The following is a 72,089-nucleotide window of genomic DNA, read 5'->3' as shown; positions in this document are numbered from 1 at the left end:
CTTAATTCAACTCATAAAAAAAATGGCAACAAAGTTTATTTTCCTCCTCCTTGTTGCTAGTACACTTTTTGTTGTATCCACAAATGCTAGAAACATTAAATTTGTGGCAAACTCAAGTGATGAAATGTATCCATATTATCCACTCCCTAAACCATTTGGTTTAAGTTTTGGTCATGTTGGATCAAGTTTTGGTACTAATTTTGGAAATGGCAATGCTAATGATCAAAGTGTGTTAATTGGTAGTGGAAAAGTTGAAGTAAATGATGGAGCACTTGGACGTCATTAATGTTAATTACATCTCTTCAAATACGGCGACCGATAGAATCAAATATTTTTTATTAAGAAGTTCAAAATATGTGAAAATAAGTCTAGGAAATATAATAAAATGTGATAATGACTCCTAATTGTATGTCTATTATGATTTTCATGTTAAACAAAAGAAAAAAAAAACATTTTTATGCATTATATTACTCAAAACAATTTGTCACTATCAATACCAGAAATTCCCTAATTTTCCACATATAAGATGGAATGAGAAATTTCAATGAGCTTTCCATCATGTGAATTTGAATAAATATTTACGTTAATTATGTATAGTAGTGTTTCGCCACCTTTAAATTCAGAATCCACCTCTATCTTATATACTTCAAGAAATTTTGAATCATTTTAACAAAAAATTAACCTGATAACATAATTTTATCGATCACACAAACAACTCATTATCGATTTCAACCACTTCTATCCAAATACTTTGATAGTTAATACTAATCATTAGCTACTTTTAATCTTCTAATACAATGAGGCTCTTAAAAATGAATCTTTTTTTTCAAACTACTTTCTCTATCTCCATCTATGAATTACTTTTTTTTTTCATTTATCAACAAAAAAATAAATACATTTTTATATTTTGTACGTAAAATTAAAATTTTAAAATATTTATTTTACCTTTAATATAATGATTTATAGTTATATAAACACCTATGACTTATTTTAGATCCTATATTTTTTTTTTCATTTTTAAACTTCATATCAAATCAAATTATATCACATAAGTTGATCAGAATATATAATCGATCAACTATATATTTTTTTGAAACATCTCCTTCGTTTTATTAAAAATACTCTAGAAAGAATTCTTCAAAACTATAAATTCCATTACAAATCATAATGGACAATAAGGGAAAAAGCATATTCTTAACCTCTCCAAAGATGTATTTATCCAATCATTAATTCCAAAAATTGAATATCCATTTTTTACCTAATCAAAATTAACACATAGTCCAAATGTGTCCCGCTTGTTTTTTTAAGTTACGAAAAATATTTTTTTATTCAACATTTTTTAAATAAAATTAATTATTATTATCTTGATTTTTTTTAAATTCAAAAAACAAATGAACAATATTGAAACAAGTTAAAAATGATAGCTAAAATATTGTCATATCTAAAAAATCATAATTCTCTTTGTTACCAACATCAGCTATAACAACATTCATTTTATTATATCAACTATGTATTCTACAATATTGATTTTTCTTTTTATGTTATGTTATAATTTTATGTTTTTTATAACATCATTTTGTTATCGTAATTTAAAAAAGACATACACATAAATATGCATTTCAATTTAATTTATATCCTTTTAGAAATAACATGGTCTCCAAATGTTTTCCAAGTGCTATAATGTGTAGATATGTAGCTGAAAACCAAACAGCAGAAGACTGGACTTCATCATTCACATCCGATGTTTATTTTGATTGTTATTTAAATTTAATTTTATTATTTAAATTCATCTTATAATAATAATAAAAGGTCTCATTTTGTGTAATCACCAATTTATATTATTTAAAGTGTTAATATTAAAAAGAGAAAAGAGTTTGAAATATATCTGATCTTTGACAAAAATTGTTGTAACAATTTCAAATTTTGAATAGGACCTATTACCCCTACACTATTTAATAGTGTATTTTAAAGATACATATGTGCTCATGTGGACAAGTTACTATTTATAATGATACAATATTTATAATGTCCACGTGGACACATATATACCTTTAGAATACACTATTCCCTCCGTTTAAAAAAGAATGACCTAGTTTGATTTGAAATCGAGTTTAAGAAAAGAAAGAAGATTTTTAATCTTTTGATTTTAAATTAAAATTATGTCAAATGTACCCAAATGTCTTTTAATCTTGTGGTCTTAAACATGCCACGTGGAAAGTTAAAGTTAAAGTGTTACAAAAAAAATAAAGGGATCATTCTTTTTTAAACAAATTAAAAAGGAAATAATGACATTCTTTTTTAAACGGAGGAAGTATTAATTTGTACTATAAGGAAGCGTTTGGTAGGCTGTATTAAAAGAAATAATCTATGTATTAGATGTGGTATAATTTAATACTGTGTTTGATAGGAATGTGAACCTATGTATAACTAATCCATGGATTAGTTAATACATCCTACATGGTATTATGTGATGTATTACTAATACTTCCATTTGGAGGTATTAGCTCTAATACCATGGGACTATTCTAGGGAAAGACAAAAATACCCCTCAAATCTTTTTAATAGTTTATTTATATTTTTAATTTTATATTTATATTTTATATTTTATTTTTATACTAATAAAGTTATTTAATTAAATTAGCTTACAAATTTTATTATTTAGATTTAATTTTTTGTTTCTAAAATATGAATTACTTAATCTATTTATTATTAATATAAAATATTATAATCCGACTAATATGTTAATGTTGATGTATGAATTTAAGAACAATTCATAAGTAAAATATTGTCTCTTAATGAAAGTTCTTTAAACATTACACAAGTAGTCTAAAACAAGTGTGTGTGTATATATATATACACACACATCTCGAGTATAAAAATAGTTTAATTTATTTTTTTATATTTATTTTATTTTATGACAAAGAGTTTTTTAAAATTTATTGATACAAAACAAAGTTCAATAAATATTCTCTCTAATTATTATAGTTGTGTGACCTTTTGAGTTATTAACTCTAATTTATTAAGATTACAATCATTTAATCTCAAATAATTTAAATGAGAAAATAGTGAACATGACAATAAAAATTTTATTCTCCTAACTAGTTAAAAATATTATAAAAAAATAATATTCTCCATTAATTATTTAATTTGACTCAATTACATGAAATACAAAATCTCATAATAACTATAAGGTATAGTTGGAAAGTTTTTTTTTTTTTTTAAACTTTTAAACCACACACAAAATTAGATAAGAAACAATGAACCAAACACTTGATAAAAATAATCGCTGCATTGCTAATCCCTAAATTACTAATCCCTACATTATTCATTTTTGTACCAAATGACCCTTAAGAATAAAAGTTCATTCCCAAAGTGAGAATTGTTAAAGCAATTCCGATCAAAAGTTGAATCTATTTCAGATTTTTTTCCCTACTTAAATAAATATAAATACGATATTATAAAATAATACTTAACAATTATTCAAACAAAATGCAAATATTAATCAAAATTAAATTAGAAGACACGTTTATATATTGGGCGTATCAAAAAAGAAATATGAGGACAAAAGAGGTTGTTGACTTGGAATGGAGTTTAAGAAATATTATGTCTATGTGGGCACATATATACCTTTAGAATACACTATTCCCTCCGTTTAAAAAAGAATGACCTAATTTGACTTGGAATGGAGTTTAAGAAAAAAATGAAGATTTTTAATCTTCTGGTTCTAAATTAAAATTATGTCAAATATACTAAAATGTCTTTTAATTTTGTGGTCTTATAAATGCCACGTGAAAAGTTAAAGTTAAATTGTTACAAAAAAATAAAATCATTCTTTTTGAAACAAATTAAAAAGGAAATATGAACATTCTTTTTTAAGCGGAGAAAATATTAAATAGTATTATAAAAGTAAAAGTTCCTTCCCAGAGTGAGAATTGTTAAAGCAATTTCGATCAAAAGTTAAACCTATTTCAAACTTTTTTTTCGTACTTAAAATAATACAATACGATATTATAAAACAATACTTATCAATTATTCGAACGAAATGCAAATATTAATCAAAAAGAGATATGAGGACAAAAGAGGTTGTTGAAAATCCAAATTGAAATCTAAATGGGTCCAACATGCTATACATTGTAGATATTTAGCTGAAAACCAAACAACACAAGACTGAAATTTCATCATTGATTCACAAGAAGTCAACAAAAAAAAAGATCATTTTTTTCTTCTTTTTCATATTTGATAAACTGAAGAAGAAGAAGAATGGGGTCAATAGCTAAAAAGGGGTTGCAGAATTACTTCATACAACTTCAGCAACACCCTTTAAGAACAAAGGTCTCACCTTTTTTTCACTTTCTTGATTTCTTTTTTTTTTCTTTTTTGGTTCTATACTTTCAATTTTGTCTAACTTGTGAAGTGGGTTTTGGTTATTTTGAGCTGTTAAGTTCAATTTATGATGTGGGTGTTGCAATTTTAGAACTGAGATCTCTATCTTGATTATTGGAGTGTCATACTCGAACTAATATTATTAAACTATCGCCAACTATTTATCGAAATACACTTTAACGTCAATTGTTTACTTTTTTCTACCTGAAATATCTATCCTGTCGAGGTAGTGTTTTAATAGTAGGTGATAGTGCAGGTATGAAACTCGAAAAAATTAGAATAGGTGTGATTTCGACTCTTTCACTCTACTTCTTTTCCTTATATTTTAATAGGTGGAAGATTTAGCTCTGTTCTCTATGAGTTTTGCAAAGGATAGTTGATTTTTGGTTTGGTAAAAGAAAGAACTTTTGGGTTGCAAAGCAACGACTAGCTTAAAAATATACTAATCAATTTTAATTTGTTTATTTGGTTTTGGTATAACACAGAGTTTATGAAAGTAAGAACACTTTGAATTTTGTGATCTTGAACTAAAGATATGTAAACTGTACAAAAATGTCATTTAATTTTGTGGTGTCAAACATGTAACGTGAAAAGTTGAAATTAAAGAGTTGTCTAAAAAGGAAAAAAAGAAACGAACTATAAAGGGAAGTATGACAAACAAAATAAATGGAGGGATTAGTAGTTTTATACTTTTAACTCTAATGACATCATGACACTTAAAAGGACGTGAGCTAATGGTTAATGATGTTAGAAATTGTTCATGGTGAACCATAGAGGCTAATAATTAGGTGATCTCTTTTTATCTGTCTAAATCTTGACATATAGAGTATTTATGCCAGTGGGAGGTAGCAACCATGCAGTTGATCGTTGAGGTGCGTCTAAGTTGGCTGAACACCATCCTTATTGGATTTATGTTAGTTCAACTATGATGAATCTCACTGCATTATATTGGCATCCGGGCGTAGTGAGTAAAGAGGTTCATCACACATCTCCATTTGTATGTGGGGATATCAATGGACTTGAATTGAATCGAATGATGTAGAAGGTTTATATAGTTGAATTTAACTAGTTTGATCTTGAGATGTAGTTGATCGAGTTGATGGTTAGCTTGTGTATAAAGCCTTTTTGCTCGACTGGTATTGTGATTTTATTTTTTTAGTTTCTAATTTTGCAATTTATAATTGCAGGCGATAACAGCTGCAGTTTTGTCAGCTATCAGTGATATAGTGGCTCAGAAGATCACTGGCATTAAGAGACTTCAAATGAGACGCCTTCTTCTGAAAGTGGTAACTGTTTGAATTCCTTCATTGTTTCCCTTTCCCTTTTGTGTTTATACTGTGAAGTGTAGTTGGCTTTGAGAAATCTGTTTGACCTTTATCAACTTCATTGTGCCATAATCTTCTCATACTATGTTGCTCGGACTCTTCAAAGAAGCTGATGGATGCGTGTTGGATCATCCAAAAGTAGTGTTGTTTTGGAGGACCTGACATGGGTGCGGCAAGACTTTTGGAGAGTCTGAGCAACATAGTTCTCATATGAGCATGAACATAATATGCATACAATATATAGCTTTGATGAATCTCAAGGAGTTTCCTTTTATTGAATATCTGTAAACACATGATAATTTGATTATGTCTCTCATTAGTAAGGGCAGTTTCTGGAGTTAGACGGTCCTGCAGCAATTCAACATTTTCTTCTTATTCTGCATCCACTTTCTTGAAGCAAGGCAAAATGCTACCAGTAGAATACTTTTTTGACTCTGCCCTGATCTTATTCACGAGTTATTGGTATTCTGTTTAATTTGATTAAGATTAACCTAATTCTGTTGCGCACTGTTTTCCTAGTCCCTTATACTGCATTGCCTGCTATAGGTCATTTGTAGCCTAAGTTGTGCGGACTCTTCACTTTCGATGCCGCACCTGTGTCGAATTCTCCAAAAATACACTACTTTTAGAGAATATGACATGCACCCGTTGACATTTTTTAAAAGACCGAATAACATAGGTTTTAGCCTCTTTGTATCTTCTCATTGAAGACATCATGTAGTGAAGTAAGACTAAGAAAACAATACCTTCTTAGCGTGCTGTTTACCTTTAGTCTAACCCGCAGTACTCTCATCCAAACTCATTTTGATAAAGCATTTTCTTGTTCGTATTTGTGGGGGAAAACCTCGTCTACGAGAAGTATGCTAAAATGTGGAAAACTATCAACCATATGATTCTTTACAAAGCCATCCATTCAATCTATATACTAATAGGACTGCCATCAATGGTCATCTCATTATTTACTCAAATTTTCTGCTGACTCTCTGAAATTTTTTAACTAAACACAAACCTTCTAGTATGTCTCAATAAAATGGGATTGTAAAAACTGGATAACTTCCTTTGCCACACTTAAACTATATTGGGATCTGGAGAATTTCAGGTATGTGTTGGATCATCCAAAAGCTATGCAGTTTTAGAGGATACGACATGATCATGACAGCATTTTGGAGTGTCCGAGAAACATAGCTTAGTAATGTACTGTATAACTGTTGTGCGGAATTTGAGATAATACGAGAAAATATAAACGCGAAAAATAAGACAACAGATTTACGTGGTTCACCAACAAATTGGCTACGTCCACGGGAAGAGAGGGAGCAGTTTTATTATGGAGAGGCAAAAACAGAATTACAGAATAGGGTTTCCCATAGCGTCTATATATAGTGCTAAGCTACGCCCTAACAGGCTTGGGCCCAACATACAGAATCAACAGAAAATTAAGGGCCCAATACAACAACATTGTATACCGGCCCAATACAACAACATTGTATACCGTCGGCCCGGGGGCGTCTCCGCCCCCCCGGACCCCCAGGCCAGGGGGCGCGTCGCCCCCCTGGACCCCCCGACTCGCTGACCGGGCAGCGAGACCCCCGTCCTTTCTGTTTGTAGCGGGTCCGATTCAAGGCATTCAACAAATCTCCACCTTGACTTGAATTCTCCGAACAGATTCTTCAGACGCACTATGATAGTGCCAAGCCTCCCCCTCTTCCTCAGAGTTGCCCCGCAGGGCAATTAACAGCTTCTGATGTTGAGCAAGTCCAAACAGTGTTGAAACTTGCTCTGTGGAACCGGCTTTGTGAACATATCAGCAGGATTATCAGCAGTTCCTACTTTCTTCACCTTGATTCTCTTCTCACTTCTTAGAAAATGATACCTTACGTCAATATGCTTGGTTCTCTCATGATGGACTTGATCCTTGGCTAGACAAATTGCGCTCAAACTGTCACAATACACCGTAGCCTGATCATGATGCAGACCAAGATCACTAACCAGCCCTTTCAACCAAATCCCTTCTTTTGCAGCCTCTGTCAAGGCCATGTACTCCGCTTCCGTAGTAGACAAAGTCACTGTAGGTTGCAAAGTTGCCTTCCAACTGACGACAGATCCTCCAAGGGTAAACACATAGCCAGTCATCGATCTTCTTGTGTCAACATCTCCAGCATAGTCTGAATCAGAATAGCCAGTAACCAAGCACTGAGTATCACCTCCATAAATGAGACCAACGTCAGATGTACCTCTAAGGTACCGGAAAATTCTCTTCACAGCCTGCCAATGTTCTCTCCCTGGTTGTCCCATGAATCTGCTCACTACACTGACTGCATGTGCTAAATCTGGCCTTGTACAGACCATAGCATACATCAAACTTCCTACGGCACTGGCATAAGGGACTCGTGACATATACTCCTTCTCTTCTTCTGACTGTGGAGCGAACATGGCAGTGAGATGGATATTGGCAGCACTGGGGGTATCAATGGGCTTAGATGAAGACATGCCAAACCTCGCCAAGACCTTCTGAATGTAGCTTCTCTGTGACAAGAAAAGTTTCCTTCTCTCTCTGTCTCTAATGATCTCCATCCCTAAAATCTTCCGAGCGGCTCCCAGATCCTTCATCTCAAACTCAGCACTAAGTAAACCCTTCAGCTTCTGAATGTCATACTTCTTCTTTGCAGCTATCAACATATCATCTACATAAAGCACCAGATAGATGAATGAATCATCATTGAGCCTATTGTAGTAGACACAACAATCATATGAGCTCCGAGTATAGCCCAACTTCACCATATAGCTGTCAAACCTTTTATACCACTGCCTTGGAGACTGCTTAAGTCCATATAAGGACTTCTTCAACTTGCAGACGTGATTTTCCTTCCCTGGAACTTGGAAACCATCCGGCTGAGTCATGTATATCTCTTCCTCCAACTCTCCATGTAGAAACGCTGTCTTCACATCAAGTTGTTCAAGCTCCAGATTCTGATGTGCAACTATCGCTAGTAACACTCGGATGGAAGTATGTCTGACCACTGGTGAGAAGATCTCATTATAGTCCACTCCCTCTCTTTGGTTGAAACCTCTGGCAACAACCCTGGCTTTATACTTGACTCCTTCTGCTGGTGATATCCCTTCCTTCTTCTTGAAAACCCATTTGCAAGTAATAATCTTTCTCCCCGAAGGCTGTATGACCAGATCCCATGTCTGATTCTTGTGTAGGGACTCCATCTCATCTCCCATAGCGGCAAACCATTTTTCAGAATCAGAACTTAAAATGGCTTCTTTGTAAGTAGACGGCTCAGATGTATCTACCTCTTCAGCAACCTGCAGTGCATAACCCACCATGTCCTCAAAACCATACCTCGTAGGTGGCCGAACTCCAACCCTCCTTGGCCGATCTTGAGCTATACTCTGATGGATATCTGATGGCATAGATTCTGGAATATCAGTTTCAGTCTGTGGCTCTTGATCCTCCTCTTCAGGTTCCTTTAAATCGCTCTCGTTCTGAATGACTTGAAACTCCACCTGTTTGTCAAGACTCCCAGTTTCTGACGTAGTTGTAGGCTTCACAATGGTTCTAAGCAGAGGACTTTCATCAAAGACAACGTTCCTGCTCATAATAACCCTCTTTTCTGCTGGAGACCAGATTCTGAAACCTTTCACTCCATCTCCGTAGCCCACAAATACTCCCTTTTTAGCTCTTGGTTCTAACTTACCTTCACTGACGTGATAGTAAGCCGTACAACCAAAAGCTTTCAGATTTGAATAATCAGCAGCTTTTCCAGACCACATCTCCATAGGTGTCTTGCACTGTATACCTGTATGTGGTCCGCGGTTAATCAAGTAGCAAGCTGTACTAACCGCTTCTGCCCAGAATCTTCTATCTAGCCCAGCATTAGAGAGCATGCACCTTGCTCTCTCCAGAAGTGTTTGATTCATCCGCTCAGCTACACCGTTCTGCTGTGGTGTATTTCTGACTGTGCGATGTCGAGCAATCCCTTCATCCTTACAGAATTGATCAAATTCAGACCAACAGAATTCCAGCCCATTATCAGTTCGCAACCTCTTGATCTTCTTCCCTGTTTGATTTTCCATCAAAATTTTCCACTCCTTGAACTTCTGGAAGGCTTCACTTTTATGCTTCATCATGTACACCCAAGTCATCCTTGAGTAGTCATCAATAATGGACACAAAAAATCTGCAGCCTCCCAAAGACTCAACACGGCATGGACCCCAGCAATCAGAATGGATATAATCAAGTGTGCCTTTTGTTCTATGAATGGCCTTTGGAAACTTGTTGCGATGTAGTTTTCCAAAAACACAATGTTCACAAAACTCTAGGCTCTTAACCTTATGACCAGCAAGTAAATCCTCCTTTGACAGAATTTGCATCCCTCTTTCACCCATATGACCAAGTCTTATGTGCCATAACTTAGTCATATCCTTCTGGTGAAATTCTGACGATGCAACATGGGCTGAACCTGTAACCGTGGAACCTTGTAGAAAATACAAAGTACCACGCATGACACCTTTCAGAATCAAATTTGAACCCTTCCAGACCCGCAAGACTCCATCTTTTCCCGACCAGCTGAATCCCTTGCTGTCCAAAAGACTGAGAGATATCAGATTTTTCGTCATCAATGGAACGTGCCTGACCTCGTTCAATGTGCAGAAGCTACCGTCATGTGTCCTTATCTTGATCGAGCCTGTCCCAACCACCTTGCAGACAGAACTGTTGGCCATCGAGATGCTGCCTCCGTCTACCTGCTCATAAGTCGTGAACCACTCTCTCCTAGGACAGATGTGATAGGATGCCCCAGAATCAAGAACCCACACATCTGAATGATGAGTGTGCTCATCCGCAACTAGGGCAATATCTTCTTCAGAATTGGTGTCTTCTTCAGCAACAGCAGCAGACACTGATTGTTTTTCCGATTGCTTCTTCTTCTTCGGACAATCAAATTTCCAATGTCCCTTCTCCTTGCAGTAATTACAAACATCATCCGGCTTTGCACCCTTCGACATCGGCTTATTTTTCTTTCCGCCGTTTTTCCTTCCCTTTCTGCTACTGGTGAACAGACCGGAAGGCTGTATGTCCGTACTTGTGCCGTTAGCCTTATGCCGTAATTCCCTGCTATGAAGGGCTGATCTGACTTCTTCCAGTGACACAGTATCTTTCCCAACAATGAACGATTGAACAAAATTCTCAAACGACATTGGGAGAGATACTAACAGAATCAGGGCAGCATCTTCATCCTCGATCTTCACATCGATATTACGCAATTCTAATAACAAAGTATTCAATTGCTCTAAGTGTTCCCTGAGTTGTGTACCTTCAGCCATTCGTAAACCGAATAGACGTTGTTTCAGAAGCAGCTTGTTGGTTAGAGATTTTGTCATGTACAAACTCTCCAGCTTCAACCACAGACCAGCAGCAGTCTCTTCATCCGAGACCTCCGTGATGACGTCATCCGCGAGACACAGCATGATCGTCGAGTGCGCCTTTTCCTCCAGAATCGCCATCTCAGGAGTAACGACGGCGTTCTTGTCTTTCGACAACGGCGCCCAGAAGCCTTGCTGTTTCAACAAGGCCCGCATCTTGATCTGCCATAAACTGAAACTGTTCCTCCCTGTGAATTTGTCGATTTTCACGTTCAAAGCAGACATCTCGAATTCTCCAAGAACACCGATTAACCGAGAGGCTCTGATACCAATTTGTTGTGCGGAATTTGAGATAATACGAGAAAATATAAACGCGAAAAATAAGACAACAGATTTACGTGGTTCACCAACAAATTGGCTACGTCCACGGGAAGAGAGGGAGCAGTTTTATTATGGAGAGGCAAAAACAGAATTACAGAATAGGGTTTCCCATAGCGTCTATATATAGTGCTAAGCTACGCCCTAACAGGCTTGGGCCCAACATACAGAATCAACAGAAAATTAAGGGCCCAATACAACAACATTGTATACCGTCGGCCCGGGGGCGTCTCCGCCCCCCCGGACCCCCAGGCCAGGGGGCGCGTCGCCCCCCTGGACCCCCCGACTCGCTGACCGGGCAGCGAGACCCCCGTCCTTTCTGTTTGTAGCGGGTCCGATTCAAGGCATTCAACAATAACTAAATCAGAAGGATAGGAAAAGGTAACTGAAAGTGATATGAAATGATGCTTAAAAACATTTTCATATATTTTTAGCTGCTGTGCAGTTCTGTTTACGAAAACAGAACAAACAACAGCCAATAAGCACATATTAGGATTTTTAACTTACCAGACTTAGTCCAGTTGTAGTGCTTTGTCAGGTTTACTTCCATCTCAAGATTCATTTTTGATACGGCACTTATTATCTGAATCATGTATCCTTTGTATGTAATTTCGGGTTGCGCATATAAGTTGCTATCTGGGATTGTTATTGCCTACATGCAGCTTTTTGGCTTTGCCTATCTTGGACCATTTGGTCATTTTCTTCACTTATTGCTGGACAAGCTTTTCAAGGGGAAGAAAGATACAGCAACTGTTGCAAAAAAGGTACCGAAAACCCTTCTTCTTTGGATAATTTACCATAAGTATCTGAAAAGAAAAGGTTCCAGATCATCCTGTACTTATTGGCTCTCATAACATCCTTTTGTGTCACATTACACTTCACTCTTCTTTTTTTCAGTTAAAAGATTATTTTCAACAATGATTTATAATGATAGAAGTCCTTCGCTATATAACCATTTGGTCATCAAACTGTATTTCCAGTTGGAGAAAACTCTAAACGAACGAGTAGATTAGTTGTTCATTGTGATAATTCGAGTGGCATTGTAATTGTTTCAGGTGGTTCTGGAACAAGTGACATCTTCTCCTTGGAATAACTTGCTTTTCATGATATACTATGGATTAGTTATTGAAAGTAAGTTTTTGCCAAGCTACAACTCAACTTTTCAACTTAACTATGTCACAGATTAGATGTTGCTTTTGCAACTAAGCACGTGAATATATACATTGAGTTTATGAAAATTGGAACCTGAATTAACGACTCAGACAGCATAATCACGTCCATCTAACTGTAGCTAGAGGAAACAAGATAATCTGAAATACTGTTGAGAATCATGAGGCTTCATGTTCAAATCTCAATAGAAGCAAAAACACTAGGCAATATCTTCTCATCGATCTGAAGTAAACACTACTCAAATGATCCTTCTATAATACCCTTCTTTTCGCCTTCAAACCAAACACTGCACCAGTTATGGAAGCATACACAAGTTTGACATCATTACATTGCTAGTAGGTATTGTTTTGGTAAAGTGAAGTGGTAATATTTGTGCAAAACAGATCTGTCTTCAGGAATCCATAAAGTACATGCTATAAGTCTTCTTTCATTACCTAGAAGTATAATTATAAGGTCTCCATTTCAAATCCTAACGAGACAACAAAATACTAGGTGATTTCTTCCCATCTGTCTAAACCTTGGGCGAGTTATCCGACTATTTGTGTTGAGGTGCGGGGAAACTGGCCTAGCCACCTTTGTCATGAAAAAAAATAATAATCATATGTATACACAACGACGCTTTGTGTTGATGGTATCTTTATTATGTACAGGTAGACCCTGGATCCAGGTGAAGTCTAATATTAAGAGGGAATATCCAAAAGTGCAGTATACGTCTTGGACGGTTTGTCAAATCCCCCCTCTTTCGAGTTCAAAACTGTTTTTTTCTGTTCTATTGTGAATTCTAACTGAATTTATCATTCAAAACTATACAGTTTTGGCCCGTCGTGGGTTGGATTAATCACCAGTATGTGCCACTTCAGTTCCGAGTCATCTTTCACAGCATTGTGGCATGTGGCTGGTATGCTACATTTACCTATACTTGTTACTGGTTCTGATATGTTCAACTTCGTTCCCACCTCAACAATTTCACAATATAGTTGATATATCCTTTCTCATTTTTGATTTGTAGGGGGATTTTCTTAAATCTACGTGCAAGATCGATGGCATTAAAGAAAGCTTGAAAGTCTCAAAGTTGCAAACCGGACATTGCAACATGTTCATATGTAGTGAACGTTGCTCGTTCTCTCAGCTACTAGTGGCTTATGTAGTGGTCGACATTTCCTATATACCTACTAGTGGGCTTGTTGTATTTTTATTTTTTGGTTATGGTTTTCTTGAATAGTAGGGCTCTTTTATCAGAAAGATTGGTAGTCATAGAACTCCATTTTAGTTGATGATTGGCCTATTATGACTATAAGGCTTATTATAAGGGATAATATAATTTATTTGATGTGACAATTATTGTTGTATATTTGTCCTGAATTTCTTATCATATATGAGTTTTTCTTTTTTAAAAAAAGGAAATCATAAAGTCTTCATATTTGGTTAGTCCTTTTCTTGTAGAAAATCTTTTAGGACTTGATAAAGAGACTCGTTTTTTCTAACTTAATCGACATTCACAATATAGTCTTAAGGGCTTTTAGAGTTTTTTGTTGAATACGAGTGATACGTTATCACTTGTGTGAATTTCTTTGTATTCCCAGTGAGTTGGGTAGATTATTTCTTTTTATATGCTATATAGTGAATTGTCCATCTCCTTTGTCGATATAGGTCGGTTGATCGAACCGTGTTAAAGGGTATTTATTTTATTTTATATGTATATTTTAAATATTAAATTATTAATTATTATGACTTAATTTATGATATTTTTTAATAATCTATATTTTAAAACTAATCCTAAATCCCCCCCCCCCCCAACCCCACATCAAATATTGTTCATGTGAAGTGACTCACTTAAGTAGGTCTTTGTCACTTGTTAGCCAATGAGATTAGAGAGTTTAAACAAAGTTTAGCTGTAAAGCTAATCTCCTTTACCATGAGTCTATTCTTGGTGCTTTTTAATATTATTTTATATATAGGTGGATAACTAAATTTTTGTGATTTCACTGCTCAATATTCGATATTTATATTGTGTTTCAATTGAATTAGTTTTAGTATTTAACACTACTATATTTCCTTAGGATTAGTGTTTAATATATATCACTTTGTTCTTAAGTGAATGTTAGTTACATGTCAATTTCGATGTCAAATATTAAATAGTATATCAGGTAAAAATAAAAATAAAAAAATGAAACTTTCTAACTTTAAAATTACATGCATAAAATGCTCTAAGAACCAAGTCATAACAAGTAATAAAAAAATCAAAATGTTTACGAGGTGTGTAGGTTTTTAATCATTATCAAAGGTTTTAAATTCAAATTTTGATTAACAAATTATCGTATTTACTAGTCCTAGAAATTCCTAATATAACTTTGAATTAATTAAGCTTTAGTAAAATATTGCACATTAATGGAAAAAGATAATCTTAATGCATAGAATAATTATATTGAGGAGTAAGGAAAGAGCTATGAACAAAGAAAATAATATTTTTTGTATTTTAAATTCATAATATTAATCAAATTCGACATAATAGGTAACTCAAAAAGTAGAGTCGTCAATATGAGTTACGCTCGTTGTGCTGATCCAGTCTAATCCATGATTCCATAGGGTTTGTGCTAAGAGTGTTGGAGCTCATTTACAAATTTTTTAACCTGATTTGAATAAGCTTGCTGATTTGTGGAACCTGAGAAATATGGATAGTGGCAGTTTGTGAGTCAAATAAAAATTAATTAAAAAATAAAATAGAGTATTCAAAACAACAAGAGTCTAAACCAAAGCCTTAAAAAATCTTTAATATTAAAATATTTTAATACAATATATTTATAATATATGTATTACATAAAATAAAAATTCCCTAAAGTTTCTATGCAACACTACCTAAGTCGTAGCCTATGAAATATTGTCACAGTTTTGTGTTTTATTATGATCATTGTAAAATAATGAGGTTAGTATTTCTATTTAGCTATTTATACTTTTACTTGAAATCAAACTTAATAAATATTATAAAGATATTTTTTGTGAATTTGATCAACAGATAGTAACACTAACATCATGAAATTTTGTCTTGTCGATATTATGATAATATTTTTAAATTATAATTTGATCTATAAATTTATTTTAAAAAATTACATTTTTAAAAAAGTTGGGTTAGCCCAACACAATCCGTACAAGTGGATTAGACTGATCATTTTTTACCCCACAAAAAAAATGGATCAGCACGACTTGGTCCAACAAATTTTAAAGTCTATATAAATTAATCCAAATAGAATTAATCAACTCATATTAACAAATATATATATATATATATGCTTTTTCCGATTTTACCTTTTCCACTAACATCATGATCCATTTTAATAAAAAAAGGTTTGGGTATACATCCCATTTTAATAATTAATATAATTACGTACTATAACAAACATTAGGTTATAGCAAATGAGATTATAGAGTTTAAACAAAGTTTATTTGTACGTAAAGGTAATCTCCTTTTTACCAAATGAGTCTATTCTTTGTGCAACTTAATATTGTTTTCTGTTAAATGTGTGACATTTTTTTTCGATCTTATATAGTTTGATATTTGATATTTGATATTTATGATGTGGTTCAATTAAATTTAGCTCGAAAGAGAAAGTATCAACTAGGAATAAAATAAAATACTTCTTATAAAAGATGATGTCGTATTTATCACTCCGTTATATACAATTCTTGACGGTTCTCATTTGATATATCAGTTTGATGGCATACATATTTTAATTAAGTGAATGTCTTATATAATTAAGGTAATTAAATTAATTACATGTTATTAACCTTTTCTTTTCCCATTTAAGTGATCGTCCTTTTTGACTTGTTAAATAGTAATATTTTCACATAATTTCTAAAAGATGTATTGGCTATAAAATCTCATCCGTCAATAAAATTATGATAAAGTGATAAATTTTTCTATATTTTTTAATCAGAAACTTCAAATTTAAGTTATATAAAATTGTTATCCTTACTAAAGATTGTTTTATCTTTAATATAGAATTTTTGGACTTTGAAATTATACTAAAGTCATAACAATTACTGGTCAAAGTAGGCAAAAATAATTTCTTTTGACCCTCCAAATACTAAATATTGCCACAGAAATTTCCAAAGGAAGCATATATAGTAAATAAAATTTAGTTGATTATAAATATTTATATTCATTGTTGTCGCTAAATATAATATTATAACGATCATATTATCATCGTTAATTTATTTATTTATCGTACCGATGGAAGTAATATTCTTTGTATGCTAAATTCTTGGATAACATTAATCATAATATATAGTGGGTGACTCAAAAAGATATATCTTTTTTTTTTTTAAAATAAAAAAAAAACTTTAGGTTCTTTTCCACTAATATCATATGGTCCACTTTAATATTTTGTTTTTGGGTATACATACCATTTTAATAATTAATTACTATAGCAAACATCAGGTTATTAGGTTTGAATTAGGTTGTTGTCATTATCATTCTTTGTTTGTAACATTGTAGTACAAGGGCCCTCAATTGGTTTTTGTACTTGGCAATTTACGTTAGAAATCAGTTTATTATTGAAAAAATTATATATAATAGCAAATTATTAAATTAGGTTAAATATTATAAATATTATTTAATTTAATTGTTATCCTTAGTAAATAGTTGTCATTTGTCACTCTTCCTAGGTTTCTAGTACGCCACTTTTGTCAATCTTTCCCTCGCTTTTATACAAACATAATGTATAAAATGTGTTTGTATTTGTATAAAACGAGAGAAAAGTGTATATACAAATACGAGTAAATATATTTTCGTCCTATACACTTATAATTATATAAATACATATCTTCCTTTGCCCAACTCTCTTTTGTCTTTCTTGTTTTATACAAACACATATTATACAAATTATACTGTATAATTTGTGTTGTATAAAGAGAAAGAGAGATTTAATATACAAATATTTTATTTCAATTAAATTGTATACAAATTTAAATTTTATACAGATATAGAAACACATAAAATTGAATTGAGAGATTGCCATGGTCTGTCAGCGAAATTATACAAATTTAAAGCTCCTAAGACACATATCTTTTTCTTAACATTGTTAAGCCACCACTGATCGAATACAATGATGAATTATATTTCATGATTTCATATAAAATAAAATATGTATAATTTTTGAGTAATTTATGTATGACTATTTTATACCGAATAAAAGATGAAACAACTATTATGGTAATTGATTAGTGAAGGAAAAACAACATAATTTAGAGATACTTCATTACTATATATGTTATTACCTATACTTTCAAGATATTATATATCTTAATACTTATTAACAAGTTCTATCATATATTAAAACATATGCACTTATATACATGTATTATTGCTATCAGATATATACTAAAATATAACAGTGAGAGAGACAAGTGATATGGAGAGGACGGTGATAGAGATTCTTTATGTATCCAGTTACATTAAATTTACATGTGAATCACTTTAGATACATACATATGTTGTATGTGATGTAATTCATATGTATCTGTAGCCAGTGTGATTTGCATGTATATTTATATGAGAATGACAAACGAGATGAGGGGGGGGGGGGGGGGGAGTTATCTTTCTCAAATACATGCGAATTCACTTGGATACAATGTATCTACAATAAATTACACCTAATTTTGATTCCATGTATCTGCTGAATTCGAAAGAATCGAGGCATCATTCGGAAACTTACAATTGCAAATGATATGATGATAAATTAGACGATACATAAAATTTTACCAAAAGAAACATATATTATAATATGGTCAATTGATCTATACAATTACAAACTTATATTTAACATAGAAACTGTAGAGAGAAATATCATAAACAAAACTCTTAAATGTGTACATTGTATGAATGCTATTATACGGGTTCCAAACGTTTCCACCAAGAAATAAATAAACCAAATATGAAAGATAATCTTTTTTTTTCTTCAGAAAAAGTAAAAGCAATTATAGTATTACTCTGGCTTTCCTTCAAGAGAAAAGTAAAACTCAAATATGGTAAGAAATTCAGGATAAAATCCTAACAGCATCCTGAGATATATGTATTTGGACGTATTTGAACACAACAAAATTTAATAAAATACACAATATTATAAACTGGAATATATATATACCAAAATTTATGTAAGTTGCCTATAACTAAACTCTGGATTTATAATGTCTGCGAAACCCTAACCAATGATAATGTACAAAATCGATTGAATCAAAAAAGATAAATATAATCCTTGGCCAGCGAGCAAGGAGCGAGCTAAGTAAATCTTACCTGAAAATGAATGAGATTGAGAGGTGCCACATGAGTTTTTTTTTAATCTAGCTTTACATATATGGACAACTCTGATAATCTGTTGACTTTCGATATTAAATTTGAAGCTCAATTAATTAAATTTATAAAATCCTATTTTACATGATACAATACTCTCTATCAAAATCGATTATTTACTTACAAATTTGTCACAACTTTTGGTAATCGAATAAACTACATAAATGACATAAGATTATAATGGCAACGTCATGGACATTGTTCAAGAAAACTAGGATAAGCAGGATATACTTATCACAAACTAATACACGTCACTTATATAGGTGGTTGTTAATTAGTGTTGTAACAATAATTAGGTAGCAAATTTATTATAACATATTAAATATTTGTGGCCAAGCTAATCCATAACATCATTTATAGAATCATATATAGTTGAGAATTTCAAATTCTTAAAATTCTTTGCGAACCTAATTATATATAGGGTAATTGTATCTAATTAGCCATTTGATCTAGCTTAATTTTTGGGCTAAGAAGGTTAAAAATAAACAAAAACTAAATTATTTATTAATAAGAAAGTACAATTAATGTAAAAAAAAAAGAAAAGAAGTAATATTTAAATCCTGCTTATACATTGTCGTAGAAAATATTTGAATAACGTGAACTGTTAATTCATAATTAAACAAATCTTTTCTATAAGAAAATTTAAATAATGCGAAATTAGCAAGTCAAATTGAGGGTAACTATGATGAGTCGATGATTAGATGAGTTCGGAGTCTAAAGGGCATAAAATGTTAACAAAAATTTCAAAACAGCATATGAATATTTATTTTAATCAAAAGGGCAAAATCGCTGAAACGGCACAATTTCGCTCGCCAGAAAAAGTAAAATCGATGCCTTTGCAGCGATTCCCAAAACAATTTTTTTTAATGATTTTTTAATAAATCACTGCCTAATCAGCGATTTTTTAATTTTTTAAAATTATTTATTAAAAAAAACTAAGAGCAAATCGCGGCAAGGGCAGCGATTTGTCTCCAAATTGTTTTTTTATTTTTTCCAATCAATTTATTATTTTTTACAATTTTTAAAACTTTAAATTTTTTAAAGAAATTTTAATTTTAAATTTTTCTACTACTTATTCCAAAATAAATTTTTTTAATGATTTTTTAAAATAAGTATCAGTCAAAAGTTTTCTAAAAAATTGATTTAAAAAAATTGGAGACAAATCACTGCGATTTGTTTAATTTTAAATAAAAAATTAAGAAAATCGCTATTTAGGGAGCAATATATTAAAAAATCATTACAAAAAATATTTTAGAAATCGCTGCCAAGGCAGCGATTTCTTTTTATCAAATTTTTTCCGACGACAGAAATCGCTCCTCTTCTAGTAATTTTGCCCCTTTGATTAAAATAAAAATTCATATACCGTTTTAGATTTTTTATTAACATTTTATACCCTTTAGGCTGCGGACTCATGATTAGACTAAACTCTTCTAATTTTCTCATTTTATAAAAAAAAATTAATCCATTTTATAGCCATATTGCTAGTTCATTATTTTTCATCATTTAGTTTATGTACACATAATTATTTGATAGTACTAAATTTGTTTGTCCAACAATTTGGGGCTAATAAAGTTGCTAGACCAATTATTCTACCCTTTGGTATCACCTAGGGTCATATATTATACTTTCACCATAACTTGAAGAAAGAAAATTAATTAACTTTTTTTGGGGGGGGAGGAGAGGGGTGGGGGTTAAGAAAATGAATCAATAAACATAACAAAGTTGAGTTATTTCTTAGTGCATTTAATGGTTTGACTTATATATATATATATATATATATAAAACTACAAAGTGCAAATGCTTTTTTGTGAAATACGTCATTAGTCACTTGCATTTGATCCATAAGTAAATAATTACATTATTTTATATGGTATAAGAAGTTTAAAGTTTGATATTTGATATTTACTTTTAATTATTTACTTACAAAATTAAATTTTAAAAGTATTGAATTAAATACTGAACATCCAACTTCAAATAATTTGTTTAACATATATATGAGAAGAAGTAACAAGTGATTGGTATAGATATATATCTTAATCGACTTGTACATCTAAATCATTATGTAAATATTTGAGAGTGAAAATTCAACCGACTTCATTTGTAATTTTTCAAAAACATAATTATTTGACAAATTATGACTTTTTTTCTTCTATACATAACAATCGAATTATCATATTAGAATTTATATCGAAATTTAATCTCTCATACTAAAGCAAACTTTAAAAATTCAATATTTAACATTTCATTTACCTATTACAAAATCAAAAATTTAAAATTATCAACCACCTATCCACCACCATCACCACAAACAAAAGTGACTCAAGATGTATAATTAGTGGTTGCTCACTTAGAGAGGATGCCAAATGTTAATTATGCAAAGATTAAACAATACATTGCCTTGTTTTTTAGCATGTACTACACAATATTAAACAATTAAAGAAATAGTTTTAAGGGAACTAAAGTAAGATTATCAATTCTCTTAAATATTAGTTTTTTTTTTTTGTTCTTAATTTTATCATCACAAATTAAAGTGTGATCTTGTTTGGTCTTTAACATGGGTGTCTACCAGATATCCAATGAGGTACAAGTGTAGAGTAGCTAGTGAGTACTACTAAATGAAGATTGATTAATTAATTAAGGTTTGATAATTAATCAATTAATTAAGGTTTGATAATTAAGTTAAAGTATTGGTGGCTATGAATGATAGTAGGAAAGTTGCTGATCGATTAAAATAATTGCATTCGATTGTTAAATAAAAATATTTATTATTTAATATAATTAATGTATATTATATATGTATATCATATATTAATAGATATTTGATAACTATTATTTTGATGGTCCTCTAAAATATATAAAGAAAGTAGTTTCTTGCTCCACTTTCTCAATGTCCTAAGCTGCTTAACTCAGCTTAGACATGCAAGTCACTTAAATAAATAAATAATATCTTGAATAAAACAATATATTTATCCTTCTATTAATATACAGTTTATTAAGGCATTGAGTGTAACTATTCTAGGACACAATCCCTTTTGAGACTCTTATATTGTTGGGTATATGAACAAAGTTTATATTATGCCAATAATAATAAAATATTTGATGAAATCTAATAAAGTGAAATTTGGGAAGAATAGAGTGTATATATACGTTATCACTATTTTGTAGAAATAGAGAGAATGTATCCTGATTTAAGTATATCAAATCCAAGTAAAAGAAGAAGGAAAACACTGGAGAAAAGCATAGTGAGTAAAAAGAAAAGCAGTGTAAAGTCTAAAAAAAAACAATTATAACAACAATTGAAAAGCAATAAACTACATATGACAAGTATAAGGACAAGAGTAGTTCTATGGTAGACATTAAACCTTCATAAGGCAATATAATACTCTATCCCCACTAGCGTTTTACCTTAATACGCGACCTCCATTCTTTTTCTTTAAAGTCATGTCCTCGCTAATATGAAGTTGTGTCATGTCCTATCTAATCAACTCTTCCCAATATTTTTGCGCCCTATCCTTACCCTTTGCATACCCTCTCGACCTTCTCACCAGGACATATGCACACCTCCTCTGCACATGTTCAAACTATCTCAGTCTCGCTTCCCTCATTTTGTCCTTCATAGAAGTCACTCCTACATTCTCTTGAATAACCTCATTCCTAATCTTGTCCTCTTAGTATGCCTACACATCCTCCATCTCTACAACATGCATCTTTTGAACATGCGAGTTCTTGACTGACCAACACTCCAACCCATATAACAAGGACAATCTAACTATCAACTTGTAACAAAATCCACATTGATAGTTGAAAAGAAATGTATTTATTCATAAGACGTAGGATATTCCTAATGACTTTGTGAGGTCTTTTGAAGAAAATTAAGCGAGCTTGACTCAACACAAATAATGTTACACCATATTAAGAGTGTCTCTAGGTTATTTTAACCAAACATACATGACCGAGGCGACACAAGTCTACGTTCCGACAAGTTTCTCAAATTTTCTTATCCAAAAGTTTAAACTCTTCAATAAAATACTCCACGCACTATAGAATGGGAAAAAAAAATAAGAAACCATTTTCTTGTATATGTACAAAGCCATTTTTTTTCTTGTATATGTACATTGAATTAGAGAATTATATTGTAATAATTCTGATTATTTTTTTCATTTTCAAGACTTCCATAATAATCTTTCTAGGTTTATTCAAAAACTAACATAACCATGTAGTGCACATCTAAGAGTCTCCAAAACCAAATAATTATGTGCTTTACTTTGTTGAGTTCATGCATATATACATAATATAGTAACATATATACATATTTTAGTTTTGCTCCATCTTTCTTTTAGTATACACCTTTTAAATATGAGTATCAAATTTTAAAATATTTGTACCTAATTCAAGTTGTGTTGTATAATATTGTTAAAAGGAGTAAAGGACAACATTGTGGCTGATCGAGAAGCATAAAAACATAATCAATTTGACATAATTAAAGACCATTCGTACAATTGGGTTAAAGCTTTAAACTATGTAATAGAACATTATAATGAATTTATAGTACTCCCCTCTGTCCTTATTTAGTTGTTCACTTTAGAAGTGACATGCAAATTAAGGCATCAATTATTATCATAGGTTAGTTACAATTTTATCCTTAACTTAAAAGATTATGCAACTCTCCAAGTACAATAAATGTATTTTCTAATTCCAAAAAACATGCATTACAACTTAGTAGAACTAGAGATTTTCTAGAATTAAATAAGGGCATTTTAAGAAAAAAATTGTTGTTCTGTCTTGATTTGTTAAAATGGACAAGTGAATAAGCACAAATATAAAAATAAACATGGACAAGTAAATAGGGACTGAGAGAATTAATTACATTTTAATTTTCTATTAATGCAAAAAATTAGGCTAAGTATGTGGTGGTTGAGCACATTTTCGTCTTAAATTAAAAGCATATATATTAATTATTTAGGACTAAAGGTTAAAAAGCCCTTCCTTTTTACCTTCTTTTGTGGTTCATTTTGCTTTTCTTTCTTTTTCCTTTTGTTTGGGGGTGGATTTGGAGGTGTTATCATTCAAATGTTTTATACCTAGTATATTGATACATTATCTTTGCTGGTATAAGACAGTACATATATTTCGACATATCGCTCACCGTTTTCATACATTAACTTTGTTGATATCGAACATACATGTCTTGATACATTCTGATACATCGCCTTATACATTGTGTAAGAGTGAAGTTCCGGAAAAAAAAAAGCTTTTATAAATTTTTCAAATAGCAGAGAATATAATGAAATAAGTCATGTATTTAAATAACTTTTTGATATATTTTTCCCCTTGTTCTCTTTTTTAATGTCTAAATGAATTCTAGACTCTGTACTAGATAAGAATAGTTCAAATCTGTGAAAAGTAATTTATTTAAAGAGAAAATAAATGCTTTAATGAACCAATTTTTTTATATTATATTATATTAATTTGATAATTTAAAAGATTTAGTTTCATTTAAATCTCATAATACATTAATTGGTTAACAAGATGGAAAGTAAATGTTTTATATTAAGTCAAACTATTAATAAAGTAAATTTATAGCATGCAATATGTATAACTTAAATCTTTATAATAAAATAAAATGCACGATAATACAGCTAAGTGACCTAACAAAGGATGTTTACTTTATTTCCCCCATAAATGATCCTGACTTATCACACACTATGCATCTTGCTTTACTAATTTAATTTTACTTATCTTGGATTATATGAGTGCACTTTTAATCTCTAAAGTCATTTATTCACGACGGTAGCGAAGTTGGAATTTTTATTAAAAAAATTTAAAATATACAAAAAATAAATATATTAGAAATAAAAGAGATTCAATATCTACTTTATATACATAAAAAATATATATAATTTTGACCTTATATATATAATGTAATTTTTTGACAAATCAAAGAAGGTAACAATATAGCCACATATAATGCAAGATGGACAGTTGAACACTCTTTTTCAAAAAATTATACTATAGGTCGGAAATAATTTTGAACTTTTTTTTTTGCTTCGTCACTAAATGAACTCCTTAGCTCTTATATATACCCCTAAATAAGCATTACAAATGTAGACATATTCTCCTACAAGAGTACTCAATTGGTATTTTACATTACAATTTTTTCAATGGGGGAACAAGTTTTTGAATCAACAATCAAAGTCACAATAAGTGATGATGATAACAATATTACTAAAGATCATGTTACCAAGAAATCAACTTCTTCAAATATTTCCCCATTGACTAAACTTCATGCAGGCTATTTTAGAATTAGCCTTTCTCTAGGTGGTCAAACTTTGTTATGGAAAGTACTAACACAACATTTGGACAAATCACAAACACTTCAACACAAATTTCACTCACTCCCTTCAACAACTTTCCTTTTACTATGGTGGATATCACTTTGTACACTTATGTTACTCTCTTTTCTATATATCTTAAGATGCATTTTTCACTTCAAGTTAGTGAAGTCTGAGTTTTTGCATCCAATTGGTGTTAACTACCTATTTGCACCATGGATATCATGGCTTTTATTGCTTCAATCAATACCATTCACAATCCCAAATCTTGATTCTTGTCAATTTGTATGGTGGATATTCGTTGTACCCGTGGTGATTCTTGATGTGAAAATATATGGACAATGGTTTACTACTGAAAAGAGGTTTTTGTCAATGGTTGCAAATCCAACAAGCCAACTTTCTGTATTGGGAAATTTGGTTGGTGCTTGGATAGCTAGCAAAATGGAATGGAAAGAGAGTGCAATATGTATATTTACACTTGGATTAACACACTATTTAGTTGTGTTTGTAACACTTTATCAACGATTATCGGGTAGTAATCGTCTTCCTGCCATGCTTAGACCTACATTTTTCTTGTTTGTGGCTGCACCTAGCATGGCTAGCTTAGCATGGGCTTCTATTTCTGGGGATTTTGATATGCCATGCAGGATGCTCTTTTTTCTTTCACTATTTCTCTTCACATCTTTGGTAACTACTCTTTCTTCTTTACTACCTTCTATTAAATGCATTATACTACTCTCTCTTAAATTAGGTCTTAGGCCTAACTCACACTCCAAAAGTTAGCTTAAAGGGAGGAAGATTGTCCAAACCCTATAAGGAGTCCACCCATCTCATTAACCACCGATGTAGGTCTTTTGTCATTCTTTAACACCCCAACTCGCGCATTGCTTAGCATCTGGTGCGTTGGCAATTTGATTATGTGGGCCCCAATATCGGATGAGACGCGCGCTGCTTTGGTACAGTGTTAAATTAGGTCTTAGGTCTAACTCATACCCCAAAAGCTAGCTCAAAGGGAGGAGGATTGCCCAAGCCTTATAAGAAGTTCACCTATCTCATTAACCACCGTTAGTTGTTTGATAGAAATTTCGGCCTATATATGTATATATGATGTATAACTAATACATAAAAAATTATGGTATTTATAATATAAGGACTATTAATACACGTAGAATTACCCTAAATACACCAAAACAAATAGTGGATAAGAATAATCTCAGTATAATTAATTCCGATCCATTGTTACTTATACACACTACTTAGTATTATTCTCATATAATATATCAAAGGGATAGCCCCTTATATAATGCCCATATCTAGTAGTCTTGATCCCACTATATATTCTCTTTATATAATACTTAATACTCCAACTGTTTCAATTTGTGTGAACCTATTTGACTAGATAGAGTTTGAGAAAAAAATAAAAACTTTTGAAACTAGTAGGCATTAAACATGGCGTAGTATTCACGTGGCTATAAAATTGTTAAAATTTACGATGTTAAATATGCATATCATAACTTTTATGTGGGTATAAACGTTTCTCATTATGAATCAAAAGAGAAGTTTATGTTAAATTATTTCCAAGTTTAGAAACCAATAATTATTTTTGGAATGTAGGGTCCCATATATAAACCATAAACATCTGTATGTGATTAGAGGCGGATCCATAGTATAGGATTCACATGAACTCAATAATTTTTTCTCCATTAGATATCTATAAATATTTGATTGTGAACTGCACTAACTTAAACTCGTTATAGAAACTCATATATATTGACATCGCTTACGAAATTTTTTGTGTACACCCTATATATGTCACACTTACCATACACATCTATCTAATATAACTTTCTTGTTTTTTTTTTGTCATGATTTAATTAGGTTTGCAGGCCAGCACTATTCAAGAAATCAATGAGAAAGTTCAATGTTGCATGGTGGGCTTATTCATTTCCCCTAACATTCCTTGCCTTAGCCTCTGCACAATATGCACATCAAGTGGAAGGTCATGTTGCTAATGGGCTGATGTTGCTTTTATCTGCCCTCTCTGTTCTTGTTTTTGTTGGCTTGACAGTCTCCACAGCACTCAATCTTGACATGCTCTTGAGTGATCATGATAGATATTTAAACTTCACTAAAAGAACTTAAGTGTATCAATATTTCTATAGAGACAACCTATATCCACCTTTTAAGGTAGGAGTAAGACATGCGTACACAATTTCCTCGATCTCCAGATCCTATTCGTGAGATTACACTGGGCTTCTTGTTGTTGTTATAGTTATTATGATTATGTCTAGTGCTAATATTCCTAATGCATGTGATAATTTTGAACGCTATGAGGACTCCTATTACTAATATAGAAGTGTGTCAATCTTTTTGGAACGAATTATTATGAAAATATTATCACATAAAAGTGTTTTTTCCCGTAATAACTTGCATTTTTAGATTAAATGATCACATATTTTAATATCGGACTAATACTTAAATTGAATTTGAGTCTCGCCACAACATAAAATCGAAGAAAAATTTAATGTGCTCTGCTCATGGAAAAAAATAAAAACATAAATAGAACGTATTGAGATATGATTAAATAAAAATGTAATGGATCACATAAATCAGCAGGAAATATAAAATGTCTAACATGATTCTTCACTCAATCTTTTTATTTTTTTTATAGATTAAAAAATAAAGAGTCATTTTTATTTGAATTAATAAGGATTGCTATTGTGATTTTGAATACTAAAACCTAATTTCAAGTGACTATTGTATGCCCTTAATTCTCTTTATGTGATTTGGAGTGTTTTTTGATATGCCAAAAGTCATTTTTTAAAATTGAAAATCTTATCTATATAAAGTATGTGCCTAACATATGCAATATACAAAACATTAATCTAAATGAATATGAAACTTCTTATTGTTGTACATGGGGAGATCATATGAAGTTAATTCCCAAATTAAAAGAAAGTCAATAACATTATAACAAATAATGGAGCAATATCAAAAAAAATAAAAATTAGCTAGTGTTATAGATACTGTAAAGAGCAATAATCAATTTTATTAATAGAATGAGCAAATCAACAAAAGACTACTTTAACTTATTACACAATCAACAAATTAATTAATATTTCGAGTGGAATACTAATGAATCAAAGTATTATTATTTTTTGTATCTTTTTTTTAAAAAAAAATAACTATTCAGTGTCCAGTACATGATGTGCATCAACTAATCAAGATTCACGTCATGTAAGACACGTTAAAGAAAAATCATAACTTATCAGAATATTTTTCATCTATAGGACTTGAGAAATTCTATCCATCCCACTGTAACCCTCGATGATATTAATTAGCATAGCTACACATTCCATAGGCACAAGAACTTCCTTCTTGACACTTGTTGTTGCAACCCCCACAATGTCTCTTATTAAACAAAGTATTAACACATTGCCCTTTACAACAAGTTTCATTATACTTACATTTATTCCCACAAAATCCACAATTTTGTTTGTTCATCAACACATTTACACACTTTTTGTTGCAACAAAATGGGCCTGGGCTATCCTTGGCCCAACATTTCATAGGGTTCTTATTGCATGTCATTTGTGTAAACATTTCTTTGATTTTTAACTTGTGATCATCATCATAAGATGGTATTTGTGGTTGAAAATGGCCAATTGTTGGAAATGATGGAATGTTGTAATGAGGTTCAGTGAATGAAAATGATGTTGTAATTGGTATGGTTAATGCCATAATTATGGCTAAAATTAAAAGGAATTTCATGATTTTATGGCTATTTGTGAAAGGATGAGAAAATTATGAAATGAGAGAGATGAAAGGGTGGATAATTTAGAAGGAAGATATTAAAGACTATTTATAGAGAGAAATTAATTAAGTTGAATTTAATTTGGAGGAGTTTTGACTTTTTGTTTTGCTAGTGGAGTGGTCTATACTAATTAGACATAAATTCAAATAATTAACCTAAATTAGGTGCTTTAACACAATATCATTTGTTTCTAATTAAGTACTATCTCTTCCTCCTATATACCATCTAATTATTTTGTTTTATTTTATAGAAGGTATGGATGTTTGACTAAACACAAAACTGAAAAAATGTTATTAAGAGCTTTTTTTTTTTTAAAAAAAGAAGTCATTATTAGGGAGAAAATTTGCTTTTGAAGCTAACTAATTAATGGAAATATAACCTATTCAAACAATCGAGTAATTACAGTTAATGTACAAAATTTCATCAACATAATAATGACCAAACAACTTCAATTTTAATGGCCATGATAATTTTTCTTTTTTAATTTTCAGAATAATTAGTTTTCACTTTATTCAAAATCGGTGTTTGAACTTAAAAGTTTCAAATCATGTTGTCAAAATTTAGGCAGATGCTCAGGTAATAATGAATTGGAAAAATTCTTTTCCTCCGAAAATTTGGTCAGAATGATATTTTATATATTTTTTTAAAACACTTTTACCTTTTAATATTTTTAAATTAAAAATATATAAAAAGATTAGTTTATTTTAAATTTAGAAAATATTATACACTTTTTAAAATTCTGGCCAAATTCTATCAAATTATCCGACCATTTACTGAATTACTATAAAAAATTAAAAAATTTGTGCTGAGTGAGTGTTTATTTATTCAATTTTATATTTCCTGTCGCTATACCCGTATCATTAATTATATTCATATCTCTATTACATTTTTCAACACATTATATTTATTATATTCAAAGGGTAATATAGTAAAATTATCCTTTTATTTATATTAAAGTGTGCAAATTAAAATTAATAGTGGACAAGTAATGTTGGACAAAAAAAATACAAATTTAAATGTCTATTTATACACATTTAAAATCGAAAATTATAAATGTCAGTTAAAGGCAGATTACGTAACACATTTATGTATTATGATTTATGTCATTCATATTTAATTTTAGCTGACACATAAACATTATAATATTAACTTATATACATAGACATGCACCTTGACTCATCATAAGCACTCTAATTTACAGAATGATCATTAAAATACCTTCAAAATTATATTTCACATCAATATTGAATATCCACGAGACACAATAAAATCAAATGGAATTGTTTAATATATTATCAATCAAATTAAAATATCTAAATATATATATTTTCAAAAATTCAAATACTTACTAATTATTAACTAAAATCAAATTTAAATTTCTCTTTATATATTGCATCTAAATTGAACTTGAAAAGTGGTGTAGAAAATGACAGAAAGATGCTCAAGCTTAGAATAAAATCATAGTATAAAGTTTTTGACAGATTTAACGCTATTGTCATAAGTAAAGAATATATTCCAACCAAAAAAAGTATAGTTCGGTGCTACACATATATTGTCGCTTTTATGGGACACACTTTTCTTTTTTTAACGATTTACAATTGCGATTAGAAAGCATGAAATATATATAGATTTTTTTACTATCTCGTGAAGGTAGAGATTTTCGCAATTTTTTAACATGTAAGTGTTTAATGAAAATTGTGTTTTTTCGATTATTACACTATTGTATTGTCATTATTGTTTCTTTCTCGTAGACATTCTATTGTTTTTCTTATTAACTGGTATGATTTAATCATTGTTTTCTCCTTTTTGTGTCGAGGGTCTTTTGAAAACAAGCTCTCTACCTTCACGAGATAATGGTAAACCTGCGTACACTCTACTTTTATCAAACCCCGCTTAGTAGATTTCACTGAATACGTTATTATTTTTATTTAATGAAAGTTATAAAAGTAAAATAAAGTATGAAGATACAAAAAGTTAGATTTGTGGAAGTTATAAATACAAGTTGTTTTTCATGTCTTGGACTTTAATTTTCTGTGTACATAACAATATATTCCATATGCACAATATTATAATTATTAGCATGCGTTTCATAATTCTTTGTACTATGATATTTTTCTTAGATTTAACATATGCTTACTCTAATTCCAATTTGATCAAAAGAAAGGCTATTTTTGTTCATGAAAAGCTTTATTCCTATGGTGGCCACCAAAAACATCATCACAATTCTCTTGATAGATCAAATGATACACAAGTAAATACAGATTTCAAGTCATGGAACTTGAGACCTGCACATGAACGTCATCATCATCGACTTCGAGTTGTAAGCACCTCGTTTTTGCACGTTTTATTTTTAATCTACAGAGGCGAATTTCAGATTTTAATTTTAAAGGGTCGGGGTTCAATCTTCATGATGTATTAACACTAAGCCAATAGCATGTTTGTATATGTAAGTAATACTCCACATTGATTGCCTACTCTCCAATACCCTAACAAATGACTCCATGAACCCCCATAGCTCCCGCCAGAGACGAATCCAAAATTTGAAGTTTATAAGTTTCTATGACTACCTTAAGCTGATGTAGAATAATAATTGGATTCACAATCAAAAATTTATAAATATTAAGTGAATTTCTTAACAAAAAATACAACATTTGAGTCAAAGTTACTGAATGACCCTGACCCCACATTATCCTAACTCGTATAATGTTTGCCTAGATTATACACAAATGTCTTTAGAACAATATTTCTTTCATGTACATTAAACACTCAAAATTGTGACAAATAATCTCATTTGTTATATTTTATGGAAGGTACATGGGGTTGTAAACATTTTTGGATGGGGAATCCTCTTGCCTATAGGTGTAATAATTGCAAGATATTACAAGAGACATCTATTAGAATGTGAAGAATGGTATTCTCTTCATGTTGTTTCAAAGGTAGCAGGGTTCATTTTGGGCACAATTGGATGGGGTCTTGGATTGTCAATGATGACAAATTCACCCAAAGATCAACATACTATGATGAGTACTCATGGAATTATTGGCACCATAATCTTCACTTTCACTACTATCCAAGTAAGACACAAATATTACTCTTTAATTTGAATTTTTTTTTTATAGACGGATTCAGAATCGATCGTTAGTTGATTATGTATCACTTAATATTTTTTATCTATATATGTAACTTATGTTTTTTTGTTACAAATATACATATGTATATACTTGAGTTTAAGATATCGTGGACGTACGTAGATGCAAACATTTCTGATATTGTTTATCTATGTTGCACAACCTCTACTTCTATTATAACCCGCCGATGTAACCCTTTGGGTGCGGATAAAGTAAAACCTTAAGTCACTCGCACTAAGGCAAGTCTGGTTCTACAAGCTCGACCTAGAAGGTAAACCGTTTACTTTCGCTGACTATTATATTTCAAACTTGAAACCTCCAACATGAAAGTCTCAAGCCCAAACCACTGAGCCACCAAAGGATCTAAGTTTGTGGTGTTTATAATATGCCATAACATTTGTACTATTGTAAGACTTCACCTAAAAGAATCAAAAAAGGAATTGGCTACAACTTTGTTCCTAATTTATCGCTAAATAACACGTAGCTAAATAATATGCTTATTTTTTGGTCACTCATCCGTAGTTAAATTGAATAATTAGCTACTAGTGGCTTTGAAACTTATTATTATTATAATATTTGTGCGGCTATAAAAATGTCTTGTCATTATGGACATATAAAAATGTGTTTTTCTTTTCTGAATCGACTAATTAAAAATCATATCAACCAAATTGGATTAAATGCAGTATATAGTTTGAGTTTAAGATATATAGAGGAACGACTTTCACTTTTTATATAAATAATATAAGATTAATTGTGATATTATAGTCCTCATGATATATGCTTAAAAATTATACTAATTTTTTTTTGTGATAAATATCTATCTATACAAGCATATGCACCTATTGTTTATATGTTGATCCCCATCTATTTCACAATTGATTAACACAACTAATTTATCATTTTTAGGTTTTGGCAATATGTTTGCAGCCAGATGAAGAAAATGTATACAGGAAATATTGGGTGATATACCATAATATTTTAGGTTATGCTTTGTTAATCCTAACAATTGTAGATATATTTCAAGGAATTGACAAGGTAGAAGAACATCATAGATGGAAATGGTCTTATGTTGTACTTGTAAGTGTTATGGGATTGATTGCTCTTGTTTTGGAACTTATTCCATGTTTTAATATCATTAAAACCAAAATTTTGAGGATGTGAATAAATTCAAACACTTGTTGGCCATTACTGCTTGATACACACACACATCAAGGAGGAAGAAGCAATGTTTCAGTTTAAAGGTTCTTTAATTGTTGTCCTCAAATATAATTATTTTTTATTTTTTTAAATAAATTTTTTTTTAAGTGGATGAAAAAACATTTGACATCGAAATAACAAACAATGTTTAATCGATACAAGTTTATATTTTTAAATCATAATATAATACAAGTTACGTCACTTAATTCTTATACAATCTTGACGATAGAAACAAAAGTTTAGCTCAGAAACCACAATATATGTGGTAAAAAGACATACTAATTCCTAGGTAACTTGTATTGATAAAGACAAAACTTTAGTTTCAGAATCTACAAGTCATGTCATAAAAGACGTAGCTTCAATCCATGTAGAATATATTATGTCGAGTAAGAAAAAGTTCTCTAAACTTATGTCAAACAAATTAGATATTACACAACTTATGTCGAATAATTTCATTTATATGAAACTTATGCTGGGTGAATTTATTTATTTATATATATATATATATATATATATATACACATATATGATAGATAAGAATAGTTTAGCCTACAAAATTTCTATAAATGACAAAAATACACCAAAAGTCCCTCGAGCCTTTTTTTTCTCCTAAATAAGGTGGGGAATATTTTTGTAAAGTAAATTATTTTTTCTAAAAAATTATGCAATATATATTATTTTTAATGCAACAAACTAAGACGTCAGTAAAAAATAATTAATTTCAATATAACTAATCTCAATATAAATTTATGCCATTAAATATTCAAATAATTTACTTAAGCCAAAGATATATCGAAAACAACCTATCTATCTTTATAAGGTAGAAATAAAATTTGTATAATTCTATTCTCCTCACACTCCAATACTTTGAGGATTATACTGGTATGTTATTGTACACATTAAATATTTAGGGAAAATGAAAGGCATAGAGTTATGAGGAATTAAAATTAAGTTATTTCAGAGATTTTTTTAATTATAAAATAAATGAATAGGGAGAAAAGGTGGAGCAAAAAAAGAGAATGTTTAGGCATGAAACTCGCAAAATGATTAATAGTTTAGTGGGATTTTAACTTGTTCAATTAAAAACTTATACATAAAGAAAGAAAATTTCTTTAGAAATTCCCACGATGACTCGAAGCTACAACCTTAAAATTGAAGATAAAAACAAAATGTTTTATCACCCGAGCAACTTCTCGCCCCACATTTAACAAGAATAATCTCTATGAGAAGGAATAAACATGTGTACTGAACAAAGTATACTTGCCCCTAACTTCAAGAATCCAATAACACTACTTCTCAAGAAAGTATATTTAGTTATACACTAAGATCACATAACCAGTTCTTCTTTATTCTTTTCTTTCCTATAAAGTTCCTCAACAATACTATGACATCCCAAAGATTTGCATTATATAATAATGTACTCTACAAACTGTTCATGATCAACATCAATTCCATTCACTTGAAAAAACAAAGAAAATGCAGCATCCTAGGCCAGCATTACCAATTAAACATCGCCATCACGAACGCCCTGTAATGCGACACCATAGTGCTAGCTACTATGCTCACTGGGTTAAAGAAAGTTTAACCACAAGAATGTCAAAGCTCATATGTACTATATTCTTAGGTCTTCTTGCAATTGTTGGACTCATCACATTCATTTTATGGCTAAGTCTTCGTCCTCATCGACCACGAATATTCCTCAACGACTTCTCTATTCCTGCTTTAGGCCACGGAGATGGTGGTGGTGGACCTGAAAATGCACACATAAGCTTCAGAGTTACAGCAAGGAATTCAAATCAAGGTATTGGAATCTACTATGATGCAAGTCAAGTGACAGTGTATTATCGAGAAAAGCGCGTTGGAAGGTACCAAATGTTGACAACATTCTATCAACAGCCCAAGAATAGCACCTGGTTTGCTACTACACTTAGTGGTTCATCATTGACATTGACAGAGTCGCAGTGGAAGCAAATGCTGCATGATCGGTCGAGGGGGGCAGTGATTTTTCGTATTGAATTAGCTTCAACTATAAGATTTAAGATTTCGTCGTGGAACAGTAAACATCATAGGTTTCATGCTAATTGTCCCGCTGGACTAGGACAAGATGGCAAACTGTTGCCTATTTATATGGACAAGAGGTGTTCTTTTTATTTCTATTGATGAATTAGGAAGGGGAACATTTATTTATGATATTTTCCATTTGTTGTACTATTTTTTTTACAACAATAACATACCCGGTGTAATCCCACAAGGGGGGTCTAATTAGGGTAGTGTGTACACTGACCTTACTGATTCTATTAGACCCGTAGAAGGTAGAGTGGTTGTTTCCGATAGACCCTTGTTGTCCTATTCTTATTGAGTTCTCATTTTTAGGCTTGTATTCGACTACAAAGTTGAAGTGCATTATTTCTGAACTAAAGGAACTCTGTTGAACCAACTAACAAAGAGATGAAAAATAACAGAGAGACAACAACAAAGGAATACAAAAAGGTATTCTGTTTTTACATGCAACAAGGCCTTAAATAGAAGCTCAAAGTGTGTGTCGATTTACTAGTTCTGTTCTTTGATAATCTCAGGAAGGTACTTTGTTAACTGACATTGAGAATATGACAGAAGCTATTGACAAATCCTAAATAGCCCAGTTAATTAACATCGGGCGTGCAGCATTAAGACCAATTTAAAGATATGAAATTACCTGTCGATAAATGCATAATAAAATGTTTTTAAACATAAGTTCTTTGCCTTCAAGGAGCATGTAATGTCATAAAGACTAGAGGAACAACAAGTTCAGGTACAAATTCATTTTCTAGTCTCTATCCAGGATAACGTTGCTCAGCAATAAATATGATCAAAAGAATATGCAAGTGATATGGAATCAATAGGTCCTCAGATGGTCCCAGCAGGTGGCGGGTGAACATCAAATGACATGCATAGTCAAATAAATGTTCACATCGTGGATGTGTGTATAGGATAGGTATTCAAGCAGAATTCTTACTTCAAGATTTGACGATGTTTAGCAATTTGTCTTCGCCAATCACGTATAGGAATCTGCAGTTAGCCACAGCAATTATCAAACTATCATAAAGAAAAAACAAGTTCAGAATTTTTTCAGAAGAGACTAGATGAAACCATGAACAACGGTAGAGTCCTTACAGCAGGAAAGCCACCATAATCTCCGGGCAAAATAATATCCTTGGTGACGCAGCTATTAGCTGCTAACCTAACCTGAAGCATCAAAACACTATTATTTGGTTTCTTCGTTAATTATGTATACATACTATCTTCCAGAAAAACCGCATAGAATGTTCATAATCAACAGAAAAAGTAGGTAGTATGCAGTGAGAAATTTAGTATCTAGATTCATGATGAATTCACGAGTTGAACTACTTTATGGTTCACAGCATCCCTCAGTGTCTTGCATAAGCTTTTACAATAATGTGGTTTACTCAAATTTTTGTCTTTTATCCTACGATATCCATTAGCTCAAGACACATACGGAAAAGGAGGACGAACTTGAGGCAAGAGAACAGGTACACAAAAATGCAACTTCCTTTTAATTGTGACAATCAACTCATTCGTGACATTTCTGGCTTCTCAACTTTGTCCATTAAGATCAATACTAAGCAATGAATTAACATGATAATGTTAAGCTAAGCATTGCCAAATAGAACGTGTGATGCATATAGTGGTAAGAGGTAACATATGATCTCTTCTTGCTTGGAAGTAAAGTGTTCTAGCATTTCCATTTCCTCACGCAATATAATATGAAAAATCTATTAAAAATAATTACACGTATGTTATGGAGTAATCATTTTGCATAGAATGACACTGAATGGTGCTAGTCAAGGAACAGATCATCAGTTAAATAGAAAATCTACCTTCGAGGCAATGTTTACATGATCACGGATCCCAACTCTTCCTCCTAAAGTTACATAGTCACCTATACTGAGAAAACAGAAGGACAGATGTTTAGATTAATCCAAAATAAGAACAAATGTATATTCCTGAGAGTTAAAAGTTCACTGAACTAGAAAGTTAAATAAATTGCTGATCAAATCCAAAAAGAGTTTTACTTTCCATTCTTTATCAAAGCAGGGCTAAAAAGGATAACATACGTCACTGATCCCGCAACCCCGACTTGTCCACAAATGAGGCAGCTTCTCCCAATCACTACATTGTGACCTATCTGTATTGCGAATCATAAGAACCGTCTCAAAACCGACCATTTCGTCAGAACTTCAGAAGTAGGAAAGTACCTGAACTAAATTATCTATCTTTGTATGTTCTCCAACCACTGTATCCCTCCAACTGCATGGCCCACGAACGATGTGGCATTTATGATAAGCTCAGAAACATTAGCAATAAAGAATTCAAAAACAGCATCGATCTCACCTGCCCCTATCTATACATGTATTTGCACCTATTTCTACATGGTTTTCTATTCTTGCCTTCAGGGTCTGCAGATGAAAGTAATAAAAAAAAGATAAATAGGCTTGAAAGAATAAAAGGTTATAGCTCATAAAACCTCAAGTATATGAAAAAAGCATTCAGTATCAGCTTATATAGTTAATCTGCTATCAACTTCTTTAAAAAAGACAAATCTAGGTTTAGAGTTTAGACCAACTACTTTTAGCTCAAGCTCAGACGGGCCTGATTTCATTGAGAGAAAAGTCAAGCTTTTTTTTTTTTTTTTTAAATTTAAAGACGAGAAAAGTCAAGCTTGAGCATAGGTCGAACAACAAAGTTAGGCTCAAGTGTTCACTGAAATTTAGCGCAAACAATTAGCCATTAGCACAAACGATCATGGTCCAAACTTGAGGACATGGGCTAAGATAACGGTGAAGTTGAAATCGAGCACGAAAGTTGACACGACATTTGTGAAATATCTTTCTAAATTATAACACCAAATAAAATAAAAATAAAGAATATTAAAATGATTTTCATTAAAATTCTAATAAAGCACATGTGCATGTAAACATATGATGATTACAAGGATGACAGGTAGCAGTTATATCTCTCAGATTAATAGTATTTGACTAACTTGAGGCTTTTTCACCATATTTCCTTGCTCATCTACATAAAATCCAAAACCTGTTACAAGAAGAGAACTTTTTATTTAAATCCTGACACTAGAAGTAATTTGTACAACAAAAGTATGTCAGTGACAGGTAACCCGACACATGTACCAGAAAGAAAATAGTCTTAGGGCCCGTTTGGATGGGCTTAATAAAAGCAGCTTTAAAAAAGTACTTTTAAAAGTGCTGAAACTTATTTTTAAAATAAGCAGTTATGCGTTTGGATAAAAGTGCTGAAGTTGTTATGTCAAACGTGAAAAGGGAAAAATGGAAGAAAGAAATGTTAGGGTTATATGGGTAATTTGGAGATTGTATAAAAATATTAAGCACAAAAAGATAAAAATGTGGTCAACTTAAAACAGCTTATAAGCTAAAAAAAAAAAAGCACCCCTACCCCAGCTTTTAACTTTTGGCTTAAAATAAGTTTTTTTTAACTTAAAATAAGCTGTTTTGAGTATTGCCAAACAGCTAAATAAGTCAAAAACCAGCTTTTAAGCTGAGCCGAACAGGCTCTTAGTTTTCTTTTGGCATAATAGATACATGTGCCCTTTAACTTGACTCATCTAGTATATATGCCCTCCAACTTTGGATGTACAAAGTAGACACTTAAACTTGTATAAAATTGAACAAGTAGACACATATGCGTCATGCGTCCTATGTGGCATCCTATATATATTATGCCATGCAGGACAATGTGTGTACTTGTTACTTTCATACAAGTTTAATTGTCTAGTTGTGTACATCCAAAGTTGGAAGGCGTAGATGCTAGTAGTGCCAAGTTAAATGACATATTTATGTATTATGTCTTTCCTTTTTTATGAACTGAAGCAGATAATTTCACATTAGATTCAGCCTTACCATCTTGACCAATGCAGACCCCACTGTGGATAGCGCAAAAGTCACCAACTATGCAATTAGCCAGTGCAACATTGTAGCTGAAGATAACTTGAGGTTAATTCATAGACCAAAAGTCATTCATAAGAAATAGTGCAAAAAATAAATCAGGCTGCAAAAATAAGTACATGTGAGACTGCCAAGGGCCGAGAAAGTAAATGGATCATCCAGCTTTATCCGTAGAATTTATATCTAAGTTTTGTTTCCCCTCTATTGCCCCCCACCCACCCTTTTCAATTCTAAACAGTTGAATTTCTTTCTTTAGGAGAATCCAACTCAAAACTCAAACATCTAAACTAATTGAGAAAAGGCTTAAGGCTCAGGTAATTGTTAACTTTGAATATTATCATGAAAGAAAGCCTGATGAGATTTTACCCTATTTTCGTTGATTGGCCTATTGTAACAGTAGGTCCAATGACTGCTCCGGAGCCAATGTGACAATCTGCACCCACTGCACATTCTGAATGTACTACAGCGCCAACTTCAACAAAAGCCGAGGGATCAATGATGGCCGACTTGTGAAAAGTCCCACCGCCATTGCCCCATCTCCCGTAATCTTCTTGGTCATTCTCACCTCCATTCTCAAGTCTCGAATTCAAAGCACATTCAAGGTGCACTTTGGTACCTGATGGAACCAAGAAAATGACAATCTTGACAGCAAGATTACTTATAAATGCTAAATCACCAACAAGCACTGAGAACATAAACTCATTTCATTTCGCAAGGGAAACAGAACAGAGCAGTATTCAACATGTGATTGATGCACAAGATTATCCACAACCAACACTGCAACAACAACAACTACTACTACTACGCCGCAGTTACAACTCAGCTGTATGAATAAATAATACTCACTGTTCCACAATCAATACTATGAAGGAAAATGTTTAATCTCGAATATCACCTTTCATTCACTTCCCATATTTGATTCTAAGTAGGTGACATAGAGTAATCATAATAAACGAACCGTAACAAATAAGGAGAGTATTCTTATGATATTTCTGACTATACAAGATTTAACAAAAATGTCCATCCAAGCAACTATATAAAGTAAAAGCTAGGATTACTAAAAAGGAAATCGATATTTCCCCTATAAGTCACCATACCATTTCCCCCTCTCCTTCAGGAGAAAACATTTTCAACAAAATCAACATACCCATATAAAAAGATGAAAACTTTTTTCTACAAGCCTTCAGAGGACAGAATATCATTACCAAACATATTAGTAATGAAAAAAAAATAGACCCCACTTGAAAAAAACAACTAAACAAAGTCTTTGTGGCATTTTCACAAACTCCTGAGCAGCACAAATGCTAAAATAAAAACAACATAACCAACAAACTTACCCTGCTCAGTAGAACTGTGATTTGAATCTCTGTGGCCTGTAGAGAACCAATTGGAAGAAATAATTGCTGATACAAGTCTTGGGGCTGACAAATTTTCAACCTTTCTTGTTTGAATTTTGCTACACACCATTCTTGATATAGAGGAAATTGTAGGAATGGAAAATCTTTGTAGGCGAAAAGCCATAATGTAAGGAAGCTAACTCGTTCTCTCTATGTATTTGTATTTCCGAATATATTGTTATCAAAATTATACTTCCTCCGTCCGGTATTTATTTATTTCTATTTAAAATTAAATTATAAAAATTTTGACTAATATATTTTTTCTATCATATTAATATGCAAAAATTTATGATTTATAATACTTTTTATATGATTTTAAAATATTTAATTTTTTTGTTTAAAATATCAAAATAATGTAATCTAATTTACCTTTAAAAATTAGTCAAATTGACTTTCGATAAGCGCAACATGACAAACAATTTTAAACAAAGAAAGTATGTATCTAATGTAATTTATTGTCGTTTCATTCCCTATGTATATATATTTCAAAATATATCTTTTAAACATGTATCATACTTAAAATTTGGAACGGGATATTTAATTTAAAATGTGATTCAAAAAAATTTATTTTGTTAGTACACAAAGTTGTTGGCTTTCTACTTTTTCAAAATAAATTGTAAATGATGTGATTGCATCCTTTTAACTCTTTGAACTTTTTTATGCATTAATATAGTATGATGGTTATTAAAAAAATAATATATAAATATTTTGAGTGAATTAGTATTTATGATAAAATTATTTGTATAATTAAATAGTTTCTCTTAGAATAATTATAATTTTCTAAAAATTATTAAAGATACTCTTATAACTTTTAAATTGGTTTGGGAAAATTTTCAAATTCGCTCCTAAATTTTGCAAAATAGCCTAAGAGCCTGTTTGGCTCAGCTTAAAAGCTGATCAAATTGACTTAAAAGTTGGTTTTTGACTTATTTAGCTGTTTGGCAATACTCAAAATAACTTATTTTAAGTTAAAAAAAAAACTTATTTTAAGTCAAAAGTTAAAAGCTGGGGTAGGGGTGTTTTTTTTTTTAGCTTATAAGCTGTTTTAAGTTGACCACATTTTTATCTTTTTGCCCTTAATATTTTTATACAATCTCCAAATTACCCATATAACCCTAACATTTCTTTCTTCTATTTTTCGCTTTTCACGTTTGACATAACAATTTCAGCACTTTTATCCAAACGCATAACTGCTTATTTTAAAAATAAGTTTCAGCACTTTTAAAAGTACTTTTTTAAAGCTACTTTTATTAAGATCATCCAAACGGGCCCTTTTGTCCTTTATTTAATAGAAAATAAGTCAAAGTGTCAAATAACCTTTGTTATTAAAAGACTAATCCAAATATTGTATACTAATGACAAAAACCTTAGCAGAATTTTTTAGGAAAAAATACTGAATTATGCGAAATAATTCACATTTGTTATTGAATTTTGAGGAAGAAGATTTTTGATTTGGTGAGCTTACATCATATTGTTCGACACTCAAAACCACCAAAGATGAAGTCTCTAAAACACGCTCAATCCTAAAATCAACCCAAATGAAATTCGAACAATAATCAATTTTATTGATAAATATTTTATAACAATGCTTGTTCGAATTGTAAAGTACTAGTCATTAGGATTTAACCTATAGAAGTTGAAACTCTAGAACAATGTCGGTGGATTCAAAAGATATAGAGATACCATGAATGAAATTTTCACATTATTTTAGGTATCTATTTCACGAAAGATACCTATTTTATAAACTCCATAAATAATTTTTCGATGTTAAACTTTGAAGGAATATTGGGGCGCGGTATTCAGCTTCAGTCGAGGACCGAGAGACCTTGGGTTGTTTTTTTGTACACTGGGAGATCAGGTTCGGCCCCAAAAAAATGAGAAACCCCGATGTAGATTTTCTATCATTTTTATCATTCGCCCAATCTGAATCTGAGAAACCCCGAAGCTCCAAGTCCCCGGATCGAATGAGTAAACCACGACCAAGAGTGCCAAAAATGTACCTGAGAATGCGTTTTAGACAATGGTAATCATGTTCACTTGGTTGATGCATGCGCTGAGCAACTCGGTTGACAGCAAACTGGATGTTAGGACGGGTAATGGCCAGATACTGTAGAGCCCCAATGAGGCTGCGGAAGTGGGTGATATCGGCAAAGGGGGTGTCGGCTCCATTCGTAGACGAAGAGACTGCCATCGGTGTTGGTTGACTGGTGCATTTTTCCAGTCCAGCTTTCTGTAACAGATCTCGATCATATTTTGACTGATGAAGAAACAAGCCGCTGCCAGTCCAAGAAACCTCCATTCCCAGGAAATAATGTAACGGGCCAAGGTCCTTCATTTTGAAGGTAGTATGCATAGCTCGAGTGACATCTGAATGAGAGCTGCAGTAGAGCATGTAATAATGATATCATCTACACAGACAAGAAGAATGACTGTACCGTGTGCTGAATGTCGAGTAAACAGACTCGTATCGTGTACACAACACGTGAAGCTGAGTCCTTGAAGGAACGTTTTCAGACGTGTGTACCAAGCACGGGGAGCTTGCTTGAGCCCATACAGATGTTTTATCGAAAAAAGGTTGATTTTCGAAAAGAGTTTGTTTTAAAGGGTATTTTCGACTTTTAGGAGTCGCCACTTAATTTTTAAGAAAAATCAAGAAAACTTCGTTTCTAAACAACTTAAACAGAAAAATTGTTTTGAAACATTTTTAGGGTTCGGGATTCCTATTAGTATCTTAGGAAGGTGTTTAAGGCACCTAAGATACTCCGTTAATACGATTTTCCGGCGATTAACTTATTTGACTATTTTTTTTAAAGGCTAGCGAATTTTTAAAGTTAGATTTCTCAAATCTTAATCAAACTTAATAAAACATTATTGCTTCAAAATTTCATTTAAAGTTTAACTTTTTAAACTTTTAATTCTAAGCAAACTCGTAAGTTTGAAACGTCTATCGCTTTAAAGTTTCAATTTTTAGTTTTGAGTTTGATAAACCAAAAGGCGTTCGATGGGTTTTGGAGTTTCTAATCCTAAACTAACGACATTTAAAACAAAACGTCAACAAATAGCAAAGAGAGATAGAGAGAGGGGGAGAGAGAGATTTGGGTCCAAGTTTTCGGGTTCTGTTCGCCTTGACCGAAACTTGGACCCACCTGCTTTTGGGTTTTTAACCCATTTCTTTCTTTCGTACCTGTCCTAATCTAAACATACAAGAATAAATACAAGGAAAGTAAAAATGACAAGGGCTTATGCCCAAAATAAATACAACTTAATAAATAAATAAAAAAAATCTTCTAATACGCCTTCCTCGAGCTCCTTCGATCTTCATGGGGTTCGAATTTTTGCACGCCTGCTGCCATTCATATTTTTACACCTATTTAAGATATAGCGTTTCTGTATATCACTGCATACAGGATGTATATCAGCCTGATTTTCGATTTTTGAAAGTTGTAAGTCCCTTTCCAGAAGCATATTTTCACTTCCATCAGCCCACATTTTAGATTAGGCCTCCTGTGCACATTTCGACCTGTATATCAGTGTATAACAGATGTATAAAACATGTATACTGCTGTATACATGTTCTTCAAATCCCTGCAACAACTTTTCCAGCAGTTTCTGCTGGTTTTTCTTTCGATGCTGTACATCCTTTCAGGGGTTGGCTGACTCGGAAAAAGTGTTTTGAGCCTTTATGGCTCAACGAGAAGGTTCAAGGAATCGGAGTGAGGTCCATGAGGACTCGAGAATAGTTTTACATGCAAACAAAACAAGACAAAAGAAAATTAGCACCTTGAACGATAAACTAATAGCAAACATTTTGAACAAAACGGGGATAAAAATGAACTACTCGGAGGGTCGAATTAAAAGGGGGATAGATGACTTCAAAGCAATTCATAATGACACTAGCACAGGATAAGATTTCACACCCAATAAAGAGAATGGCATGAGTACAAGGTGTATACACATACTGATGCATCCATCATATGCATGGAATCGCATCACTGCTGCTTGGTAAATATGCAAAACAAACACCCTTTTTTATTTAATCCAGCATACTCCATGCATTGCAGAGAATTCAAAATAGCGATGGACACAAAGAAACCAAGATTTAAAGCAGCGATTTCAGTGCAAAAGGTAGCAACAACACACATTATTAGCAACTAAAACAGTATTTATTCCCACCAGTTTTAAGAATGATTAGTAATATCAAATGCAAAGCAGGCTAAGATATGGCATTATAGTCCAAAAAATGAGCTACTACTATTTCCTCTAGCTTTATAAATATGATATGATCATAAAACCCAAGCTCGATCTCTAAGCAGTATGCTTAACAACTGCGAAAACAGACTGAATATTTGAAGGAAAATCTCAACATAATTCAAATTACATGTCACACAGCCTTCATTGATCCATTTCAGCCCAAGCAAATAACTCGAAGAGGGGAACGAGTGAAAGTTTTAGACTAGATGAACAAATAAGGAATATGTGACGTCCAAGAACACATATAAACAGATTGTAAAATGACTCCATAAGAAGCATATAACGTAAACATGGCCACATCACTTTACAGATTTGCAGAAACTTTCAGAGGAAAGGGGAGAAAGCCAAATAACAGAGAGTAATGTGCTTGAGCTCGACTATTCCATAGTTCAAATCAACATGATAATGAATCACAAAAAAAAACAATGAATCATACTAACAACAAGAAATCGTATCATCAGACAAACTTTCAACAAGAACAAACAGAGTTAAACTCAAACAATGAATTAAACTACACTATGTCTATAATGCATTAACATGTGGATAAGTTGAGCTTACCTTTTCGAAAGCAACGAACGGAAACGACGAGCGATATAGCAAGCTTCCACCACCAAATGAGCTCAAAGCGGTATTGAAAACGACCCAACGAGCAAAGGGAACAGGGTCATGACTTCAGTCTCCTGAGTTGCGCGACTCTTTCCCTCTCTTCAATTTTTCGCTCAATCGTCCCACCAAATTTCTAACTCCCAACACTCTTCCAGATTTTTCTCTCTAAAATTTCAACAAAATTCCAACCTTAAAATCAAATCCCCAATGTTTTCCGGCTACAGACAGAAAAGAACCAGAATATTTTGATAATTTTCGTACTCTTCGTGATAAACTCTCCAATTCTCCCGAATGTCCCCTTTTTGGATGAAGAGAAATGGGTTTTTATAGAGGAGAGGAATTAGCCCCTCCCCTTTGAATTCGAAATTCAAATCCCATTTCGGTCAAACTTCACATGGCCATTGCGTGTTGGCGAGGGTGACATTGACTATTGGCAGACCTGTTTGACAGGGCATGGGAGTCTGCGGGGTTGTTGGCGAGTCGCGTCTGAGTTTTCTGGGTTTCTGTCGAGAGGGGAAGGAGAGAGCGAGCGTGGGGGAGACGCGAGGGTTGAGGGAGAGAGCACGGGGAGAGGCGTGAGGGAGACGCGAGGAGAGACGCGATGGGGTTGCTGGCGTTTCTCTGTTTTTCGCGTGATTTCTGGGGAATTATGGGGATGTTGCGTAGGGGAAGAAGAAATGGGGAAGGGGAAACGGGTCGGGTCGAAAGGGGATTGGGTTGGGTTAGTATTAAGTTAGTGGGTTGGGGTTAAAAGGGGAGTTTGGGCCTGGGAATTGATGTTGGGGCTGAAGATTAAGAGGGGTTGGGCCTGGGTAATTTTATTTTGGGAATGGGAGAGAGGAGTGGAGTGGGCTGGGAATTAGGAACACTTAAGATACACACATATACATATACATATATGTATATACATATATGTATATATATACATATATATATTTTTCGCAAGATTTATAAAACTAATTAACTTTAAATAATTTGAAAAACTCACGAAGCTCGATAATTAATTTGTACCGACGTGGGTCAAAAATTGGGTGTCAACAACAGAGACTTTTGGAGTTTGCAAACATGTTGAGGGAAGCGGGGATCAACATAGACCGGTGGTTGCGTCATGTAGATAGTTTCATCAAGCATGTCATGAAGAAAAGCATTGGAAACATCCAACTGATTGATGAGCCAATTGTTGCGCACGGCGAGTGACAGTACCAGGCGAATGGTTTCCTGCCGAATAACAGGACTGAATGTCTTGGAGTAATCAAGCCCATACTCCTGATTGTATCCTTTAGCAACCAAACGAGCCTTATATCTGGAAATATTGTCATCTGCATTGTGTTTAATTTTGTACACCCATTTACAGCCCACTGGGTGCCGTCCATGGGGCTTAGGTACAAGAACCCAAGTTTTCTGATCAGTCAAAGCCTTAAACTCGTCATCCATAGCATGACGCCAATAAGCATTTTTTGAGGCAACAGAGTAGGTTGTTGGTTCACTATCGAGAAGGGGTGTATTTGGTAGTATGGTAGCCTGCAAGGTTTTGGGTTTAAAGATATCGGATTTGCCACGGGTTAACATGGGATGAGTAGTAGGGGTGGCACGGGTGGTGGTGATTCGGGGGTGGCCGGGAAGGACCCAAAACGGATCGGGCTGGAGATGTTGTGGGTATGGGGTGGTTCGGGTTGGTTGTGAGTGTGGGTGGTGGTTGCGGGTGTATTGTGGGTGACGGTCGAAGGGGTGATGAAGGGTGGTTGGGTAGTGGGTGGAGGTGTGGGGGAAGGTGGTGAGGGACCCTGTGAGTATGTTGGAAAAAGATGAAGGATGCCAATGAATGATGTATTTGTGGAGGAGGAAATAGACTCGTAGGGAAACTCATTTTTGACAAATTTGACATAACAAGATGTGTAGACTTTATGAGTTTGTGGGTCAAGACAGCGATAACCCTTGGAGGTAGGATGATAGCCCAAAAAAATACAAGGACGGGATCGGGGTTGTAATTTGTGAGTAATATGAGGGCGTAGCCAAGGGTAGGCAAGACACCCAAAAACGCGGAGGTTGGTATAATTGGGAAGTTCTTGGTAAAGGAGTTGATAGGGTGATTTGTTGGAGAGGGTGTGACTGGGCATTCTGTTAATGAGGTAGTTTGCGGTGGCTAGAGCTTCTACCCAAAAGGAGACAGGGAGATGAGATTGATGTAGAAGAGTAACCACCGTTTCAATGAGATGGCGATGCTTATGCTCAGTCACCCCATTCTGTTCGGGAGTGTATGGACAGGAGGTTTGATGTATAATTCCCAGGGATTGCAGAAACTGGCCAAAGATGTTATTTACATATTCCTTTCCATTGTCACTTCGAAAAAGTTTAACATGAGAATTGAATTGTGTTTTGACCATTTTTTCAAAAGTGACAAAGGTGGTGTATGCCTGTGATTTGTGTTTTAGTGGGTAGAACCAAGTGTATTTTGTAAAATCATCCACAAAACAAATATAATAGCGAAAACCAGTAAATGAAGGAACAACAGTAGGACCCCATAGGTCAGAATGAATAAGTTGAAAAGGTGCAGTTGTACGCTTCTCAGATAAAGTAAAAGGTAATTTATGAGATTTAGCAATTGAACAGGAGTCACAATTGTTTACATGAATGGAAGAAAAACCTAATTGAGACATTAAAGAATTTATTATTTGAGTAGACGGGTGACCCAGACGACTGTGCCACAACAGACTGTGGCCATCAGCCGAAAGAGCCACCGGAGCCACAGGAACGCTTTCTGAAACTGGGTGGGCAGACGAACTTGTGCCAGGAAGAACGTACATACCATAATCATAGGGGCCCTGAAAAATCACCCTTTTGGTAGTATTGTCTAGGATGTGAAAATTATTAGAGGTGAACAAGAGTGAGCAATTATTGTCTTTTGTGAATTGGTGAACTGAAAGGAGATTGGTTTTAACAGAAGGGACGTGGGTAAGGTTACCTAGGTGAAAGATAGCGGTGGGAGTTTTAATGGTACCCGTGCCAGTGTGAGAAATATTAAGGGACTCACCGTTGCCAACAACAATACCATTGGAGCCATGATATGGATTTGGAGCGTTAAGCTTAGATAGATCAGAAGTAACGTGCATGTTGGCCCCAGTATCCAATAGTCATTCAGAGGAAGGGCTAGCTTGAGATGCATAATTGGCACGGTTATCACTATTTCGGCTCTCCTCATACCGAAACCAGCAACGAGTAGCGGTGTGTCCTGTTTTCTGACAGATTTGACAAGTTGGACGATCCCGCTCGTAAGTGCCCTGCCCGCCGCTGGAAGATGACTGCCCGCCGCTGTCGAAGGAGTGCAGGCTGTTGTTGCTGCCGTGCTGCTGACCGTCGTATGGCGGATGACTGCCCTGCCGACCGCCGCGCGCGCGGCCTCCGCTGTTTCTACCGTAGCCTCCGCGGCTTCCCTGCCGGGCTGCCACCACGCCCCCCGCGATAGTTCTGGCTTGCAGTGAGGGCGGTGGCCGACTCCATAACAGCGGCTTCTCGAGAAGAAGTTTGCTCTCCAGATCCACGTTGATTTCTTCACTTTTTAGCCATGAGGAGATAGTAGTCAGGTCAACGGGCGTTGAAATGATGCGAACCGCCTGTTTAATGGAGGAGTAAGCTGATGGGAGCCCCCGAACGACGCACATGATGAGATCTTTTTCGGAAATGATTTCGTTCACGGTGTCGAGGTTGTGATGATGGTGGAGACCTCGTCTAAATACTCCGCCATAGTTTTTGTGCCTTTGGTAATTGTGTGGAGACGATCACGCAATTGAAAAATATAAGAGTGGGAAATTGATGCATAGCGTGTTGCGAGGGCCTTTCACAGGGCTGAAGCAGTTTTGTAGGATTGGACGTGTTTCTGAACTGTGGGAGAGATAACCGCAATCAAACATGATCGGATCTGGCCATCCACGGCTTTCCAGGCGGCATAGGCCGGATTGGTTTTTTCTGATTTTTCCGTGGCGGTGATGACTGCCGGCGGTGGTTCTGTGCTTCCATCGACGTATTTGAGAAGGTAATTGGCCTCAAGGGCTATAAGAACGATGATTCTCCATGTAAGGTAATTTATGTCTGATAATTTTTTGGGAATCAGGGCATGAAGATGCCTGAGAAGGAGTTTAACGCCAGAAGGAAGTGAATCGAGAGGATCCACCTCGGTTGTCATGGCTGCCGCCGGCCAAGAGAAGAGAGGGAACGATCGGTGCCCTAAAGAGAGAAAAAAAACCTAGAGAAAAGAAGATCTAGGTTTTCTGGCTCTTGATACCATGAAGGAATATTGATTGTTTTGAAGTGTTAACCTAATAAGAGAATACATGGGAGATATATATAGAAGATATAGAAAGGAGTACTAATCCTAATAGGACTAGGATTAAGGAGTACTAATCCTAATAGGACTTGGATTAGTACATAGTAAATACTAATATTATGTAATACTATTTATTTAATACTATCTGTTATTAAACTTATAAATCTGAACTCTATGATTCACCATATGAAAAAAAATCCATGTTGATTTGATACGATAGAAAGGAAAGAGAGCAAATAATTTTTTCAAAGAGGAAATACGTGTTGTTAGAATTAAATTTCATGTCCTTAATTAATTTGGCAATTGAATGGACATAATTTGATTAATGACTTGGAATTTGGAAATGATTTAGATGTGTACATTTAAAATTTCATTAATATTTCTAACCAACCAAATATGAAGGGTTTACAAAAAAAAAATTCACTTTGTTTCGTTTTCATACTTGAACTATGACTATCTATGTATCAATACGCAATTCAACTATTTATTATTTTCTTTAATTCAACTATTTATTATTTTGTTTATCTAAGTGTAGCTAGTGTCGTCTATTAGTGATGTATTATTGATGAGGCACAGGAGAAGCATCATCGTTCTTGCACTCATTGATTTGGTAACTTCTAGTATCTCGAGTTTTGAATTCTCATCATGCTTTTTTCATCACGGTTTCTCTTCGAGAACACTTGCTTCGTCGATATTGTTAGAGCTCGTTTACACTAAATATACAGCTTATGATCATTATATAAGTGAGATGAATTCATGAGATTCTTCCATTTTAAATCGGAGATTTCAAACTTAGAGCTCGTGAGAATGGAAAATTTTCTAAAACACGACAATTTCCTCGTTATAGAACCCTACACGAAATTAGATTATTCGATCGTCAATTATATTTCTCGTATACCAAAATGGTTAAACAAAAAAAGAATCTTCTTTTTCAATTTTCTTTCAACCCTTTGTTTTCTTTATGGTAAAAGTCATCGCAAAGGTGTGAATTTAATATTGAAAGGTGTAGAATGGTACAAGGGAAAAGTCCAGGTTATGTATGATCACCATCTCACTCAAGTCATCATCAATACGTACGCATGGACGTATTCTTTTAAGATATGAATACACTTTGATGTGTCACGTCAGCATTGAGTGTTCACAAAATACAATGAGAACAAGTTGAAGTATTTAGTCGTTAGACAAGTCTAGACTAAATTAAAATGTCTAGATGTGCACTCCCAAAATCTAAAAGGCTATTTGATAGCTATAATCAAATTTAAGTGTATGTGTAGGGATAAGATACAAGTACTCCCTAGACTATGACCAAAATTCCAAAGACACACCTTAGCTAAATTAAGGTTCTATTACCGTCTGAATCTTTTTTTTTAAAATTTTGTACACCTTTTGTGTTACGTGACACACTCTGTGACTCCACGAAATCTAGATGCGTGAAAGATATTTGGATGCCACGTAAGCCAAAAAGGTGCACAAAATTACAAAAAAAATGGGTTAGGAGAGTAATAGGACCTTAGTTTAGTTAAAGTTTGTTTCTGGAATTTCGGTCATAGTCTGGAGAAGGTATTTCTACATTTTCCCATCTGTTAACATATTAGTTGTCGAATTTTGAAAGTTTGACCAAACAAGCTCGAAATGAAACATCAGCTGCCTCATAAAGCCTAAGCAAGTCTATATATATCTTCACATATCACTCTGTTGAATAACAAAATGTTAAACTACTTCAATATTTTGTTATGTTATTGTATAGTAATAATTTTCATTTTCCAAGTTATAAAATGTCGAGATAACTCTTCTCCTCCTGCATTTTACTGCCCAAACACAACTTATACTTCCAATAGCACTTATAGCTTCAATCTCAAAGCCCTTCTATCATCTCTAGCCTCGAATTCTTGGAGGCCTAACGGATTTTACAACACAACATCTGGTAACACGGGGTCCGATATAGTTTATGGGATATTTTTATGCAGGGGAGACGTTGCCCCTGATGTTTGTCAAAATTGTGTGTCAACGGCTGTTAAAGATGTAACCTCGGAAAGTTATTGTCCTAATGGAAAACTTGTTGTCCTTTGGGTTGACGAATGCCTTTATACGTTACTCATATCAACCTTTATTTGGTACCGCGACGAGATGTGGTTTTTTAAATACACAAAATGTCAGTGAACCACAAAGGTTCTTATCAGTTCTTGGAAATGTCATCAATGAATTAGTAGCAAGTGTGGCTGCAAATGAAAATAATTGTCCGGGGAAAATATATGCTTTGAAAGAAGCAAATTTTTACGTCACTCGAAAGAGTTTATACCTTTGCGCAATGCATATCTAATGTGTCTGTTTCTTCATGTGAGATGTTGCCAATCTGTGTTAAGAAAATCAAAAATTACTGGTTGTAATAAATCATTCTTTTTAAATGTACAACTTAAATCAATTGGAGTTTTGACTACATTGAAATTCAAGTAATTGAACTTATCCAATACTTTTCCAATATAATGAGATTGATATAATGCTAGTCCCTGGGGAGTTTTGATAATCCTGACCCCTAAGATCAAATTAGCAACTCCTAAGTCTTTCATATCGAACTTGCTGGACAACATGCGCTTAGTAGCATTTATATCGTCAATTTCTTTACTCATTATTAACATGTCATCAACATACAAACAAACAATGACTTCATGATTCATAACGTTTTTAATGTAAACACATTTATCACATTCGTTAATCTTGAATCCATTTGCCAACATTACTTGATCAAATTTAGCATGCCATTGTTTGGGTGCTTGCTTGAGTCCATAAAGTGACTTCACAAGTCTGCACACTTTCTTTTCTTTACCAGGAACTATAAACCCTTCAGGTTGTTCCATGTAAATTTCTTCCTCTAACTCTCCATTTAAGAAGCCAGTCTTTACATCCATTTGTGGATTTTAAGATCATGCACTGCTGCTAGTGCTATTAACATCCTAATTGATGTTATCCTTGTTAGTGGAGAGTATGTGTCAAAGTAGTCCAGACCTTCCTTTTGTCTATACCCTTTGACTACCAGTCTAGCCTTATATTTGTCAATAGTCCCATCAGTTTTCATTTTCCTTTTAAAGATCCATTTTGGTCCTAAAGGTTTATTTCCTGGAGGAAGATCAGTCAATTCCCAAGTGCAATTGCTTAAAATTGATTCAATCTCACTATTGACTGCTTCTTTCCAATAAGTTGACTCTGACGAAGACATAGCTGCTTTAAATGTTTGAGGCTCATTTTCAAGCAGTAGTGCTACAAAATCTAGTCCGAATGAAACAGATTTTCGTTGTCGAGTACTTCGCCTAGGTTCCTCACTAGTTAGAATATTTTTCATTGATTCTTCTCGTGGTCGTTTAGGTCTTTCACTTATTGACTCACTTTCAGTTTTATACGGATAAATGTTTTCAAAAAACTCTGTATTATCTGATTCAATTATCGTATTAACATGAATCTCAGGATTATCAGATTTGTGAACCAAAAATCGACAGGCTTTACTATTCACAGCATACCCAATAAAGACACAATCTATTTATTTGGGTCCAATTCTAATCCTCTTAGGTAAAGGAACCTCTACCTTGGCTAAACACCCCCACACTTTGAAATATTTCAAGTTGGGTTTTCTTCCTTTCCACAACTCATATGGATATTGATTGTGTTTTTTGATGGGGTACTCTATTGAGTATTTTATTAGTTGTAAGGATGGCTTCCCCCCAAAGATTTCGCGATGAACCAGAATTGATCATTAAGGCATTCATCATTTCCTTTAATGTTCTGTTCTTCCGTTCTGCCAAACCATTTGACTGTGGTGTATAAGGTGCAGTAGTTTGATGAATAATACCATATTCCAAACATATCTCTGCAAAAGGAGATTCATATTCTCCACCCTTATCACTTCGAATCATTTTTATCTTTAGATTCAATTAGTTTCCACTTCATTTTTGTATTGCTTAAATGCATCAATTGCGTCATCCTTACTATTAAGCAAATATACATAACAAAATCGAGTGCAGTCATCAATAAAAGTTATTAAATACTTTTTTCCACCACGAGATGGTGTTGATTTCATATCGCATATATCTGTGTGAATTAAGTCTAAAGTTTTAGAATTTCTTTCAACAGACTTGTAAGGATGTTTAACAAACTTACTTTCCACACAAATTTCACATTTCGACTTATCGCATTTAAAATCAGGCAATACTTCTAGATTAACCAATTTTTGCAAGGCTTTGTAATTTACATATCCCAAACGGGCATGCCATAAATCACTTAACTCCAATAAGTAAACAGAAGCAGAATTTTTCTTAATACTGTCAATAACCATTACATTTAGTTTGAAAAGACCCTCATTGAGGTAGCCCTTTCCTATAAACATTTCATTATGACTTTTTACAGCTTTACCACTAACTAGGACACACTTAAACGTGTTCTTAACGAGTAGTGCAGCAGAAACTAAATTCTTCCTAATAGTAGGGACATGCAGAACATTGTTTAAAGTCAACACTTTGCCGGATGTCATTTTCAGCATTACATTCCCAGTTCCTGCAATCCTTGCTGTTGCTGTGTTTCCCATGAATAAATCTTCATCGTACTCAGCAGGAGTTTACGTTGCAAAGGCTTCTTTTGCAGAGCAAATATGTCTAGTAGCACCTGAGTCGAGAAACCACTCCTTGGGATTTCCAACTAAGTTACACTCTGATATCACTGCACACAAGTTATCTGCATCTTCCATCTTCTCCACAATGTTTGCTTGACTTTTGCCTTTGCCTTTGTTTTTGTCCTTTCTTGGAGCATGACAATCAGAAGATCTATGACCAGCCTTGCCACAATTATAACAGTTGCATTTGAATTTCTTCTTGGCCTATTCTGACTTCTGCCCGTTGGACTTCTTTCTCTTTTTGTCTTTGGTAGGAGCTTCTTCAACAATATTAACTCCAATGATTGTTGAACTCTTACGCGACTTCTTTTCGGTATTTCTGTTATCTTCCTCAATCTTGAGACGAATCACAAGATCTTCAAGCTTCATTTTTTTACGCTTGTGCTTTAGATAATTCTTGAAATCATTCCACGAAGGAGGCAACTTCTCGATCATTGCAGCCACTTGAAAAGCTTCATTTACTACCATATCTTCAGCAATCAGATCATGGAGAATAAGTTGAAGTTCCTGCACTTGTGATCCAACAGTTTTACTATCTACCATTTTATAGTCTAAAAACTTTGCGACCACAAATTTTTCAAGCATGCATCTTCTGTCTTATATTTCTTCTCAAGTGCATTCCACAACTCTTTTGAAGTTGTTATTGCACTATAGACATTATATAAGTCATCCTCTAAAGCACTCAAAATGTAACCTTTACATAGGAAGTCTGACTGTTTCCATGCTTCAACAATCATAAATTTTTCCCTGTCTGGCATATCATCAGCAGGTACTGGAGTATCTTCACTTGTAAATTTCTGCAGACCAAGAGTGGTAAGCCAGAAAAATACTCGTTGCTGCCATCCTTTGAGATTCACACCTGTGAATTTACCCGGTTTCTCTGCTTGTGATACAAGAGTTCGGGTTGGTGCAGCAACAACCACTGTAACACCAGTGTTTTCCATTTCTGATAAACAAAATTGATACAATATAAGTAAGCAATAAATTATAATTGCAGACTTAAAGGAGTATAAAATCACAAAGATTTTTGTCTCCACCAGAAACACAGATTTATATAATTTCCTTAAGATTGTTGAAGCATGGAAACAGTCAGACTTCCTATGTAAAGGTTACATTTTGAGTGCTTTAGAGGATGACTTATATAATGTCTATAGTGCAATAACAACTTCAAAAGAGTTGTGGAATGCACTTGAGAAGAAATATAAGACAAAAGATGCATGCTTGAAAAAAATTTGTGATCGCAAAGTTTTTAGACTATAAAATGGTAGATAGTAAAACTGTTGGATCACAAGTGCAGGAACTTCAACTTATTCTCCATGATCTGATTGCTAAAGATATGGTAGTAAATGAAGCTTTTCAAGTGGCTGCAATGATCGAGAAGTTGCCTCCTTCGTGGAATGATTTCAAGAATTATCTAAAGCACAAGCGTAAAGAAATGAAGCTTGAAGATCTTGTGATTCGTCTCAAGATTGAGGAAGATAACAAAACTATTCCCCATCAATGTGGGGGATTGTTGGGTATGTAGCAAGAATTGATGGGAAATAGAGGGAAGGAGAGGAATTTGAAAAGTTTAGAACTTGAAAGGTTAGGAACTTGAAAATTCCTCTAATGCTTTAATAAAAAAGGCAATAGTCCCTCATCGGTAATGGAAATGAAAATAGGAGAGTTTAAATGAATAAACACTCCTATTAATTATTAAAAGGGTTGGAAAGAGGGACCCCCCTCACGCCGTCGTCGTCTCGCTCGCTCGCTTTGGCTTTTGATCGATCGAGAGATAATTTTTTGGACAAATTTATTTTAATAATTTATTTAATTAATTAAATGGCCAAAAATTATTTTCAATTAATCAGTTGATAACAGAAATTAACCGAAATATTTTCAACTTTTTAGTTAACCTGACCCGACTCAGATCCGCGCGCGTGACCCAATTCCGTTATATTTAAAAATTCCCGCCACTGTTCTGAAAGGTTGCAACTTTCAGGAACAGTCAATACCAATTGGAAGTTTGCAACCTTTCATTAATGGTCGTGTTAATTCTGAAAGGGTTGCAACCTTTCAGAATATATTATTCTTGCCTATAAATACCATTCAGTCTTCAGAATATTTAAAAACGAATTTTCTAATCTTCCTTCTTCTTAAAAACATATATTTCTTCGTGTACTTTCCTGCTGTGGATTGATTCGCTGACAGTAGAGTTTTTGGTATCTATACTCTACTGATTAAGATCATTTTATCCTGGGAGGTTATATTCCAAATCAAACCTCGGATACTAGAGGGGAATAATTTCCTTAAGGGGACACTGTGAATTCAGTGGACTTGATTTTCTTCCCAAAAAGAGAAATAAAAGAGTATTCAACATTCTGGTAAGTTTACAGATTAAATTATTTTTTACAAATAAATTTCTGTTCATCTTATTTACTGGTTCTAAAAATCTCAGTTACTTTGTGTTTCTGAATAATTTATTACAACCAGTAATTTCTGATTTTCTTAACACAGATTGGCAACATGAGAATTGCTTGAGGACTGCTATGGGAAGAGAGGTGGGAGAGATTTGCTTCCGAGTTGTAACGTTAGGTATGAGTTGTACCCCTTTTACAACGTTTCTGCATCAACGCCACCTTCTTCATCGCCCACAAGCAACGATAGAGGTAACTCAATTTGATGATAGAATACTAAATATAGAAATATGTTATTCTCTTTAGTCTGATTAACGAAAGAAAGAATATCAGATAAATCAGGAAAAGGTAGTACATTAAATGAACAAAAAGTCTTTTTTACTTTCTTAAATTCCGTGTCAAGTCAAAACTAGAGCAAGTCAGTGGTTCATAAAACCTTGACAACGTAATGATGTGTAGTTAAAAAAATTGGACAAGTTGATAAGTGAAAATCATTTATTCTCTCTTTTTTATTACAAAATTTTGTTTTATCACTATAACGAGGTTTAGTTGAATGACCATTTGTGAAATTGAACATGATCATCGCGTTCATTCTATATATCTTGTGATGCTCTACATGTAAAATGTTCGTTTATATATGGTTCCACTTTATTCAATATAAATTAACAGAGTCGCGGTTTTGGTTGAATGTTTAAACAAAAGTTTTGTCTAACTGATGCAGATAAAGTGGGAATTGCATCCGGTGTAATTGTTGCCATAGTTGTTCCAATTGTTGTCTCGGTTATACTCTTCATATTCGGTTTCAGTTGAATAATAAGTAGAACATGGCGAGAATTCAATATTGTAGAAGAGATTACAGGTAAAGTGAATAGTACTTTAAGTTATACTCTATCTGTTTCAATTTGTTTGTCTGATTTTGACTTGACACGGAATTTAAGAAAATAAACAAGACTTTTTAAATAGACATTTTCCTTTTTGCTTGTGCATAAATGAAGATGAAATTTCAGCTGTTGAATCCTTGCAATATAACTTGAACACTATTTGAGTTGCCACGACTAACTTCTCAATCGACAACAAAATTGGTGGAGGAGGATTTGGCGTGGTGTACAAGGTCAAGTTGGTTTTCAGGTCATGAGGGGTGTGTTTGATATGCCTCGAGAAAGTCATTTTCTAGTGTTTGGTTATCGGATCAAAAGGGAGAAATGACTTCCCTCATCTAACTGTCATACTTTAGACATTATTATTAATCTTTAGAACTCAAAACATTAAAAAGAGTCGCAATCACTCACCAAGTATCAGAATTATTTTCTAGGAAAACATTTCCCATGAAAAATAACGTCCTGGTATCAAACACACCCCTTATGTTAGTCCATCTTGCCTTGTAACTTCGTGTTGATATCCTATTATACTCTCAGGGTAAACTTCTCGATGGACAAGAAATAGTTGTGAAGAGGCTATCAAGAAGCTCGGGGCAAGGCATAGAAGAATTCAAGAATGAGATTGTATTGATCGCAAAGCTTCAACATAGAAATTTAGTGAGGCTATAGGGATATTGCTTGGAAGGAGATGAAAAGATACTCGTCTATGAATTCGTCCCCAATAAAAGCCTCGATTATTTCTTATTCGGTTGATTTTCATCTTATAACATTCATTTTTGTGTATTTTTTTATTGCTATAATCGTCTATTTGTGTATTTTTCTTATTGATATAGTCGTCTGTCTAGAAACAACCTCTTGCAGAAATACAAGGTAACGGTCCTTGTAGAGTAATTTCAACAGATCTTTAAGAAAAAACTCAGTTTCTGATCAAATTTTGTAGGTCCTGAAAAGCAGCAGCTACTAGATTGGTCGAGACCTTACAAGATTATAGGAGGGATTGCGCGTGGACTACTTTACCTACATGAGGATTCTCGTTTAAGAATTATACATCGCGATCTCAAAGCAAGCAATATACTGTTAGATGCATAAATGAACCCGAAAATATCAGATTTTGGAATGGCAAGAATATTTGGAATTGATCAAAGTGAAGAAGTAACAAGTAGGATTGTTGGGACATAGTAATTTTTAAAGACTTCCAGCTTTTTCCTTTATGAATACGCGTTTTTTCTAGCTAACCATCGTGTTTGTTTGTCGTTGTATAGTGGTTACATGTCACCGGAGTATGCAATGCAGAGGGGCAATACTATGTTAAATCAGATGTTTTTAGCTTCGGTGTTCTGCTTTTGGAGATCACAAGTGCAAAAAAGAATAGCGCGTTTTACCAATCAGATGGAGGTGAAGATCTTCTAAGCTATGTAAGTCTTCCGTTTACCTTTCTATCCGTAAGAGCTCAACATGTATCCAACTTGACTCTGATATTATCCATGGTTTTAGCCAGGCATGATACATTAAACCTGACATCTATGACCTCCAACTTGGATACATGTTGTAGGTTTGGAAGAATTGGAGAGAAGCTACGCCATTGAACATAATGGATCCAACATTCGCGGAATCATGCTCAAGAAATGAAGTGATACAATGTATACATATTGGATTGTTGTGTGTACAAGAGGATGTTAATGAAAGACCTATAATGGACTCAGTGGTACTCATGCTTACTGTGTAATATATCTTATAACACATGTTATTGAAAATCTATATTCCGTCTATATAGGTGAACAAATAAGTCCAAAGAGAAAGCGAAAGGTACGAAAATGAAAATATAGTAGTAAAAAATCTATTTTCTGTCTATATAGGTGAACAAATAAGCTCGAAATGTACGAAAATAAAAAAAATAGTAGAAACCTGACATCTATGACCTCCAACTTGGATACATGTTGTAGGTTTGGAAGAATTGGAGAGAAGCTACGCCATTGAACATAATGGATCCAACATTCGCGGAATCATGCTCAAGAAATGAAGTGATACAATGTATACATATTGGATTGTTGTGTGTACAAGAGGATGTTAATGAAAGACCTATAATGTACTCAGTGGTACTCATGCTTACTGTGTAATATATCTTATAACACATGTTATTGAAAATCTATATTCCGTCTATATAGGTGAACAAATAAGTCCAAAGAGAAAGCGAAAGGTACGAAAATGAAAATATAGTAGTAAAAAATCTATTTTCCGTCTATATAGGTGAACAAATAAGCTCGAAATGTACGAAAATAAAAAAAATAGTAGTGTGGCTGCTGGGATTCGAGCCCAGGTCACCACGGCCACAACGTGGAATTCTTACCACTAAACTACAGCCACTTTGTTGTTGTATTAAGCTACAAAAAATATTAAATAATAAAAAAATAATAAAAAAACCGACAAATCAATTTAAGATTTTATGGCTTAATTTATTTAATGGTTTTATTAGATAGAGGAGTGTAATGAAAAAAAGAAAGTTTTTTTTTCAGATTTACCGGCGTAATATTAATGTGATTACAAAATATTTTTAAAAAATAAACTGATTTACTTAATTAGTAGTTTATACTCTCTTCTTTCCTTTTTACTTGTCATAATTTTCTTCACAAAAGACAATTTGATTAATTTATTGAGCCAAATTTTATATTAAATGTTTATAATTGTATAAAAATACTATAAGTTATAATTTTTCTCATATTAATAAAATTTAAATTTACATCTTATAATATTAATCAAATTTTATCAAACAATTTTACTCTTAAAAAGCAAAATATGACAAATAAAAAGTTACTACAAATTTTAACTAAAATCTGCTCAATCATGCGTACAGGTAAATGTGTACCAAGAATGAAGTCATAAAATATTTTAAAATATACCAACTATTGGACTCATGTGACCTACTAGTATCTTCAAATATAATAAAAAGAGATAATATTCGAAAATACATCTAAATTAATAGAGTTTTATATTTTAATTATTAATTATTTTCTATCTAAATTATCATCAATTATTATTATTTTTGTTTGAATCATTAATATTTATGTATTAAAAATTACCGGGTTAAGTCGATGGTGCATTGATAATATTTAGCTAGGATGGGGAAGCAACTAATATTAAATCAAAAATTTATTTTTGTAAAGATAAATAATTTAAGTAGATTCATATGTTGCAAAAAAGTGAAAAATATCAAAAAAAATAATAATAAAATAAAATCAATTCAATCCTAGCAAGACAAGTTGCCATTGTCACTTTAGCAACTCACTTTAGTTGAAAAATAAATAAATAAATGTGATATTTAAAAAGACAGTTTCTAAATTCATTCTTCCTAAAATAATGTCTAAATACATTTGAAATTCATTCTTATAAAAATACTAAGTAATATCTAAATCCATTAATCTTTTAAGTTTTAATAGTTTTCAGAATGAGTCTTTACTCATTTCATTTGTTAAGTTATTATGATTTTTATTTGTCTTAATAACAAATGAGCCTACTCATTTCATTCACTAATTAAGATATTAAATAGCAATTATATTTTGTAATTGTGGAAGTGAATATTGATTATTTGATCATGAGCCAACAAGACATTGATTCATAACCCCTATATATATATATATATCAATAATACATTTATTATAATCTCATATATAAAGAAGAAGAACATATAAAATATTTGCGGACACACTACTCTTATCTATGTTAATATGTGTGTGTGGGACAATTGAAAAATGAGATTCAAAAAATGGATTGTTTATTTTATTTGTTATTATTTCATAAATCTAATTTTTATCTCACAATTTGATCAACTTGTCATTGATTTATTTTTATCTCATAATTTGATCTAACTTGTCATTTTTATATTTGGGGAGCAAACATAACAATTTATTCGAATTAGATATTTATATTAAATCAATATATATATCTGGTACAAATAACATGTTAAATATTTACATAAAAAATAAAAAAAACAAAGAGAAAAAAAATGAAAATAATTAAATTCACTACGAGAAGGTTGGAATTTTGAAAAGCACACGTCATTTACATAAAAACGAAGTTAAAATTCTATATTATGGCAAAACTCAAGTTATTTTCATCAAAATTCTATATCATTGTGTAATAATTAACAAAATCCCTCTATATAAATATATTTATCCAATTAAATATACATGTTAAACAAAGCCACAAGGAATTTTAATACTATATGTTGTTTTTGGGTACCCCTTACTCACAAACCAAATTGTCTCTTGGTTTCTACGAAAAATATATATGATTGATTCAATGTTTACTAAGTTCTTGTCAACTAATGATAAGCTTTTATATTTGCTTTTTTAATAGCTTGCTATTGAGATCAAGATAATGTTGCATAAAGTATTAGCATTATTTTTCCTATTTAACAACTTTTTAATTTAAATAATTAGTATTTGTCACTATTAAGTTGAAGTGGACAATGGTTGAAAGATATATATATCTGAATATTGTTATAAAGCAAACATGCTTGGATGTTGACATGCACCGTAGGTTGAAAGTAATGCGACGGATTGAATTGAATTTGGATGAATGAAAATAAATTAAATTAGTAGATGAGTAGGTCATTCGATGAGACAGATCAAGATAAGTTAAATAACAGATTATTGACCTAAAATTGTTGATATAGTTTCTTGATATTCCATCGCTAAATAAAATTAATGATACATTTTGTTGTTTAAATTACTACATTTACCCATCGTTACTTCCTTTTTTTCAATAATGTTTATGAAGTCCGATATATACAACTAACAATAAACATATCTAGTGTAAATCATAGGGTCTTGGGAGAGTTATGTATACTCAGCCTTACCTTTGCTTTGAAAAAATAAGAAATTGTTTTCGATAAATTCTTAGCTCAAATACAACACATCAACATCAAGTATTTTAAAAAAGCCTAAAATTTTTTAAGGGAAAAAGGACAATATACCACCGACTATCATAAATGGTATGAAGATATTCTCCTTCATACTTTTGGGATGTCGATGTCTCTGTCATCCAAAAACTAGATTATATATACTCTTTATACTAAAAGACATACACTTGTCATGATCTTATCCACCGATCAGATCGATGGATAAGATTGTATCACGTGCCCCTATTTAGTCTTCTGTTAGAGTGAAGGGTATATATGCTCTGTTTTTGGATAGCAAGTACATCAATGTTCAAAAAGTATGATGGAGGATATCTGCATACCATTTACGATAATTCAGGGATATATTTGTCCTTTTTCCCTTTTTAAATAATATTTTTCTTCTTCCTCCTTCAACTTGATATATATATATATGTCCTCTCCAAAGCTACATTGTATCTATAGTTTCAAGCAAAATGAATATTCACAAAAAATACCTACAATGTTTGTTCTTCCTTATTATTATTCTAACCATTTGTGGATTTTCTTTAGCAAATAAAACAAACCCCGCCTCAAAAAACCTCAACTTTAGTAAATTCTTGAATTCAATTTATGAATGGAGAATTCAACAGAAGAAAAACTTTGGAGATTCCAATAATAATAATCTAAAAATTGGAGCCCCTACTGTGTTAGCTGGAATTTTTTGTTTTATTGCAGCCTCTATTTCTAGTGCTGGTGGAATTGGAGGTGGTGGATTATATGTACCAATTTTAATAATTGTTGCTGGTGTTGATCTCAAAACAGCCTCAAGTTTCTCTGCTTTTATGGTAATGTTTGTTCCGAACCGTGTGACTATTTCATTTAATTCGTTTAGAGAGTATATTTTTATTTACTTAATTATTTTACGTCTTAATATATTTGTTCACGTGTTGCTTGATTCCTATTCATATGTCAAATTTTTCGAAATACCTTGTTCTTTTTCTTGGGGGGTATCTAGCAATGAGATTTATTATCTGTTTGGTTTAGTTTTTTAGTCGAAATGCTTAAGAAAAGTTGAGATGTTTGACTAAGCTTTTAAAAAAAAAAGACATTTTTGAGTAATAGGTCAAAATTGTTTTTAAAATTGATCATCTAAATACAAATCATCCTTCAAAATACTTTTTTGAAATAAAATATATAAAATAATACTTTCTTTTTTAATAAGCAGATTTTGAAAGTTTACCCATACATATAAACTCGAAACTTCATGCATTATCCCTGATATGCATGTTTGATTAAAAGTTTGATCTGTTTTGAAGAGCACAATTATATTATATTTCAACACGCGTGATTCCTTTTTATACATCAAAATGTTCTATTTCTTTATAACAATGAGATTTAAATTGATATATGTTTTTTACTTATTTTAATATCACGTTGAAGTGTATTACTTAAATTTTATATTATTATAGATATATATTTTATAATTAATTTAATTATATATTATGTCTCAACAGGTAACCGGAGGCTCGATAGCCAATGTTGTTTGTAGCATGTTCTTACCAAGTGCCAAACATGGTGGAAAAATATTGGTTGATTTTGACATAGCTTTACTCTCACAACCATGTATTTTATTGGGAGTTAGTATTGGAGTAATTTGCAATCTTGTTTTCCCAGAATGGCTTATTACTATTCTATTTGCAATATTTCTTGCTTGGTGCACTTTCAAGACATTTAAATCAGGAATTTATTATTGGAAAATTGAATCTGAAGAAGTTATGAGGAAAAAAGAGAATATTGAGGAAATTGAGGGACCTTTATTGCAAAAAGAAGAAAAAGGAATAAAAAATATTCCATGGATGAAAATGGGAGTATTAATAATAATTTGGTTTTCTTTCTTTTCCCTTTATCTTCTTCGTGGCAATCGATATGGACAAGTATGTTTCCTTCCTCTTTTGTCTTTTAATTGCTTGTTTTTATTTATGTTTTACGTAACTGATAAATTTGTCATTATGTGATTAAAAAGTTATTATTTTGAATAGTGAAAATAAGTTCTTGTAAAGTTATAAATAAGACTATCATAATCTGAGTTGCTTAGTTGGGGATAAAAGATAGTAATAATTTCAAAAAAAAATATGAATTAGTTTATCTTTTGTTTAATAAAGAAAATTTAATTAGTCTTATGATTGAAATAGAGCTATTAATTAAGGTAACATAGTTAATTAACTTTGTAAGATAATTTAACTCATTGAATATTTGAACTTGGTGATTCTATTAATTCAATGAGATGAATAACATATTAACCAATCACTAATCAAGTAACGGAAGTTTATATACGCATTACATAATATGCATTTATTAGTTTGTTAGAAATATTTAATCGTACAAATAAATTTATACATGATTTAACAAGAACGAATAAACAACATTAATTAATGGTCTAAATCTATAAATTTTAATAAGTGGCTTTAAACTTTTTAACTAAAATTTATGTCTTATTTTTATTTATTTACAACTTGTCGATAAGTGTGGATCTTTCCTTTTTGTCTTTACATGTTTTTTCCATTTAATATTATTACTTTACTTTAACTTATTTTAATGAGTCTTGTGATCTTATCTCGAATGAGTAGATTTGAATCTTAATGAAATATTTAGGTTGTATTATATCATATTAATTTATTATGATTCAAGAAATTTAATATGATGAGATCAAAGACATTAATCTATCGCAAAATATTTCAGTATTATTTTGTTATCGAATAAGATTAGCGATGAATTTTTTTATTGATCTGTCGTTAATTCTTATTTTTTTTTAATTTTTATTGTTGTGTAGGGAATAATTCATATGAAGGCATGTGGAGTAGTATATTGGATCATCTCATCAGTTCAATTTCCTCTAGCAATAATTTTTACATCATGGATCTTTTACAACAGAGAAAACCACCAAAATTTACCTTCCAAGAAACAGGTATATATTAAATAACAAAATAATATTTTAATATTAATTTACTGTCGTTTCAATTTACTTAACATGCTTTAAATGTTAGGGTTAAATCCACACACTTGATAAATTAAGAACATAAGAATTTTCAAGAGAAAGAGATGAGAGATCTAAAGAGAGAAAGAGAGAAACCAATATATCGTGGTAACATCCCGTGAGTAAACTTCCACGGCGATGGATATATATATTAATAATTCAGAGTATTTTAGGTTACAGAGAATAAATATTGCAGCCTAAAATTTTGGTCGGGGCGCTGCACCGAAACCCTCCTTCGGATGGGGGGCTCCCGCCCCCATAACCCCCTGATAACCTCACCGCAAAGATTAAACCGCGTAAACATTAATATATGACGATATATCAAATATTAATCAGGCTCCACAACCTACATTAAATCTAATACGAAATCCGATTAAAAATGAAGATCATGTATGTAATAATAAACTTTTTCGTTACAAGGTCATTTGATTTAAAATAGGAATTGTAACTTATTCCACCGTATTATTGTCAAATAAACTATAGGAAGTTAATTAACTTGTTTAATTTTGTTTATTAAATTTGTCTTATTTATGTAGGAAATAACATGTGAAACAAAGAATAATGGACCTTCAAGAATGTTCATTTTCCCATTAATGGCACTTCTAGCAGGAGTATTGGGTGGTGTATTTGGAATTGGAGGAGGAATGCTTATTAGTCCACTTTTAATTCAAGTGGGAATAACACCTGAAGTAATTCTCTATTACTCTTCTATTTATGCTAATTATTTTTCAAATTTTAGAATCTCATTTTATTTCGTATTAAGTTGTTTTTGATTTGATGGAAGTCATTTAAAAAAATAATATTTTTTTCTGAGTAAGTCATTGTTTTATTTCGTATTAAGTTGTTTTTGATCTGATGGAAGTCATTTAAAAAAATAATATTTTTTTCTGAGTAAGTCATTGTGTTATTTCGTATTAAGTTGTTTTTAATCTGATGGAAGTCATTTAAAAAAAATAATATTTTTTTCTGAACTAAAAATCACTCAATTTTACCTAAAAATCGTTGGAAGTCATTGAATTCTTATTTTTATATAATAAGAAAAAAAAATACTAAACTTTGCCTAAGATATCACATGAAGTCAGTAGACACTTTTTTGCAATCAAAATGTCTGTTTTATTTTCTCTCTCTTTTAATAGCTATGTAAAGTTGAATGATTTTTTAGTTATGAAAAATAGTTTAGATTACGAAGGTAAAGTTAAGTGTTTTTTATTAAAAAAAAAAAGTTTAGTAATTTAAGTATAGTGTAATAAAGTAGAAGTTGGTAACAAGTTAACCATATATATGATTATATACGCCATTATACACACAAAATATACATCCGCTGGCAACTTCTATAGCTAATTTAAGTGGTTGAGTGGACAGTATTATACCGAAAGTCTATAGGAAACAATCTCTCTGTCTCACAAAGGTAGAGGATATAGTCGATATATATCTTATCCTCTTCAGACCATACTCGTGGGATCACACTGAATATGCTATTGTTATTGTTATTGTTGTGGACGACTAGTTAGGTTAATTCCTTTTTCTTTGCTTAGTAGGACTAATAATGACATTCTTTTTTAAACAGATTACGGCAGCAACTTGTTCATTCATGGTATTTTTCTCCTCTACCATGTCAGCTGTACAATACTTATTTCTAGGCATGGAACATGTCAATACTGCCCTCATTTTTGCAATCATTTGTTTAATTGCTTCACTTATTGGATTAGTTGTGGTGCAAAGAGCCATTGAACACCATGGGAGAGCATCACTTATTGTTTTTTCAGTTGGAATAGTCATGGCATTAAGTACTGTTCTTATAACAAGTTTTGGAGCTTTTGATGTTTGGAAGGATTACACAAGTGGGAAGTACATGGGGTTCAAACCACCTTGTTAAGAAATAATAAGAAAGGGAAATATATCGAGAGTTTGTACTCGTTTGAAGCGTGCTTTGAATTTTGCATATTTTGTGCTAATTATTAACGAAGGTCAATAATCGATATTTGGTGGATATATATATTTGGTTGAATTGTGAACAAGTATTTTCTGAGTGTATTTTATTTTAAAATGATATTAAAGATGTTTTGATCTAATAAATAAAATGAGAATATTCTTTTTAGCAAAATTCTTTTAATAAAGGAAGAAAGAACAAATATACCCCTAGTCTTGAGGTGTATACATTAATATAATGTTGACTTTAGCTGCTAGTCTAAGACTTTATGAAAATAACTGATTGCTTTTTAACACTTTTCGTTGAGGATATATATATACCAATTTTTTTAAAAATGAATATATATATTCTAAATCGTAAAATTGAGTAAGATTTATTTTTTTCCTTTAATAAACTAGACATAATTTTCATATAATTCAGTATTTTTTTTACATAAACGTTCAAAAAGAGACTCAAGAAAGTTTAATAGAAAACTACACCTAACAATTATGACTTATGAAGAAAGAACTAAAATTGCTTTGAGCATTAGTGGTGATACAATTACAAAAGAGGTAAAACTATGAATCGAACATTTTAGACACATGGAGTTTATCCAATGCGTATTAAAATTCTATTAATAATCATAAAAAAAAAAATACTAAATGATTTAGCATGACATGATGGATTAAAAAGCGAGACAAAGGACTAAATTGAATATTCATTTATAATAAAAGGGCATATTGAAGAATATTTTTTTATATATATTAATATATTATCAATTCAAGTTAACTCGTATTAAGAAGTGATCATTTCATTTCAAGTTATCATATAAATCATAGTATAAAGGATTAATAACTGTAAAAATTTTGCATTTCCAAATGTGAGTTTACTTCCAAAAGAAAAAAAGAATTATCGATGGAAAATTATTTATAGCTAAATAAAAAAAATTCGTTATTGATCCTGTTTAAATATTAGGCATAGATCAAAGGTGCTCAATTTTGCAAATGTAAAGGACAAAACTGTTAAAAAATATACTTAAGTGACCATTATGTCATTTTCTCACAAGTATCAATACTGGTTAATTTTTAGTCCTATAAATACAAGCCTTCCATAAAGGAAGCAAAACATCAATATTTTACAAAAAAATAATAATTAAGATGGCCTCATTTAAGCTCTTCATTGCTCTCTTTGTTGCAATTTTAGGTTCTAAATTTTTACCACTCTTCTCCCATTTAATTAGTATATATTTTTTTCCGATGTTTTATTTTCTTTTTTATCCTGTTATAAATATTTAGACAATTGATATTTTTATACAAAATATCAATATGCACTATAAGAAAACTGTGGGGATTTTCTTGGGAAATAGTATGAAAATTTGCAGGAAAATAAGTTTTCTGCGAGTTTTTCATACTAATCCTCATGTAGTTCACAGTTTTCTTGCAGTAGTGTATATATATTAATAGCTAATCAAATCGTTGTTACGTTTAAAATGTGCAGTTAATCTCTCTTGGACTCCAAATAAGATGCAAGTGATGGCGTTACGAGATTTACCAGTTAATGTTGCTAAGATGAAGGGAAAATTACTTGGACTTGGTGATATTACTACTTGTGGGATGGCTTGCAGTGGTCGTAGCGATTGCAAAGAAGGTTTTATGTGTTCAGATTGTGTTAAAGTTGGGACCTTATTTGCTCAATGCATATAATACAATCGCGCTATTATCAATAAAATATTTATGAAACACAGATTATTATTGCACGTAATGGATGGATTATTAATTGTTCGATATGTCTTTATGTTTATTCAAAGCATTTTAAATAATGTTGTATTTGCGAAGTTGTGCTAAGATAATAAATATGTAACCTTATAAGTTTCCTATTTATTGGGAGATTACTTACTTTAATAGGCTACATTTAAATTATATGTATATGTTGGTTGGTTGTCTTTATTTTATCCTACCTGCAAAATTTATTATTTATTGAAGATAAGATCAAAATAATATATTTAAATTGTCATCATATATATGAACTAATTGGGTAGATTGGTGGTGATAGTTCAAATAAAAAATAAAAGATTAATTTTGAGATGGATTTTTACACATAAATTATTAATATTTAGGAAGAAAAAGAGATAATTGATAATTTAAATGTGAAAATTTCCAAAAAGGGTAATAATACATTAAAGGTAATACACATATATGAGTTAAATCGGATAATCAACTCTGTGTGACGTAAATATTATTTCCTAATAGATTTAAAAAAACTTAATTTTCTCGATTTTTTTCCTTACTTATTTTCTCAACTACGTTACCAAACTACAACAATTAATTTTACTAACATCTAAGAATTTCATCAAGCTCATGTTTTTTGTCTTTCAAACTTATTGATTTAAGATTAAATCGTAATGGATTCGAAATTGTTTTTACATTTTCGAATTTGAGCAACAACTTATAAGGATCTAGAATGAATTTAGCTCTTGAATCACCATTAAAGTTGAGGTTTAAGAAATAATCAAGAAATTATAAATTTTTGTTTTTCTTCTTCTAAACCTCTTCCTCATCTTAACATTTGAATTGGTTGGATATATTATATTTTTAGGGATCTCTATATTTTTAAAATAAAAAAGGATGAAAATGAAATATATTCTTTAAATTTAAAAAAAATGCAATTACACGTGGCAATGTGTGCATTTCACTGTCTATCCCCCCCCCCCCCCCCAAAAAAAAAAAAAACCCCAATAAAATATGTCTGTAAAACACTAGTACTTAACTATATATAAAAGGAATATACAATATTAAATGAATATATATGTGAAAAAAGAAACAAATTAGGGTGGGGTTTAACATATAATAAATAATTAGGGTCTGAATTGGATAAGTTAATTCACATTAAATTATCCGAAAGACCAACATGACTTTGTTTAAAGCCCCATCTAATCAATAGTTAAGTTTTAGGGGCATTTTTAGATAAAAATATAATGTTAAAGATATTTTTAATTCAATTAAGTAAAAAGAAAAAGTTTCAGCCAAATTTATTTGATTAATGATATTTTGACACTTTTCTAATGTTTATGTAACTTTTGTACATAAACATTTAAAGAGAGACACAAGAAAGTTGGATAGTAAAATAACTCAATATAGAAAGATGTCACCTCAAAGAAAACTACTCCTAACAATCATGAATTATGAAGAAAAAAACTAACATTACTTTATTACTTTGAGCATTAGTGGTGATACAATCACAAAAAAAAAAAATCACAAAAAAAAAAAAATTGAAATATTTTGGACAGATAAAGTTAACTCGTTTCATGTCGAAACTCTATGAAAAATAAATATAAAATTACTAAATGGTTCTATATGACACGGGTGTACATGTATCAAAACTGTGACGGATAATTGAATTGAGTAATTCTATATAATAATATAGGATCATATTTAGAAATATTTCTTACGAAGAATTTAAATTATATATACTAATATTACACTATATGTTTAATATATTCAGTACCAAGAGGTGATTATTTTATTTCAAGTTATCAAATCAATCATTATACGAGCCCTCAGATGTAAGTTCACTACTTAAGAAAAATAGGTATTAGTGATGAAAAATTATGTAGCTAAACAATAACAATGAAAATTCATAGTTCATCTTATTTAGAGACGAATTATCTAAAAGTTCTTTAAAAAATACTAAGTTTATAGTTGGTTTTATTTTTTTTAGTGGTACTCGTTAAATTCTAAATTCGTTTTATTTTTTCTCACAAACTCTAATAATCTGAGCTTGTTAAATATTAGGCGTAGACCAAATGTGCTCACTTTTGCAAATGTAGAAGACAAAATTGTTCAAAAATACATTTAAGGGACCATTTTGTCATTTTCTTGCAAGTTCCAATTCTGGCTAATTTTAGGCCTATAAATACAATCTGCCATGAAGCAAGGAAAACATCAAAATATTTACACATTAATTAAGATGGCCTCATTTAAGCAAACTTTGCTCTTTATTGCTCTCTTTGTTGTAATTTCAGGTTATAAACTTGTTGATGTTTTCTTTTTCCTTTTTAGTCTGTTATAAATATTTAGACAATTGACGCGAATATATATCATCATTCTAATCGTTGTTATATATTTGCAGTTAATTTCTCTTTCGATTCGAATAAGATGCAAGTGATGGCATTACGAGACTTACCAGTTGATGTTGCTGAAATGAAAGGGAAATTACTTCGACTTAGTGATATTTCTACTTGTGGGAGTGCTTGTAAGAGTCGTAGTGATTGCAAAGAAGGTGTTATTTGTTCAAATTGTGTTTCACTTGGAGCGTTGTTTTCTCAATGCATGTAATATGAGCGTACT

General features: G+C 32.1%; 4 protein-coding genes, 2 long non-coding RNA genes, 1 other non-coding gene and 1 pseudogene across 7 annotated transcripts; 6 read left to right on the top strand and 2 right to left on the bottom strand.

Moving 5' to 3' along the window:
- Positions 1-4,018: 4,018 nt before the first annotated feature.
- Positions 4,019-13,972, top strand: LOC101252154 (peroxisomal membrane protein PMP22). Its single transcript, XM_010319358.4, has 7 exons — positions 4,019-4,332; positions 5,571-5,669; positions 12,116-12,217; positions 12,509-12,584; positions 13,274-13,344; positions 13,436-13,521; positions 13,633-13,972. Exons 1-7 carry the CDS (start codon positions 4,261-4,263, stop codon positions 13,682-13,684), a joined length of 558 nt encoding a protein of 185 aa, XP_010317660.1. The 5' UTR covers positions 4,019-4,260; the 3' UTR covers positions 13,685-13,972.
- Positions 13,973-25,079: 11,107 nt separating this feature from the next.
- On the top strand, positions 25,080-27,727 carry LOC101251857 (S-type anion channel SLAH1-like). Its single transcript, XM_004234422.5, has 2 exons — positions 25,080-25,988; positions 27,180-27,727. The coding sequence occupies exons 1-2, from the start codon at positions 25,131-25,133 to the stop codon at positions 27,441-27,443; spliced, it is 1,122 nt and encodes a 373-aa protein (XP_004234470.1). The 5' UTR covers positions 25,080-25,130; the 3' UTR covers positions 27,444-27,727.
- A 3,414-nt stretch (positions 27,728-31,141) lies between these two features.
- On the top strand, positions 31,142-33,428 carry LOC101264407 (uncharacterized). Its single transcript, XR_011220341.1, has 3 exons — positions 31,142-31,435; positions 31,926-32,189; positions 33,150-33,428. It is a non-coding gene; the product is annotated as an uncharacterized lncRNA (long non-coding RNA).
- A 1,339-nt stretch (positions 33,429-34,767) lies between these two features.
- LOC101251553 (probable UDP-3-O-acylglucosamine N-acyltransferase 2, mitochondrial) lies at positions 34,768-41,126 on the bottom strand. Its single transcript, XM_004234421.5, has 11 exons — positions 40,756-41,126; positions 39,785-40,034; positions 39,374-39,450; positions 38,482-38,531; positions 37,833-37,897; positions 37,697-37,748; positions 37,556-37,626; positions 37,319-37,385; positions 36,594-36,665; positions 36,436-36,488; positions 34,768-35,190 (listed from the first exon to the last, which is right to left on the bottom strand). Exons 1-11 carry the CDS (start codon positions 40,937-40,939, stop codon positions 35,163-35,165), a joined length of 969 nt encoding a protein of 322 aa, XP_004234469.2. The 5' UTR covers positions 40,940-41,126; the 3' UTR covers positions 34,768-35,162.
- Positions 41,127-43,816: 2,690 nt separating this feature from the next.
- LOC109119698 (cysteine-rich receptor-like protein kinase 10) lies at positions 43,817-59,650 on the top strand (annotated as a pseudogene).
- Positions 59,651-60,216: 566 nt separating this feature from the next.
- Positions 60,217-60,288, bottom strand: TRNAH-GUG (transfer RNA histidin (anticodon GUG)). The gene has a single exon. It is a non-coding gene; the product is annotated as a tRNA-His (tRNA).
- Positions 60,289-63,265: 2,977 nt separating this feature from the next.
- LOC101251260 (sulfite exporter TauE/SafE family protein 2-like) lies at positions 63,266-67,938 on the top strand. Its single transcript, XM_004234420.5, has 5 exons — positions 63,266-63,645; positions 64,315-64,734; positions 65,631-65,765; positions 66,371-66,523; positions 67,402-67,938. Exons 1-5 carry the CDS (start codon positions 63,295-63,297, stop codon positions 67,708-67,710), a joined length of 1,368 nt encoding a protein of 455 aa, XP_004234468.1. The 5' UTR covers positions 63,266-63,294; the 3' UTR covers positions 67,711-67,938.
- An 873-nt stretch (positions 67,939-68,811) lies between these two features.
- LOC104646158 (uncharacterized) lies at positions 68,812-69,644 on the top strand. The gene is made up of 2 exons (XR_740304.4): positions 68,812-68,946; positions 69,241-69,644. It is a non-coding gene; the product is annotated as an uncharacterized lncRNA (long non-coding RNA).
- Positions 69,645-72,089: the final 2,445 nt, after the last annotated feature.

This window comes from Solanum lycopersicum, chromosome 3, assembly GCF_036512215.1.
Source record: "Solanum lycopersicum chromosome 3, SLM_r2.1".
In the NCBI taxonomy this organism is placed as follows: Eukaryota; Viridiplantae; Streptophyta; class Magnoliopsida; order Solanales; family Solanaceae; genus Solanum; species Solanum lycopersicum.
This window is presented reverse-complemented; position numbering and strand designations above follow the sequence as displayed.

What these genes read in the sequence shown, in the direction of transcription:
- LOC101252154 (XM_010319358.4), top strand. Translation starts at nt 4,261, where the DNA reads ATGGGGTCAATAGCTAAAAAGGGGTTGCAGAATTACTTCATACAACTT. An exon ending in TGCAGTATACGTCTTGGACG is followed by an intron (nt 13,345 to 13,435) that starts GTTTGTCAAATC and finishes AAAACTATACAG; the next exon opens with TTTTGGCCCGTCGTGGGTTG. An exon ending in AGCATTGTGGCATGTGGCTG is followed by an intron (nt 13,522 to 13,632) that starts GTATGCTACATT and finishes TTTGATTTGTAG; the next exon opens with GGGGATTTTCTTAAATCTAC.
- LOC101251857 (XM_004234422.5), top strand. Translation starts at nt 25,131, where the DNA reads ATGGGGGAACAAGTTTTTGAATCAACAATCAAAGTCACAATAAGTGAT. An exon ending in TATTTCTCTTCACATCTTTG is followed by an intron (nt 25,989 to 27,179) that starts GTAACTACTCTT and finishes TGATTTAATTAG; the next exon opens with GTTTGCAGGCCAGCACTATT.
- LOC101251553 (XM_004234421.5), bottom strand. Translation starts at nt 40,939, where the DNA reads ATGGCTTTTCGCCTACAAAGATTTTCCATTCCTACAATTTCCTCTATA. An exon ending in GGCCAATCAACGAAAATAGG is followed by an intron (nt 39,451 to 39,784) that starts GTAAAATCTCAT and finishes AGTTATCTTCAG; the next exon opens with CTACAATGTTGCACTGGCTA. An exon ending in ATATGGTGAAAAAGCCTCAA is followed by an intron (nt 37,898 to 38,481) that starts GTTAGTCAAATA and finishes TTTCATCTGCAG; the next exon opens with ACCCTGAAGGCAAGAATAGA.
- LOC101251260 (XM_004234420.5), top strand. Translation starts at nt 63,295, where the DNA reads ATGAATATTCACAAAAAATACCTACAATGTTTGTTCTTCCTTATTATT. An exon ending in ATTTACCTTCCAAGAAACAG is followed by an intron (nt 65,766 to 66,370) that starts GTATATATTAAA and finishes TTATTTATGTAG; the next exon opens with GAAATAACATGTGAAACAAA. An exon ending in AAGTGGGAATAACACCTGAA is followed by an intron (nt 66,524 to 67,401) that starts GTAATTCTCTAT and finishes TTTTTTAAACAG; the next exon opens with ATTACGGCAGCAACTTGTTC.